Below are 72,089 nucleotides of genomic sequence, written 5' to 3' on the forward strand. Positions count from 1 at the left end.
GGTCAGAACTGCTATTCCCACTCTAGCTTAACCAGCAGTATGGAAACTGTTAATCATATTTAAACATAACGGTATATAATTTATCTCAGTTGTTGCAAACTAAAAACACTAAATTATTATATATTCTTTATAGAAATGTATATCAATTACACATTTTATAAAATGATTTAAACACTTCCTACCCTTTTACCCTTAATTACAAATAAAATAGGAACAATCAACAACAGAAAAAACTATCAGTATGCATTATTTTAAAAAAGAAAAACTTTATAAGAATATCTATGATACAAACGTACTATATATAAAATGTTTAATTATTAGCCAAATTATCAAAACAAATGACATAGTTACCACAACCAGGTATCTACGTCGTCATTTACCAAATATGCAAGATGTATTTGTAACAATATTCATAAAATAAGTAAACATAGCTACATAATTAATCAACTAATTCACATAATATTAAAAACTATATAAAATTATTAAAAAATACATATTTAAAAATATCCTATTCTGCTCCAAATCCAGCAAAAGGCACAAAAGCACCTTAACTGATATTGTCAGTAAAAAAAAACCTGTAAAAACATGATTAAATCTACTTAACATTAATATAATAGCAAAGACAAACACAAGAACTACTACAACTTAGCTAAGTAATTAGGAAAGCAATATTATGTACAACTATATAAAACAAATATGTATAAAAGACCTACAAAAACTATAATCTTACCATCTATAGTCCATCCTATGATACTTTTGCATCACAATATTTTTGACATGCTATTGTCTGACATTTTAAAAAAAATATTTCAGCATTTCTCTAACCAGCTCCATCATACGACCCTCTTCCACGGCATTTCTGTTTTGTATTTTGGGATCCTGGATCAAAGTTAAAGGATTCAGAAAACGAATTAAACATTTCATATTTTACAGATGGGCCAATGTCGTACAGGCCTCAGCCTGGCCCGCTGGTGCAAGGGGTTCGCCCTTCTGCACACGAAGTCCTCAGACTCAAAGGAAAAGTTGGCACGGAAACTGGAATTGCAAAACATAGAATTTATTACACTTTATGAAGTGGTGCTAAAGTTCAGACAGTACCCTTCGGCACTATGAGAAGTAGCACAAAGGGCTACCGGACACATGGTTTATTTATACCCAAACAGGGGCTCAAGAGAAGGCGGTACACACACAAAAGCACATTTTATGCCCATACAAGGTAATATCAGGAAGCAAAATCGATCAGTGGGCGGAGCTAACAATCGTGGGGTCTCGGCTAACACATTCCAATCTAGGGCTAACCATTAGCAGATGGAGACCCTAACGGTCAGCGGTAAAACACAGAGATGCTATTATTAGACTGTTGCCGGGCAGATTCAAAGGCCATGAGCAGAAAGGTAGGACAACGCACATGGTCGACACGAGGCAGTGTGTGGCAGACAAAATGGCTGCCATGAATACAAAATGGATGCCACCCAATGTAAAGATATCGGTCAAAACTCGATGTCTTTTGCTAACGCTCAACTCAATCGACGTCAAAATAAAACAGACGACCCTTTTAGCGTTAGCCAAAGACATAAGCTCTTTTAGGATAATCTATGCATTCATCTCGTATATCTATGCACATTATATTGGTTACTTCTTTGTCCACTAGTTGTGCTCTTTTACGGCATTTCGTCTGAATGGTATACAGGCAGTTATGCACATAGAACACAGCATTGGACCACAGTGTATACATAGGCAACAGGTGAAAATCAATGCAATTGCAACACATAGGATAGTCAATAGTTTCCAACCTCAAGCAGAGATCAGAGCCCAAAACCATCCTGCAAATTTCCAGGTACCATTCTTCTCATGAATATCAGAAGCTATTTTATGTAGTTAAGAATTGCTTCATAAACGGAAGGCGAGTTGTCAGGTACATACACGCAACAACTACTTCCGATAATTTTACATGCTCCTCCTCTATCAGCTAACATAACATCTAGAACCATACGGTTCTGAAGAGTTACAATTCTAGCAACTTGTAGTTCCTCAGTAATGTTACCAAGTAATACAGCAGTTTCATTGGTGACAGCTTCCACTACTCTAGTTAATCGTCGTATTTTCCTGCTGTTTAAGGCAGCACCTACAAACGAAAACAGACCTAAATTAAAATCAACATATTGCTGCAGACTAGTATCTGTTTTGTCAATGTCGTCAATTCGAACTGTTCGCTTATATCGATTCATAGAAATATTTTGAAAAAGTTTAAAATCTCGGTGATAAGAAGCAGGCGCAAGAAAACAGGTGGCAATAGGAAAGATACATAACAGATACCTGACCACCCTACACGCAACCTATGATATCCATTGCTTCCACATACTAGATATGTGTTATGTGAAGCCAAAAATGTACTATCGTTTATTCCATCCATATTTAATACAGTAACACATTCACTGGTCCCCACTGGAATTCGTCCAGTACTTTGTATGCAAAGATTCGCCTTTGTACGTGTTACAGTAATCACAGATTCATTGTTCGTAGTAGAGTCTCTCGTATGGGTGAAAACATAGGGTGTAGAGGCATTGTCCGGTCGATATTCTTCCCACTCACATATAGTTCCATTCGCTTGAGGATAACCATGTTCATCTTGATAATACTCCTTATTCAAGCGAAAAAGAAGTCCACCTACAGTAGGTTTTCTGTTCGAAAAGAGAAGAGTATACCAGGCTCGACAGGAACCATTATGCGAAAAAGGAAGTGGAATAAATGGCGTTCCACCTTTCTTCTGATGAGCTGGAAGCATACCACAAATCCAGCAATTCGTGGTGTTTGTAGCATCATGAGTGTGGTGCAGCATTTGAACAAAGGAATTATTCAAATAAGATTCTCGATGTTTGTGCTCATGATAGGGAAGAGTGAAATGCTGATGCTCTTCCGGAATCGGAGAAGTAGGGACCATAAGAAATTTCCGAGCAGGGCTCGCTATCTCGATCACCCAGGTAATTACTGCAATGATTATTAAAACAATAAAAACACTCAATACACCCAAAATTCTTTTCTTAGTAGTATTCATAGTCTCAAAAGCCTTTTCCAAACTAAAGAACAGAAAAAATAAAAATAGTCAATGAGCTCTTTACCCTGGGTAGACGTTGGTTTCTTCGCCACAGACCAAGACAGGTGTCACTACACTACGCAGGGCTGATCCCCCTCCCTTGTCATATCGGCTCTCCGTTTCCACTACCCAGAGCGGTTGCTCAACCAGTCTCGCAACAAAAAAAACCTTCAAATCTTTCTTTTTGATCTCAAATCATAACGTGCTGCTCCAGAAGTCGTCTGGTCCGGGAAGAACTCCGCAGATCCACCAGGTGATACAGCAGGGCCTTTCTCCGTAGATAGGATATCTCGGTGATCAGTCAAAACAGCAGGTTCCACCAAGGTCGACAATACCTTGCGGCAGTGGGTACTATGGACCCAGTTACGTTTGTTGGTGATCCGGACTGCCGTCTTCGTAGCGAGAAGAACTTGCTCTGGTCCACGCCACCTTGGCTCCAAGCTGTTCGACCTTTCGAAGGATTTCACCATCACAAAATCCCCGGGACGGAGACCATGGCCCTCACCTTGGGATTTGTCCGGGAGCGCTTCCCGAACCTGTTGATGAATAGAAACCAAGCTGTCAGTTAATTGTGCCAAATAGTCATTCATTAAAACACAAGGTATATCATACACAGATCTTGGCTTCGGAACTCCCCAGACATTCATTGGTCGTCCAAACACCACCTCGTACGGGGTAAGACCCGTTCGAGAATGAGGTACTGATCTAATGGACAACAATGCCAATGGCAACGCGTCTGGCCATGTCAACTTCGTGGAGGCTTGAATTTTCGCAATCTTAAGCTTGAGAGTGCCATTATACCTCTCCACCAAACCTGCAGATTGTGGATGGAACACAGCGTGGAATTTTTGCTTGATGCCTAATCCCTTCAGGATATACTTGATAACTTCCCCAACAAAATGAGGTCCATTATCATTCCACAAAAGTCTGCAAACACCAAACCTCGGGAAGAATTCCTTCAGCAGCACCTTAGCCGTATTATCTTTCGTGGGATATGCCTAATCCATTTACTGAAGGCACAAACCACCACTAGGACATACTTCAAATTATTACACCGCTCAAACTGAATGTAGTCCATTTGCAGGACTTCAAAAGGTGCAGTTGGTGTAACAAAACCTCCAGATGGAACTCGCGTCCCTTTTCCAGGATTATATTGTAAGCAAATCAAGCAGGATTGCACTACTCTTTTAGCTGTGTTAGCAATCTCAGGATGCTCCCAAACTTGCGTAAGCATTTTCGTCTTGGCAAGAGCACCCACATGTGCCACACCATGTGCCATCTGAACCATGGGTTGCACGAAAGCTATAGGCAGCTTCCATCGATCCATTTGCTTGTTTCTCCAGCAACCTTCATCATCTAACTCTCCTTCTTTAGACCATTGTTCACGTTCTTTATCAGAAGCTGTCTTCTGTATCTCTCGCACTTCCTGTCTAGCATCGTACCATCTTTCAGCTTGTGACTTCACTACATACATAGAAGTGGTATTTCTCTGCATGGCGGTCTCACGAGCTATACGATCTACAAAGCATTCCCTTGACCAGTCTTGTCTGTGACTTTCTTGTGTGCACTACACTTCACTATAGCAATTTTCTTCGGCAATGTCAATGCAGTCAGGAGATTGTGCACTAACGGGCACATGCATCATTGCTTTTTGCATTCGCAAATGGTGCGAATCGGAAAAATCGGCCGTTTGCGAATGCAAAAATCATTTTTGGGATGCATCAAACTTTTGTGCACAATTCGCATTTTTTTGCATTTCTAAAAAATGCGAATGCATTTAAGGAATCACATTTGTGCGATTCCTTAAATGCAATGCATCATTTTTTTTTAAATTGCGAATTTGGAAATTGGAAGTGTTAATTTGCGAAAAATTTTAAAAAAGCAAAGAAATGTGTTTTTCAAACTTGCATGTTACAGACACACATGTCCTTAGGACATGTGTGTGTGAAACATCCACTTAAAAATACATTTCAGGGGTGCAGGGGGGGGTCCTTTGGACCCCCCCTGCACCCTTGGAATGCATCAACAAATTGCGAATTCTAATTTGCTAATTCGCAATTCCCATTGATTCCTATGGGCCTTTTGGCCCATAGAAATCAATCGGAAATGCGAATTAGCAAATTAGAATTCGCATAATATTTGCGATTCGGTAAAAAAAGCGATTTTTACCAAATCGCAAATATTATGAGAAAATATTCATGCATCCCGTTTTGCGAATTCCAAATTGCGATTCGCTATTTTTCGCAATTTGGAATTCGCAAACGGCCGGGATGATGCATGTGGGGGTAAATATCCATGCATTATCTGCATTCCATGAGACGTAAGAAAGCCTCTTTCCTTCCAGAGTAGGCCAAAGTCGTCCGCTACTCCAAAAGCATAGCGGCTATCTGTGTAAATGTTCAAACACAAACCAACGCTGAGCTCACACGCTCGCGTCAGTGCTATCAGCTCAGCTGCCTGAGCCGATTTCTGCGGTATGCGAGCTGTCTCCACTATCGTCTCAAGTGTGGTGATTGCATAAGCGGCCGAGGTCGTACCATCCGGTAACTTCAAACAAGACCCATCAACCCACAATTCACCATCTACATCTGGAAGGGGCGTATCTTGTAAATCAATGCGACCCTTTGTCTGTTCTTAAGTCAGAAAAATACAATCATGCGTTTCTTGTGACTGAGGCTGAGTCACCGGATATGGCAATAAAGTAGCTGGATTCAAAGTTGCACATCTCTTCAATGTAATGTGGGGGGCTAACAGTGTCAATTCGTATCCTGTAAGATGAGCGCTAGTCAGGTGCTGCGTCTTTGTTTGATTTAAAAGGGCATCAACAGCATGTGGTACTAACACTAACATTTTGTGTGACAAAACTATTCCCTCACTCTGTCGAATAGATACCGCTGTTGCTGCAACTGAACGAAAGCATCCAGGCAATGCTCTAGCAACAGGGTCAAGAACTGCAGAAAAATATGCACACGGGCGTTGCTTATCACCGTGTAACTGAACCAACACTGACAATGCACATCCATCTTTCTCGTGCACGTAAAGTGTGGAAATCTTTGTATAATCTTGTGTGCCTAACACTGGTGCTGAACAGAGAGCTTGACGTAATTGTTGGAAAGCATTTTCACATTCATCTGTCCATGGGTGGGGTAAAGGGGTATCCTTCGTCAAAAGTGCTAACAAGGGTTTAACAATGTGTGAAAATCCCAAAATCCACTGTGTACAAAAGGAAGTAAGACCCAAAAATGCACGTACTCCTTTCTGTGTGGTAGGAACTGGCGTATCTAAAATGGCTTGTATGCGATCTGATGTCAATGCACGTCCCTCCTTAGACAAAAGGTGACCTAAGTAGGTTACCTTTGGTCTACAATATTGCAGCTTCTTTCGAGAGACTTTGTGTTGATGTAAAGCAAGAAAAGAAAGCAAAGACAAAGTACATATTTCACACTGCTCCGGGGTATCGTCTGCCAACAAGATGTCATCGACATATTGTATGAGAGCCACACCTTCGGTCAACACAAAGGAATCAAGTTCCCTTTTCAATGCTTGACTGTAAATACTCGGACTTTCAGTGTAACCTTGGGGAACTCTACAAAATCGATAGGATCGATTATTCAAAGTGAAGCCGAACAAATATCGGCTATCAGAATGAATAGGGATCGAGAAGAAAGCATTCTTTAAATCAATTACAGTAAACGTGGTAGCAGTCGGAGGGACTAAGGTAAGAAGTGTAGTAATGTCTGAAACCACAGGGTATTGTGGTATCACTATCTTGTTCACCTCCCTCAAATCAATAATAAACCTGTAAATTCGTGTATCTGAGTCTTTCTTCAAAATCGGAAGAATCGGGCTGTTGCAAACATTATATGAGACCTCCTCAACAACCCCAGCTCGTATTAAATCATGAACAATTCGTATAAGTACTTCCTCCCCCTCCTGTGAAATGCGATATTGTGGCAAACGAGGTAGCACAGCTCCCTCCTTGACACTGATTTGAATCGGAGGGATAACCATCCGACCCACATCAGTGTCTGAGGTAGCCCATAAAGATGCAGGAAGTGAAGCCAATGCAGCATCCTCTTTAATCAAACTTATTCTATCAGATTCAATGTAATTATCATTTAGAATGACACGCACTCCTTCAGGAAAACATCGTATTGTAGCTCTAAAGTGTTTCAACATATCAAGGCCAAAGATATTATCTGGAGTTTTCGGGGAGAGTAAAAACGGACACAGAGCATCAAATTTATCAACAGAAAATAAAAGTGGCAGGGACAATGGGCTAAGGGAAGGTGTTCCATCGAAACCTATCAAAGTAATAGTTGTGCCAGACTGGGGAGCCCTCGGAACCAATTGTTTAGACAAAGCGCTACGTGTAGCTCCTGTATCGACCAGAAACCGATCAGTAGAGCCCAAAACATGTGCTGTAACATAGGGACCCGTCTGATCTACTGGAACTTCAACTGATTCCTTACCCCATCCTAGGCAATCCTATGCATGAGCAGAGTCATATAGATCAGAATGAACATAATCAGATACTTGAAATTGATTCAGTTTATCAAATGCGTTCTGTCTTTGTTGTGGACGTGGATTTGTATCAGACCTGACTCGATCATTCATAGTACCACGAGGCGCCGAGAAACCTGAACCAGGTCTTCCCCGGCCCCGTTCTCGAGCTGCTTGTTGAGCATGAAGCACTGGGCAATCTCGCGCCCAATGGCCGTATTGTCTGCAATATACACATTGATTCGGAGCTATGTCTGAACGGCCAGAAGAAATATTGGAAGGTGATCGGCCACTTCTATCATAATTTCTGTTGAGGCTCCGATCATATCCTCTAGGAGGCGGGCCATACACTTGAGCCAACATAACTTTCGTTTTTAACTCTTTCGACTTCAGTCCCCTTCGCCTCCGTTTCCTGGCGCTCATAATACTGAGCCATCGTCAACACAGAGGCCGGAGAGGACGTAGTCCAAGAACTCTCACTAGCTTTTAATCGACTCGCTATACCGGGTAACAAATTCAAAACATATTTATCTACAAACAGATGTCTACCGGTATCGTCAGTAAGAGACTGACCACTAAAATCGTGAAAGGCTTCCTCAAAGAGAGTAAAGAAATCAGAAACCGATTCATCTATCTTTTGTTTACAGGACGCTAAAACAGTCCAATCAATCTTTTTAGGGGGAATGACCGTTTTCAGTTTAGTTAAAATGGCTGCAGGAAGATCTAATATCAGTCTATGTGGTTTTTGGGCGGGCTCTCGATCCGCATCTATGCGCTCTATCTCTTTCCATTCGGCTCCAAAAACAGTGCGATCATCTATTTTACGAACGGTCCTCCACATATCTGGGGGTAAAATAAGACCGAAAAACAAATCTATATCACATAAAGCCATAACACAAGAATTCAAGGCACCCTCGACCTCTTCATAAAAGGCAGCTGGATTTTTACGCGGATCAGGTAAAGAATTTTTAAGTGCCATTACATCTGCTGTGTTCCAGGGAGTGTAAACTCAATTATAAATGAAATAGCCCTTCGCATCGGCAGAATGTTTATCATCATTATCACCCGCTCCTTTAGGAGGAACATACAAAGGCGCGGCTTCCCGCATGGGTTTCATGACAACTGGTATCATCTTATCTGTCTCGAAGATAGGACTTTGTGCCACTCCGGACGGATTAGTCTGTGGAACGGCGTTCTCAGCCTGTTTCTGCTCCTTCAGATGCCTCGCCTCGTCTCGTATTTAACCAGCCGTCTAATGAAATCGGGTGCCTGAGAAAAAAACAAGAAGACCATTACGTATTTGTTTATGATCATTTGCAATATCAACAGGTTCTAAAATGTCGGAAACTTTTCGATACATCTCAACTACTTCATCAGCAAATGAGGCAGTGAAATACATTTGTTCTTTCTCTGTCCAATTCTGCATATCAGCGGACAGTTCAACAGCAGAACGTGCGCCACGCGATGCTTTACGGGCAGCTTGTCTGATCTCGGCCGATCGTTCTACAGACAGCATAGATCGGGAGTCCCGCGTTTTCTGTCTTTCTGCATCAGAGTCCTCGTCATCCCCGCACGGAGCCGACGGAGCAATATACGGGGGTGGAGGTCGATCTAATAACAAAAAATCATCTTGTGGATTATTAAGGACAGGATAGAGAGGCTGACGGACAGGATATTGGCCTGATATCTGTAACCTTCGTTCCTTTTCCTCTCGCTCCTGTATTTCTTTCGTTTCTTTCTTTCGTAACTCCAGCGCTTTCTCATACACAGTCTTTCGCTGTTCTTTCTCAATCAACACTTGCTCACGTTTCCCCTGCTGTCGTACTTCTTTCTCCCACATTCGCAAACTCTCAAACATATCACGTCTAGATTTTCGCTCAAACAAACAGCGCTCCACATATTCAACCTTTCGCGCATCAAACGACCCATGCAATGGCCAACGTAACTCAGGATCCTTTTTTGTGTATTTGTGCCACAATGTGCTGTACATTATGGCAGAAAGACCAAACTTCACATACATATCTCGATTAGGAGTCCCCTCGGGGGGAGCCGGCTGTGATTCTTCAAGTCGTAAACTGGTGCCACCAAACAAGCAGCACATCTTACGAAGTGCCGGGCAAACAGGCATGCTTCAAAAATAGTGGAAGATATACACTACCATAGGTAAAGAGCGCTTAAGGTACTTTCTTAGTACGATGCGCTATACATAGAAAGGGCGGAGAAAGCTCCGTGCATCACCTGCCTATATGAATTGCAATCCATATATTGCTAAACATAGGACCCAAAACCAAACCAAAGTAGACAAGTCTATCCAAATACAAAGTGCTCGGGCAAGCGTTCCTAAAACTGCCTTACCAATACGAGAGCTTCCAAATGCCAAAACCTACAACAAAGCGCCGCAAAGCGACTCTCTTACCAATTGTAGGCTGTCCAGATTCCAACTGCCAAGTTTCAAAAATTCGACCAAACGGTCACCGCACGGCAGACCAACAGAAGAGATCTCAGTCGAGGACCGGCGCCACCGGGATGGTCGGATCAGAAAGTAAGGAAGAAACACCTCGGATACCAAGACACGGATCTCATCTGGTAGCAACCCCAACTCAGCCAAGTTCTGATCCTTCGCCGCGACCAATCCTTCAGGCATCCGAGTCGTCGATGAGCCCCACGTGCCGGTGCGCCAATTTGTCGTACAGGCCTCAGCCTGGCCCGCTGGTGCAAGGGGTTCGCCCTTCTGCACACGAAGTCCTCAGACTCAAAGGAAAAGTTGGCACGGAAACTGGAATTGCAAAACATAGAATTTATTACACTTCATGAAGTGGTGCTAAAGTTCAGACAGTACCCTTCGGCACTATGAGAAAGTAGCACAAAGGGCTACCGGACACATGGTTTATTTATACCCACACAGGGGCTCAAGAGAAGGCGGTACAAACACAAAAGCACATTGTATGCCCATACAAGGTAATATCGAGAAGCAAAATTGATCAGTGGGAGGAGCTAACAATCGTGGGGTCTCGGCTAACACATTCCAATCTAGGGCTAACCATTAGCAGATGGAGACCCTAACGGTCAGCGGTAAAACACAGAGATGCTATTATTAGACTGTTGCCGGGCAGATTTAAAGGTCATGAGCAGAAAGGTAGGACAACGCACATGGTCGACACGAGGCAGTGTGTGGCAGACAAAATGGCTGCCATGAATACAAAATGGATGCCACCCAATGTAAAGATATCGGTCAAAACTCGATGTCTTTTGCTAACGCTCAACTCAATCGATGTCAAAATACAGCACCAATGGCATCCATTTCCTGCTTAAGATGTTAACTGGGGGTTAGAACGACCCTGCATGTTGACTCTGGTATGGATCAGACCCTGTGCTGCAGTCAAAGAGCGTTGAGGAATCCAATCTTTCCAGATTCATGCTTCCCTCTCCAATGCTTTCATCTATTCTCATTGTTTTATCAACTCCTCCCTTTCCAATGCACATCACTGTGTCATTCCAACTACTGTATATTGCTTTGTTCAGTATCTTTTATCTAAATAGTGTAACTCTTTTTTTTGTGTTATTTCATAAATATACATGGACTAGACTGTAATATTGTTACTCCTTCCCTTCGCAAGTTGGTTACTTTCTCCACTTCCAACCATATGCAGTAGCCATTGGCAGAATAGTTCTCCTTTTTTGCTAGACCTTAAGCTCTGCCTAATGTGCAGAACTGTCTACAGGGCCTGGTATCTGGCAGACCCTGCATCCAATCTTTGGCAGATTCTCAACTAATGCTACACTAGGCCTGCAGAATTGTGTAGCTAGCTAGATTTTGCACCTAACTCTTCAAAAGCAGTCAAATACAGACCTCACCACCTCATGCCAAAAACAGTTATGGTGGACCACATCGGCTAACCTACCTCAGACTCAATGTTCAAGCATCAACTGATGGCAAACTCTTAAGGCACACTGTCTATGGACTTCTGGGGACTGACCTCAGAGTCTACTCTTCAACCAGGTGTTATAAATATTATATATATTCTTTTCTAGTTATCCCCTTCTTTAATTTTAATGTTGTTCCTTTAGGCATAAGTGCCAGATATATTGCTAAAACTCCCTGTTAGCCAAGGTGGTCTTGATATTATGATTTAGTTTATATATATTGCTTGATTTTCTTATTTGTTTTTTTGTTTTGTCCTACAATAGTGCTGGCAATAAAAAAAATTCAAAAGTGCCAGATATATTGCATATTTATTCATGTTGCCGTTCATTGCAACATTATATTTAAGCCTGCTTGTATATATTCATGTTTTTCATTATGGATCAAATTTGCCTTTTCTTTATTAATCAGGTAGAACAAGTCAATTATAAGCAGTTCCCATGATTAAAAAATCATGAATATTATCAATAATGTAACAGCCACATATGTGCAAAAATTATAAATGAGGGAAAGATTAACAAAAAAAAAGCTGTAACCGTTTCATAAAAGGAAGATCTTCCATGTGCACAGCAAAACATATGTGGATGCCTTAAAAAATGATGCTGGAGCTGAATCTGAAATATTGTATCAAATATCCTGCTTTTTTGGAGAGCTCCGATTCTTTGCACGTAGAGCTTTTCCAGTGTCTTCAAACATTTCATTTTGCCTATCCATGAGTCGAAGGTAGGAACCTCAGAGAATGTCAGTTTTTGCAAAATTAAGGATTTGGCAACCTATTTAGCACTAAAGAGAAATTGTTGCTGTCTTTAAGTGGTGTGCCTGTATGGATCAAACGTGTCAAAAGAATCCAGAGTTAGTCCGGATTGATGCAAACCTGGAGCTTTTTGCTAATGGACAAGAATATTTAGGCAAAAAAAAATTATCTGGGCAAGTAAAGCACATATACAACCAGTCAATTTTCTCATAGCTGCATCTAAAGCATGCAGCTGAGTTAGTGGATATATTTTCTTGATGGTAGAGGTGGTAATATAACATTAATGTGGAGTAGAAAGCCATTCTTTTGTATTTTGTACCCTGGATAGCTTTGTGGGCCATTTGATTATACCAGGCCCAGGAGCCCTGATCCATCTCTGCACCCTGTGGACGTGGCAATCTTAGTCAATGCAGTAGGGGCAACAGCTTCGCATAGTTTTCTGATGAATCAGGTGGTACTAGTTTCCAAATCCAGTGAGACTGTTCACAAAGTAGAATTTGATGATACTTTGAGTAAGTGAATTGGTTTTATGCTGAGTGTTCAGTATGAAATGAACAACTTGAAGCTAGGAGAAGGCTAATTCAGGAGGATGATGAAATTACTGATGATCAGTTGTTCATGGATTTCACTGTCCCGGTCAACATGAAATCGATAAACATTAACAATCCTGCTTTTTTTCCCAGCCCCTAATGACGGTGATCTCTAAATGTGTTCCTAAAAGGATGCACCATCTTTTACACATGCAGGGATAAAACTGGGGAAACTGGAATTTCTCTTTTAATTCCTTGTATCTAAAGTCTAAAAAGTGTGTAAGTTTGTATCTTGTGCATTTAAGCAGTTTTTGTGAGTTAAGAAAAGCTTTGGCCTCTCGCATTGTCTGCTGAGGTAAAGACAATCCGATTATTCATGAATGGTGCTCAGATAAGTCAGTCAAGAAAGGCCACGTTATAACATATTCTAGCGTGTGGGAGTGCCAGCCCACCATCCACTCTATTCAGCCGTAAAGTCATTAAGTTGGTATTAGCCTACTTCCCCTGCTATAGGAAACAGCGTAATACTTGTCCTAGTTCATTACAAAAAGATTGATGGAGTATGGCCATGACACTGGAAAAAAATGAGTAACAAGAGAATAGCCATCTATACATCCTATAATAGTTGAGGACAAGGAATGCCATTGAAATCGTAGATCGTACAACATATTAAGGGTGGTGGTCTAATTTGATTTGAATATATATTCAAAACTATGTGAAACATAAATTCCTAGGTATCTTATACCCCATAAGATAGTAGAATAGGGCAGCCTCTTTTCAACAAGTAGACCTGAGGAAGTGCTATTAAATAGAAGGACATCAGATTTGGATTCTGTAGCCCCATATATCTGTAAATGTCTGGATATTGGCGAAGGCACTGAGAATATATTGCTCCTCTGAAGCCAGATAAAGAATCATTTCATCCACAAAGAGCTGTATTTTGGATGTTCCTTGAAAGAGGTCCTGATCTGTGAATCTTGCTTTAATGTAGCAGCTCAAGGGTCTATTTTATTTTATTTGTGAAGCGCAAACTATTCACCCTTACGTGTCTTAAAGCACTGGGGGCTGTCATGGAAATAAGTGAGCAATTACCCAGAGTCACATGGTGCTGCGCTGAGCTGCCGCCGGAGCCGGGGATCAAACCGTGAACCCTGCAGCTGCGGCCGGTTGTGAGAGTACCTGCCGGGCGATGACGTGGGGAGGGGGAGAGGCAGGGTGGGGGGTAGTAATGTATGGATTACAGACCTTAACAGGTAAGTAAACATATAAATAAATAAAACAAATTTTGTTGCGCGCACTGCATCGCATTTGGTGATGCAGAGCATGCAACGAAATTTGTTTTTGTAAATCTCTGTAATCCATACATTAGTACCCCCCACACTGCCCCTCCCCCTCCCAACATCACAACCCGGCAGGTACTCCACTACTAGCTGCCGCTGGAACCCTCTGCTCCGCAGTCAGCTGCCCTGGCCGCTGCAACACACCTCTCCATTCTATGAAGAGGGCAGTAAGACAAGGGGACATGGGGCACTCTTGTCTTGTACCTCTTCTAACGGAAACATGGCTTACTAGTTTCAAGTTGATTTCAATTTTTGCCTCAGCTTTTTTATATAAGTTTACCAATAGTTGAACCAATTTCAAGGGAATTCCAAAGAGGAACATTATAGCGAATAGCACCTCCCACTGCACATAGATCGAATGCCTTTTTGTCATTGAGAGTAATGGTGGCTGCTTTTTATTGTTGGAGTAATCGTTGATCGACTGCAACAGACATGTATTGCTTTATGAAATCAACCTCGGAGGTAGAAATCAAATTGGATCAGAGTGGACCACAGTTTGAGATAAGAGGCCAACCCAGCTGCTATGATTTTTAAAAAAATCTTGTAATCACTGTTTAATAAGCTAATAGGATTGTAGGAGCCTCCTTTTTCAGAAGGTTTATCCTTTTAAAGGAAGCTAATGATCACAGCTTCCATGAAAGAGGTAAAGTATTGCTACCTGTGCTACAAACACCTTATATATTTCAGCCAGAAGCCATGACTACCACGCTCTTTAGAATTGGTAGATACTTTTTTAATAGAAATGTTCACCTCTGCCAGCATGATGGGGGCAATACCTGTGGCTTGAAGGTCACTATTTGAAGCAGGTAGCCAAATTGAATTCAGAAACTCCTCAGTTTGCTCTGATGTAGTGCTGTTAGTTGAAACATACAGCTCTGTATGAAGGTAAAGAAACACTTTTTCCAATATGGTTAGGTTGAGCAACCATTCAATTGTTCATATTGTCAAAAATTGTTTTAATGGTCTTTTTGCTCTTTTTCTTCTTTACAGACCATGCCAAGAACCACCCAGAGTGTTTTCTTTCCCCATAATATTTCTGAAAGCACGTAGTTTGATTAACTAATTCTGTGGAAATCTGGGGGTCTTTGAGGTCTTGGGTTGCTTGAAAGACCTTGGCTCTAGAAGCCAAAGAGGGAAGCGTGGAGTATTTAAGTGTGGCTTGATCGCGTTTGTGTTGTAGGGCCAATGTTTTTTTCTTGACCTATTAAGATGGGCCTTAAAAGTGATTGGCTTGCCCTGAATAAAACCTTTAAAAGCTCCCCCTAACCAGCAAATATAGAGGCTGTACCAATATTTCTAATAAAATAATTATCAATGCCTGAACTGATAATTATAAACCAGCGTGAATCCATTAACAACGATTTATCGAGTGACCATTGTGCCTGTTCGGCCTGCTGATCATTGAATGATACCTTATAAAAAGGGGACCAAGTAATCAGAAAAGGTGTTTCTTGTAAAGCTGATCTACCTCTGTCCCACTTATGAGATATCAGGATGAAATAAATCTTGAAGCCTAGTTATAGCACTTGGAGAAACAGGTATATTCAATCTCCTGGAGATGATCAACCTGCCAGAGGTGAACTAGAGTGAAGTTGCTTCATAATGTAACTAATAAAAGAGATGTTCCAAGCTTATTTTGCTGTTTTCACTACGAGTATAACATGCTGATAATATTAACCCCTTCGCCGTGGTGGTAATTCCCCCACTGCATGAGGGGGTCATGGCGCTGTGGTGCTCATGACGAGCCCAGCTCGTCATGAGTCACAGTGAGGCTGTGCTCATGATGAGCTGGCCTCGTCACGACCCCACCCACTGATTAATTTTCCCGCACAGCAGGGAATCAATTGGGCGTGGGCCCAGCTCGTCATGAGCACAGCTCCACTGTGACTCATGATGAGCTGGGCTCGTCATGAGCAGGGAAGGGGTTAAAGTCTCCCCTATTATCAACAATCCATTAAATGGGAGTAAAAGTTATAAACTTCATTATGGGAGAAAACATCATCTTTGATTGGGCCATAAAAACTGATATGGTGGATAAGCTGTTTGTGGTTGTGAGGCTAAACAGAACCCACCTGGCCACAGAGTTCTACTATGCCTGAAAATCTTGTGAGACCAATATTGCCATCATCCTAACTGCAGCACTAGCATAGGCATAACATGCATGAGAAATAAACTTGGGTTCTTAGTTGTATGTCTGAGGCTTTCAGGTGGGTCTCTTGGAGAAGAATAACCTAAGATTTAGACATCTCAAGACATACTAGAATGGACCTATACTTGGTCCCATCATTGATACCCTTGACATTAAAATATCCAAATCTGAAGCACCTAGAATGTATAATTGAAGGGCTCATACTGTCATAGACAGCTGCCTCCTTATCCTCTTGAGACCTTGATGTATTAGCACCGTGTTGTACTCACATGTATAACGTGTGATAGTTTGAATGACTTTCTCCCAATCCTTTCATGATCTGCAAGTAGAGAAATCTCTCCTGGACTGGTCACTAGTGGTTATACTTGCGAAACAGAATGCTTCCAGACTTTTCTATCTGTGTTTTCTTGGCCTAAGGTTACAATACCCCAACCCTCTTACCTCTGCCCCAGGACCCCCACACTGTCCCAGTTTCCATCGGAAGCATCTGCCTGCCCACCCTTGAGTGCACCTCCTACCCCTTGCAACATGATTATTAAGTCAGTTTGGACATATTAGTGTTCTTCAGTATGGATCAGTGCTCATTTCCAGGGATTTAAATATATTAAAAAAGCAAGGTTTCAGAAAAGCCAATCACTTATTGTTTGTGGTTTTAAACAATGGGGAAGGTTTCTTAGAAAGTGTTTCAGAGCCTTTCTAATGTTTGTTTATTCTGAAAATGCCAAACAATGTTTAGATAAAATATTTAAAGTAAAGGCAAAGAGTCATGAGATAGACAGGAACTTGATTCTAGGGACTGAAGACACAAGGGTCATACTGAGTTGTAATTACATTCTTTAGATGAATGCTAAATGGGGGCGTTCAAGCCTTTATTCAGCAACGTATCTGCCTCCCACCTCATATGGACAAAAATGGACATTGCTGAACGTTGGTTCTATTGGTCAGCAAAGGTTTGATGGAAACATTGATACTATTGTTAAGAGGAGGTAAACAACTCTGCAACTCAAAGTAGTCTGCTTTTGGTGCTACGTTTGTCTTAGCCGAGAGGAAGATGCCGTTTGAGATGTTGATATAAATAGGCTTTATGATGTGAAAAGAATGTCACAATATTTGTTATTATTCACTGTCCTGAAAAGTATCATTGCATCTACTTTCCTTGTTTTAATTCTTTTCTATTCTTTGCATTTCTAAGTTCATAGCTACCAATTGGGCCTCCGAGGACTGAAAGATCATAACCAATAGCAGTATCACCACACAATTACATGAACAAAAATGTAATTAACTGCTTCCTAAAACTTATCTCTCAGAATTAATACACCAAATATTTAATGAGTCTGAAACCGAAGGCCTATCATTTTTTTTTAAACTAGTCCACTCCGGACTTGTTATCTCTTTTCAGACTATTTTTGGAGTTATTCATTCTAATTTTCCAAGTGCTTTTGGTGGGTTACCCTGGTGCTCGTGCTGGTTTTCAGCAGTGCTCGTTAATGAATGCTATATCTTTTTGGATGCTTGCCATTAGTGTTTCTTGGCATCAGCTGTAGGCCGAACCTCTGCTACATGTATTTCACCTGTTTGCAACCTGTATTCTACTGTCTCCAGTGAATGTTTGAGTGCGACCTGGATGTCTGCCTCTCCACTACTTCATGCGCTGACCTGGATTATCAACTGTAGGTAAGTCCAATACTGTCTCATGATCACAAATGTTCCGGAGACACACGCTTGATGGATGAGTTTAATCCTGAAAAAAGGGGTTATGGAGTATGTGCTTTCATCAATCAATCAATCACCGCATTTGTATAGCGCACTACTCACCCGGAGGGTCTCAAGGCGCTGGGGGGAGGGGGGTCCGCTACTGCCCGAACAGCCAAGTCTTGAGCTGTTTCCTGAAGGCGAGGTGGTCCTGGGTCAGGCGGAGGTGGATCGGAAGGGAGTTCCAAGTCTTGGCGGCCAGGTAGGAGAAGGACCTTCCTCCAGTGGTGGCTCTTCGGATGCGGGGGACGGTGGTGAGGGCGTGGCTGGTCGATCGAAGCTGGCATTTGGGAGCGTAGAAGTTGAGGCGGCTGTTGAGGTATCCTGGTACTTGGTTGTGTAGGGCTTTGTGTGCGTGGGTGAGGAGCCGGAAGGTGATTCTCTTGTTGACCGGGAGCCAGTGCAGGTCTCTCAGGTGTCCGGAGATGTGGCTGCGGCGGGGGATGTCCAGGATGAGTCGTGCTGATGTGTTCTGGATCCGCTGGAGTCTTTTCTGGAGTTTGGCGGTGGTTCCGGCGTAGAGGGAGTTGCCGTAGTCCAGTCGGCTGGTGACGAGGGCCTGGGTGACCGTCTTCCTGGTCTCGGTGGGGATCCATCGGAAGATCTTGCGTAGCATGCGCAGGATGTTGAAGCACGACGAGGAGACGGCGTTGACTTGTCTGGTCATGGAGAGGGAGGAGTCCAGGATGAAGCCCAGGTTGCGTGCGTGGTCAGTTGGTTTGGGTGCGCTGCCCAGGGCGGGGGGCCACCAGGAGTCGTCCCAGGCGGAGGGTGAGGATCCCAGGATGAGGACTTCCGTCTTGTCTGAGTTCAGTTTCAGGCGGCTGTTCGACATCCATTTGGCTACGTCTGTCATCCCTTCGTGCAGGTTGGCTCTGGCGGTGGCGGGGTCGTTAGTGAGGGAGAGGATCAGCTGGGTGTCGTCGGCGTAGGAGATGATGTTCAGGTTGTGCTGGCGTGCGATGGCTGCGAGGGGGCTCATGTAGACGTTGAAGAGTGTTGGGCTGAGCGAGGAGCCTTGAGGGACGCCGCAGATGACTTCGGTGGCTTCCGATCTGAACGGAGGGAGGCGGACTCTCTGTGTCCTTCCGGCGAGGAAGGAGGTGATCCACTCCAGTGCCTTCTCCTGGATTCCGACGTTGCTGAGGCGCTGTACTAGGGTACGGTGGCAGACAGTGTCGAAGGCCGCGGAGAGGTCCAGGAGGATGAGGGCCGCTGTTTCTCCGTTGTCAAGCAGGGCTCGGATGTCATCTGTAGCTGTGATCAAGGCGGTCTCGGTGCTGTGGTTGGCCCGGAAGCCAGACTGCGAGAGGTCGAGGGAGCCGTTCGTCTCGAGGAAGGCGGCCAGTTGCTTGTTGACGGTCTTCTCGATGACTTTAGCCGGGAACGGGAGCAGCGAGATGGGGCGGTAGTTCTTGAGGTCGGTGGGGTCGGCTGATGGTTTCTTGAGTAGAGCGCTGAGTTCGGCATGCTTCCAGCTCTCCGGGAAGGTAGCGGTGTCGAAGGAGGTGTTGATGATGTCCCGCAGGTGGGGTGCGATGACCGCGTCGGCCTTGTTGAAGACGTGGTGGGGGCAGGGGTCGGTCGGAGATCCGGAGTGAATGGAGTTCATCGTGGGGATGGTGTCTTCGGTGCTGAGCGGAGGGTGGTGGTGGGGGGCGGTGGTTCCGTTGTGGCGTGCGTCGGGTGAGTGCTGAAGCTGTTGTGTATGTCCACGATCTTGTTGTGGAAGTAGGAGGCGAGGGAGTTGCAGAGGTCTTGCGAAGGGGTGATGTCGTTGTTTCCGGCGTTGGGGTTGGAGAGCTCTTTCACAATGTTGAAGAGTTCCTTGCTGTTGTGTGCGTTGTTGTCCAGTCGTTCCTTGAATGCGGTTTTCTTGGTGGCGTGGATCATCTGGTGGTGTTTGCGGGTGGCGAGCTTGAGGGCAGCACCTCTTGCAGCGCAGTATCATCAAAAATCACACAGGTTACCCAGACATGCTCCTGATTACATGAGATTACGATGACCATGTCTGTTCTTTCAGCCCCTCAATTGGATGGTGACCCTCTTTGCTTGGAGAGGAGCTGATTGCATTCAGTGGTGCTTGTGAATTCTTCCATTTCGATGGATCTCCATAAGTGCACATGGGAACCCGATTTGATGGCCTCTTATTTCTACACTTCAGGAACACTGTTTTTTTATACTTTTTCTCATTTCATTTTTTGTTACTTGCGAACGTTCAGATATTAACCTTTTCTACAATTTTGCCTTTACAGAATTGGTTTAGCTCTGCTTATGTTTGCGTTCAGTTTGCCCTGGTGCTACACAGCTACCCAAGGGGAGGGGTGACCTGGCCGTTGGGGACATTATCTACTTCACTAAGTTACCATGAGCCCTCCAGCCATTATCCAGCTTTTGCGCATGATAACACCAGGCTTTATTTTAGCAAAATACCTTGTTCGTACATTTCACATGAAAACTGTCTACTGTGTTTTTTTTCAGCATCTTTCACGACTTTAAATTCAACATTCTGGGCAAAGTCGATAAACAATGTTCCTTCTTATTTTGCTCTGATCAGGCCCTAGCACCTGTGCAATACATACAAATGCAGTTGTTGTTGAACACCCATACTGTGATACAATTGGGATACGCAAATCGGTGGCACACATGCTTGGGCAGAAACGTTTCTAGAGAGAACAGCTAAACAGCACCTATAATTTGGATCTACCATCTATATTCAAAGTTATGTGGTCTGCAGACAAAGCTCAAAGATCTTCTATTATATAATAATACTCTGTTTAGCAAGGTTGAGGGAGGTTATGAAGTATAGTCTTTTCTCCATTGTCTTTTTATGAAGGCATCTCTCTTTATTAGATATGGACTAACTGCTATACTGATTATATTCCTAGCATACACGTTCATTCTTGTTGTGGCACATAAACTGCACGTTACGCCACATTACCTAAAATAAATATTTTAAAATATTTCATGTCTGTGTCTGATCTTACAAGTACAAGAGTGACAGTGCAGTCCCTGGGATATGTTGGAGTGTTGTGTTCTGAGTTGTCTAATCACTTGTTTCTCTGTAAGGGATTAGGAGAGCAAATGAGACAATACAGCAAGTTGGTCCGAGGTTTATTGCCACCTAAGTCCCTAGCTACTAAGGACCCATAATTGTAGGCATAGTTGTCACCTTAGGTTGAATCCCTGAAACAGCCTGAGTGAATGATTTACTTCATGGGTAGTGCCTAAGTGAATAGATGAGTACATGAGTAGTGCCCGGGTGATGGTATGAGCACATGGGTAGTCCGTTGGTGATTGCATACGTTCAGGAGTACTGTCTGGGTGATAACATGAGTGCATAGGTTGTGACTGTATACAATGCAAAATGCAAGGATAATGCATGGGTTATCCTATTAATGCTAAAGTTGTGCAACAGAGATTACATGAGAGCATGGGTAGTGTTTGGTTCTAAGAATGACTACCTGACTGATGACATCAGCAACATGACCAAAGTAATCAGATAGTATAAAGGATCAAGAATAAGTTTTATTACAAATTATTAACATACATCAACTTCAAACATTGTTTCACTTTGTCATATATATTATCTTATATATTCTCGCCTTTTTAGATAATTTAGAAACTTGATTCTGTTGAACTATTTTTTAATAGTATTGTGCTAAATAGGATTAAAACTATTTTCAAAGTTCACCACTACCTACTATGAAAGAAGAATAAAAAAACAGTTTTATCCTGTCACATTTTTAAAAGGACAACATAATTTTAGAATTACACAACATTTCCAGTTTCCCTTTTTTGCTGTCCTCAGATTTCACTTCACTTCACCATGTACACTGATTTCAACGTAGTATCAACACCAAAGGGGTCCAAACTGGAATGGCATGGTGAGAAAAGAAACAATGGATTTAGACCCAGATCTCTGTACTGGGGTGAAAACTTGACATTGTTTTGAATTCTGTTCATCAATTGTTCTTTCTGCATTTGTCAATCCGAGTGGGAGAGGAATGCTCAGGCGTGACTCCCGTGCTCTCCATGCCACTGGAATCAGGCTATCCTGGTTGATGAGGGCTGAACGCCAAAAACCGTTCCTAGGATGCTTGTTTCCTGTCCAAGGAGGACCTGGCTTGGCAGTTCGGGCTGGACTGTTCACATTATGCACAGGGTCAAGACTAATTTGAATATGGCTGGGTTCAACCTGGAAGGGCATAGTGAGCAAAAAAACGACGGATTCAGGCCCAGATATCTGTACTGGGGTGAATGTATGACATTGTTCTGCATTCTGTCCATCAACTGTTGTTTTTGCATTTGTCACCCCGAGTGGGACGGGTATGCTCAGGTGTGAGTCCCGTGCTCTACATGCCACTGGAATCAAGCTATCCTGGCTGATGAGGGCTGAAAGCCCGAAACCAGTCCTAGGATGCTTGTTTCCAGTCCATGGAAGACCTGGCTTGGCAGCTCGGGCTGGACTGTTCCCAAGGGGCACAGGGCCAAAGCTAATTTGCATATGGCTGGGTTCAAACTGGAATGGCGTGGTCAGCAAAGAAACAATGGATTTAGGCCCAGATCTCTGTACTGGGGTGAATGTATGACATTGTTCTGCATTCTGTCCATCAACTGTTGTTTTTTTTTGCATTTCTCAGCCCGAGTGGGTCGGGTATGCTCAGACATCAATCCCGTGCTCTCCATGCCACTGGAATCAAGCTATCCTGACTGAAGAGGGGTGAAACCCCAAAACCGGTCCACGGATGCTTGTTTCCAGTACGAGGAGGACCTGGCCTGGCAGTTCGGGCTGGACTGTTCTCATTGGGCACAGGGTCAAGACTGATTTGCATATGACTGAGTCCAAACTGAAATGGCACTGTGAGCAAAAAAACAATGGATTTAGGCTCAGATCTCTGTACTGGGGTAAATGTATGACATTGTTCTGCATTCTGTCCATCAACTACATTGTAGAAAAAAACAAATCAGCATAGAGCATTAATTTAATATGTGTAGCTATGTGTTTTCCTAACTACATTTTCTTCATTACATCCTTCTTCTACAGTACGTCTATTATTTATCACAAGGACATTTCCGAAATGTACACTCTCCTTTACATCTGATACAATATACACAACAATAACATAAACTAAGTGCTTTTCAACCCAATTTTTTCCAAATACAATACCAATTAGTACACATAATACACCAAACATTTATTATAAATAGTAAATGTTTCTAGTGCTGTCTACTTTCTGTTCACATCTTCCAAATAGGCTGAATGATGTACTCAAAACGTTTGGTTCCAAAATATCCAATATGAATTTGCTAATTCGTGTTCACATCTTCCCAATAGGCTGAATGATGTATTCAAAACTATGGCTTCAAAAATATCAAATATAAATTTGGTTTTTCTAATACTCCAACCATAAGCATTAGAAATTTGCGTGCATCTTGTTTTATATTGAGAGTAAATGTCAATGAACCAGTAGATATATCCAAAAGATGCTGAATGCCTGAATCAGTATGGATTTTACTTCTGTTAGTTACCAACTGTTGAAATACTTGACATAGTAAGGACAGAACCCTTTTTCATGTTTTCTCATGATTGCGCAATGAAGATCTTGTAGATGAACACAACATTCAGAATCACATTAGCATAACAGTTGATGCCTAAACTATTTTCAAACTGGTATCCTACAATGTCATCAACAATTTCCATTTTCTGTTGCTTTACACCTTCAACTTTCTCTGCAATTTCAACCTCACTTTAATCTTTGACATATATCTATTTTAGACACAGTACACATTTCTCATATATGGGATATTCACTTAAATATGGTGTATAAAGTCTTCTTAAATAATTATTCTCTCTTAGACAATTTGCATCAGCACTAACCTTTTACTCATTGAAATCAATCAAATACAAACCAGACAATGTTTTTATTTGTGAAAATGCAATATATGCCATTCCCACTTTGAACACTGTACTTCCAATATTGACCTAAGCATTGTCCATACTTAAACCTTGAAATTTATGAATAGTTACTGCATAGGTTAAAGACAGAAGAAACTGTTTTCTGCAAACATGCAAGTCTTTTACAAGTAAAAAAACATACAACACAGCGACGAATCTGTCATACCTCTTTAATCAAATCAAATTTTATTTTCAAAAATTCTCTTCCATCTCTGTTCTGAAATTTTACAAAAATGAACAACTTTTCCCATTGCTCCACTTACTAAACCTTCTTCTACATTCAAATTATGCTGTAAAATACCCTGACAGTTTATACAGACATGTAAAGTTTTTTCTAAGCCTGCAGTTCTAGATACAGACTTTTTTAACGAGTGCAATTTAGTCTGTAGTTTCTCTGGTGTTCAATTTCATAAATTGCTTCTATTTAAACTATTTCTTGTTTTTGTCCATTTCAAAAGCGCTTGATTAAATGTAGAGCACTATTGGTGTGTCGGTATTAGGCAAATAATAAACATCTTTTATCCAATCTTCTTGTACATTAATTTAGCTGCTGTGTTTTCAGTTGTGTTTTCAGTTGTAAACAAGTTCTTTAGTAGCCGACTTTCTAAAGCTTGTTTACCATGTTTCGTCAAGACCCCAATTCTTATATCTTTAAGAACATGTCCATAATCTTCATGAATTGCTTGCCGCAGATTCTTTATAAATTCTTTATATTCAAAATGTAACCAAATGTTCATATTTCCAATACTCTCTAAAGTTGTTCTAGTGTCTTTATGCACAGGTCTTTTAACATCTGGTAATCCTTTTACAGGAGTTAGTTGCAGTAGATCTCCAAATACAATTAAATGTTTTCCTCCAAACAGCACATTGTATTCTGTTTTTAAAATCTGTTGCATTCTCAAGTATACAAAGACAAGCATTACGTTTTTAGCCCATGCTCACCTCATCAATGATTAAAATAATCTTTTTCTTCAGTATTCTTGACACTTCATAACAAGCTTCTCCATGCAGCTTCTGATTTTCCAATGTATTCTCATGTTCAACTGGTAGCATAAGTAATCTATGTGAAGAACTCCATTTAATATTGTGTCCTGCTAATTCAGTTGGAGCTGTTACAACACAAGATAAATCTGAATCTGTAGTTTTCTGTAGATGACTGGTCAAAACTTTAATTAAAAAATGTTTACCGGTTCCAGCTTGAGCACTTATGTACATAAGAATAAGTTTAAATGATATACATTGGCTTTTGTTTTCTTTTCATGCAACAAACCATGTTGTATCTGTTGTGTCACTTATACATATATTTCTTTTGATTCAATACTTGGTTGTTCTTCTAAATTTTTCAACATAATATCATCCTGTTATGCTTGTTGCAATACAATTTCTACCTCATTCATGGCTATTGCTGCTTCATTTTTGATTATTAGTTGTCCCAGTGGATCTTGCTATCTGTACATGTGTTAAAAGAATCTAGGTAGCATTCAGAATCTCCAAGTAATTTTGTTTCATTATGCCATGGCTTAAACAGTTTCTAAATAGAAAAATTATCTTTTATCTGCAGTTTCACACCTGAGTTTTCGATGGTTAATAAGATTTTCTTTGGAATGTTTTACTAAACATCTGTCACATCCAATTACTGCATATTTTTCTTGTGCTATGTTTTCTGTAACATTTCTTTTAAAGCTGTAATGTTGAAGAATTTTATACAGACATAGCTTTCCCAGATGTGAACTCCTTTTGGGATAGTATGTATCCAACATATTAGTTTTTAAGAAATACTGTACTTTATGGTTCATTCAGTGCTAAATATTCGATTTATTCTAATGTTTCAATATTTCATGTGCAGGCAAAACCTAGACTTACCCAAATAATGTCTCTTGACTGTGATTATAAACTAGAAGAGCAGAAGCGATCCGAATATTAATAGGATCCAATCTCTTGGTAGGAAAGCATTTTTAAGCAAAAGTTGTGCTATTTTATGCTAAGACTCTTCTCTTGTGAAATTTCTTCTCACATTTCTTTAATCTCTGTCTTTTCTGATTTAGTTATATATGGTGTAACATACAGCGGAACAGGAATTGAATATCCATGTTTGTATTTCACATTTCATCAATATACTTTGACTTTTCTGTACTTTTTAAGTTGTATGTATTCTTGGGAGATTTCTGAGTTATTGTATGCCTTACTGCTGACAAAACATAATTTACTCTTCCTTTAGAAATTGTTGGACGTGGAAATCCAAAACAACACTTTGTTTGAAATTTCCCTTTAGACCTGGATTTTTTTTGACAGTTTTTTCCACACCAGTGACTTTGAAAATGTAAAACCTGTTGTTTCAAGCTATTTTCTCCTCCTTCTCTTGGAATGTCACAGTTAACATAATGTTCAATGAAAAACAATACAGTTTCATTAGTATCAGTGTCACATTTTGAAGCATTCTTTATACATATTATCATGTATATATGAGGAGCACCTCTGGCTACGTATTCTTTTCGCCCTGAAAAATCTGTAACTTCTCCGAGAGCACAATTTTTTTTTATTGCAGATAATTGACATCATAGTTTGAACCTATGGTTAAATACCTGCACACAGTTACAGGATCCATAGAACAGAGTTTTTGCGGTGTCTTCATTTGAGTATTTTTTATATTTGAATTTTCTTCTCATAGAAATTCAAGTCAATCTTCACATGCATATTCTGCACAGCTAAGTGTTACAAAATATGTTGGTGTACCTAAGTTTAAGTCCACTGTGATGATGAAACCAATATTCATTGGTACCACGTTGACATGCCATCAAATTAATTAACTGTGATTCTAAATTTGTATCTCTTTGTTGAACTTTGTCCATGAATTCTTTTGAAGAAACGTGATTGATGAATTCCTGTTTTTAATATGTGGTTTACTGCATATGAAAGAAAAGACAAATCACTTAGAAACAGAAGATGAAATATATATGGAATGCACTGTTGACATCTAGGATCTTCAGAGTACAATCTTGTCGAGCAGAATTCTGAAGCTGGAATCCATACAGGTTTTTCATCAAATTGTCCCCCTTCTCCAGTGGGTAACAGCTGTGGAAAACAATGAACTTATAAGCTTTTTTCCTATATACTCATTGGAGTGCCCTCTGTGTGTTTTCATTTGAAATAATGCAATGCTGTTTCCTATCACTTCTTTTGAATGTAGAGGATGTATTGTGTAATGTTCACAAATCTCTTCACTCCTGAACTTGTTCACTTTTTTATATATCCACTTGAAATCTCTGATTCATCCTCTAAACTTATCACTTGTTCATCAACATTTACAGTTTTATAATAAATATTGTTCTCTGCAAGATATGATGTAGCTTTTTGGAGTTTATTAACATCTTGCCATATTTTTAGACTCTTTGTTGAGACTTACTAGAATAACTACTGGCTTATTGTCCTCTCTGTCTCAACAGTTTCAATATTTTTCTTAAAATCTAAAGGTAATTACACACCTCTTCCTTTCAGACCTGTTTGTAAATCTGATGGTGACAGCTTACCTGTTTTAGGCTGAATATGAATTATGGCTTGAAATGTGTGTACAGATTGAATGAGAACTGACTCCTATGCATTCAAATCTGTTAGCTCCTCTGGAATAGCTCCTAACTCTAAGTTGGTATGTACTGCTCTAGCTGGCATTTTGTTCTCTTCTAATTTGTTGTAACAATATTTATAAAATGTTGATCAGTACCCAACTCAAATCAACCTTCCAGCAACAAGTAACCACCTTTCATTGTTTCCTTTTTCACTTTTGAAATATAAATTACCATTCCTAGTGAGATGAGTACATTGACAGCAAATACAAACATAGTTTGGATTTTCAGATGACGCTGTCTTAAAGTTTTGTAATTTCTTCTACAGACTCATCAATACTAATCTCTTTCCCGTGTTCTTCAACATCTACATTTATCAAACTCTCATTTTCTTCACACTACTGTTGTGAACCAAAAAAATGAAACCGTGTATTATCAAAAATGGTTTGTACTTCTGATAAACAACTGTAAAAAAAAGCTGTGTTAATTTCACTTAAACGTAATGCAAAGGTTTTTACATAGTATACTTTCCTTACTAACTTTCACGTTCCTAATAAATGTACTGCTACCAGTCTTAAGTGATAAAAAGTACTTTTACACTCTTTTCTTGAAAGACAAGCCAAAGAATGTTCATGAAACTTAGTATGTTTTCTTACATTACGTGTATCTAGTCCTTGTAACATCCTAATCTTCTGTTTAACACTTTTTTACATACTCTTGTAAAATATTTTGCAATTTGTCAATAGATTCCTGTTTAATACTGCAATTACTGCTACAATTCCACTTATATACAGGATCTTGTATACGCTTCCCTTGCACTTTTTCAGCTACAACTTCTTATACATGCCTCAACAACCATTTCTTCTTTTGGAATGGCACAGCCATCTTTCATCTCATAGCATCGACCACTTTTGAAAGTAGCTTTCTTCATTAAAGAAAGGCTCAGTAGTAGAAGTGTGCTTCCATTCACCAGTGAAAGTTTTACAAAAGTTACTTCTATTAACAAGTGTTTTTCATTTTCTTTTGTCTTTCATAACCTTCATTATTTTATCCAATGTTTTCATTCTCTTGAATATTAAAAACATATTTTTAATTTCAAATCAAAAGCAGTATCTACTACACTTTCAATGTTTGCTTCTTTTTATACTCTGCTGATCTTCTTTTATATTTTTTACAATCTTTAATAAAGTTTGATTTACTCAAAAGAGTCTCTTTAACTTGTTTTTCTCTTCTTCTAACATGTCCTGTTTCTACACAAGGTAATGCTTTTGGTACCATTAGAAATGTTGTTCTCCTTCTGCTTTGTTGTAAAACTCTTCTATTTCCTTTCACTGCTATTACTTTTATTCAATTTCTCTGCAACTCTTTTAAGAAAGTGTCTAGTGCTCTTATCAGAACAAACTTTATCCTTTGTAATATTTTCATCTTTTTGTGACTTAGTCTTTTTGCTTTTCTTTAAGTAGATCTGATTTTTTTGTTGTCTTCCCATTCCTGTTTTCCTTCCATCCTGAATTTGTAATAAACAAAATAATTTTCTGAAAAACAAGGAACAGTTTCAATAGTTGGTTACATGAATTAACTATATTAAATTATTTACATATGAATACTGATAGTAACTAGTATGCAATTAATTACAATTACAATTACACTACTATTCTCTTTATTACAAATAAAAAACAAGCATAGAAACACGCAAGAGAACTTCAGAAAGAGGAAAAATCATACTACAAGAGAAAGGAAGGAACAGAAAGAAAAAAAGTTTATCCACACCTAAAAGAAATACAAAAACAGCACAGCTACTAAAATATGTGAGAAATCCAGAAAAAGGCAACATAGCTGCACAGAGAGACAAAAAGGGTGAATAAAGAAACAACAGAGGGACACAAACATGCAAGAGAATGCACAAAGATGCAAGAGTGATGCAGAAACAGGCAAGACAACTCCAAAGCAAGGAACACAGGTACAGAAATAAGCAAGAGGGGTGCAAAAACATACAGCATGGGTCCAGAAATAGGCCAGATGACACCAAAAGAACCAACTGAGGTGCAAATAGAGGCAAGACAAGTGCAGAGAGAAGCAACAGACGTGATTAAAGTGGCAAGACAAGTGCATAAAGAATCAAGAGATCTGCAGAAAGAAAAGTGAGGTGCAGAAAGGAGTAGAGAAACACAAAAGAGAGGTATAAAAAGAGGCAAAAGAGCTGCAACACTGGGAAAGAAGCCTGCAAACAGAAGCAAAAAAGGTGCAGAAAAAAAGAAGAGATATACAAAAATAAGCAGCAGAGCTCCAGAAACACATATGAAGGATGCAAAAAAAAACAAGACAAGTGCAGAAACAAGGAACTGACATGCAGAAACAGTCCAGACAAGTGCATAAACAAGCAAAAGAGCTCCTGACATTCACAACAGCTATATTTACTGTTTTACTATGGTAAGTCTCACTATACTCCTCAAAGCATGCATGCATGTATCTGTGCCTTTTGCTAGTGCTATCATACACCTATTTGTATGTATTTTTTATGTATGATTCCACTAGCAAAAATCATAGACATATGCATGCATGCATTCAGGAATATAAAGAGACTTTCAACAGTGATATGTGAAGGGTTGCTGCTTTCTATTTTATATCTATTTATATATTTTTACATTGGTCGGGCTGATTCTGGATCCCAATTCAACCCTGCACCTCAGTCACAAGACCAGGCACTCCTTTCAACATGACAGACTGCACTGCTCATTTGAAGAATGTACCTAAATATGTATAAAAATAAATGTATATATATACAACATGAATTGGGCTGAATGAACGGACTCCACCAAAGGGGAATCAATTCACTGCAACTCCCAGCATGCTGCTCACTGGGAAGCACATGCGCAATGGATAAAAATAGCTGCAGCCTTTCGTCAATTTCAGCAATTGTCGTCCCATGAGGAAGAAGCATGAGCTTTGAAACACGTGGAGACTTTGTATCATACCAGCTGTAGAAATACCGAAGGTTTGAAACCTTCAGCCTTGTGGAGTGCGTTTTCAAGATCAGAGGCAACTTTGGGACATATATATATTACATACTGGCGGTCGCCACTAGGTAGTTATAGTTAGGACCTACTTTCCATAGAAAATACGCAACATTCAATTTGGAATAACTTTGGCGCCGGATGATGAATCTTCTGAAATTCTTTAAGAAAATGGCCTGCTTCGCTCCGCTCCTTTCCTGAAAGTTTGGGGGTGATTCGTGAAGCTGGGGCTGAGAAAAAAGGGGGTCCCAAAACGTGTTTGCCCCACACAATTTTCCATAGGACCTTTAGCCAGGGCTACAGCTCGAACTGCTGAATGGAATTACACAAAATTTGGCAAAAAGTTAGAGTTTGGTTCGCAGTTTATGCTTTTTGTTAAATGGTGTACATCCGTTCAGTAGTTCCTGAGAAAATCACAAGTAAAATAGATATATCTATAGATGACATACTGTACGCGTACGGTAAGCGTACGGTGAAACGTACCGTTACGAGCACAAGCTGCATGCTCATTGGCTGTCAACTGTCAAACAAGCTTCCTAGGACCGGTTCCGGGATATCAGCCGTCTTCAGCCAGGCTTGCTTTAATCCAGTTGCAAAGTGAGTAAGGGACTCACATCTGAGCATACCCTGCCAACTTATGGCGAACAAAGCGGTACAAAAGGGGGTGGTGATGGACGGAGCATCTGAACCAATCAAACACTCACACCCAGTAAAAAGATCTGGGTTTAATCCATCACCGTTCTTTAGCCCACTCTGCCACCCCAGTTCAGACATGGCCATATGCAAATCAGTCTGACCCTGTGCCTCATGAGAACAGTCCAGCCCGAACTGCCAAGCCATGCCTTCCCTGGACCGGAAACAAGCTTCCGAGGACCGGTTTCTGGCATTTCAGCCGTCTTCAGCCCGGCTTGCTTGAATCCAGTGGCAAAGTGAGCAAGGTACTCACGTCTGAGCATACCCTGCCAACTTATGGCAAACAAAGCAGTACAAAAGGGGGCGGTGATGGACAGAGCATCTGAACCAATGAAACACTCACACCCAGTAAAAAGATCTGGGTTTAATCCATCACGTTCTTTAGCCCACTCTGCCACCCCAGTTCAGATATGGCCATATGCAAATCAATCTGACCCTGTGCCCTCATGGGAACAGTCCAGCCCGAACTGCCAGCCATGCCTTCCCTGGACTGGAAACAAGCTTCCTAGGACCGGTTTCTGGCATTTCAGCCGCCTTCAGCCAGGCTTGCTTGAATCCATTGGGAAAATGAGCAAGGGACTCACGTCTGAGCATACCCTGCCAACCTATGGCGAACAAAGCGGTACAAAAAGGGGGTGGTGATGGACGGATGATCTGAACCAATCAAACACTCACACCTAGTCAAAATATCTGGGTTTAATCCATCACCGTTGTTTAGCCCACTCTGCCACTCCAGTTCAGACATGTCCATATGCAATTCAGTCTGACCCTGCGCCTCATGGGAACAGTCCAGCTCGAACTGCCAAGCCATGCCATCCCTGGACTGGAAACAAAGCTTCCTAGGACTGGTTTCTGGCATTTCATCCGTCTTCAGCAAGGCTTGCTTGAATCCAGTGGAAAAGTGAGCAAGGGACTCACGTCTGAGCATACCCTGCCAACTTATGGCGAACAAAGCGGTACAAAAGGTGGTGGTGATGGACGGTAGAACTGAGTCTCAAGAAAACAGTAAAAGAAACATGAAAAAAACACGCAAAGGGGGCAGGGTAGAAACACCATGACCCTCTAGGCCTTGCAGGGTACGCGTATGGTACGCGTACGCTGTGAAAAAGGTACGCGTACGCTGTGAAAAAGGAAAAAAAACGAAGTCTGCTTTATTCTTAATTAGCTACCGGGGGCAATTTTTTTTACGTAATGGGCCAGGGGACCACCACCCCTGGGGCTTTTTTGTAAAGTATGTGGGGGGCTCAAGCCCCCCTACACGCCCCGGGGACTGCCACCTCCCCGGGGCTCTAATATTTAAAATAGGGGAGTCCGTGACGGACCCCCCAGCTCTGGGGACCACCACCCCCTGGGGCTTTTCAATGTTGGGAGAGGGGGCACGCGGCCCCCCTCCTGGAGCCTTTGATGGCCCTGGGGACCACCACCTCCCAGGGCCAGCTCCTGCAGTGTCACGGTGTGCCCACCCCGGGACACTGCTGTTTGCTATGGTAGGCTGGGAGCCTCGCGGCTCCTGCCCTATCAATCAATCAATCAATCAAGGCATTTATATAGCGCACTACTCACCCAGAGGGTCTCAAGGCGCTTGGTGGGGGGGGGTCGGCTACTGTTCGAACAGCCAGGTCTTGAGCTGCTTCCTGAAGGTGAGGTGGTCCTGGGTGAGGCGAAGGTGGGTGGGGAGTAAGCTCCGATCGCGGATTTTTCGGATTTTCGGCAAATTCGCAATCCGCGAACTCTCGCGAATTTGTCGAAAATCCGTGAATCCGCTCGCGGCGGATTTTTTGCTTGGTTGCGGCGTGCGGCGTGGTGCACGGCGTTCACTTTCCATCATTAAGCGTTTGCCGAGTTGTTTTTCTCGATCATATTTTGCGAGTGCCGAGCCATTTTGGATCTTGCTGCGTGATCCCGCGGGAGTTTGGCGCCCTCGAATACGTAATCGCGGCTTGCCACCTTGCACAGCACACCTCGCGAGAGTTCGCAATTGCGAACACGTAGTTGCGGCGGAAAGGAACAATCTCGCACTCGCGAAATAGAGATTTTGCAATTCTGCACAAGAAATCCACCAGCAAACAGGATAAACCTTCAGAAAATGATGATTTTTATCAGAATCACTCCTCAGGTTGACATTTGCATGGCCTTTTTTTTTCAAGGAGTCAATTTTTGGGGGGGGGGGGGAAGGAAGTGCCCCACAGTCTCCAACTTCCTGTTCCTGTCCAGCAGGCTCCTCCCAGTGCTTTGTCTATCTCCTGGTCACTTTCATTTGGATCTGGAGCTGGAAGGATTACTTTTTGTGGGTGCTGCTGGATATTTGGATTTGAGGCCTTTTTGACTTTCTTTGGATCACTTTTGGATTAGAAATCAACTTTCACAAGTAAGTTTGTTTGGGGCATTACAGTTGCTGCAACTACAATTTTGGAACTTTTTCAGAACATTAAATAAATTATATTGTGGGTAGCCACAGTAGTTCAGTTCAAGAATCTTTATTCGGTGATTAAAAAACACCATAAAAGCACACACATATATACATAGTAAAAAAAATCATTAAACATTTAAGATTCTTTACACAGAAATTTAACAGGACATAAATACAACCATATAGCCATGTGTAGCACTTAAGGGTTAGAATAAAAAAAAACATTTCAGTCTTCTCCTCTAGTAAGCCTTAAACGAAGTGCTACCTTAATAAAATTCATAATGCTACACAATATTAAGGGTTCCGCGGCCTTCTGTAAAAATACTAATGCCTCCCTAGCATGGACCAAATTAGCTTTTTTCAAAAGGTTTACCAGGTATCTGCGTCTGGGCATTGAGTAAAAGGGACAGAGTAAAACAAAGTGAAGGGAGTCCTGCGGAGACCTATTGTCGCAGCCGCAGGGCCCCTTCTGTTCCATTGATGTTGCAAATCCTGCTGGTGATGCCAACATAAAAGGGAGTAGGTTCAATCTGAAACGGCACATCAAGAACCTATCCTGTGCATTATACATGAGGTACAAGTATGGCTCCATACCCTCCACACTCTTCACTAGGTGATGGGCCCTCACTGTCTTTTTGCACCCTTCAGCCTCCTCTCTGCGTAGGTTTTTCCGCTCTAGAAAAATTCTCCCTACTTGCAGTTTGTTCTGGGCTACAATAGTTGCAGGATGAGTAAAGAGGTTCCCAAAGCCTAGCTCCTCTAGGGTGTTCTTCACGTAAAGGAGCCAAGGGATGCGCATACACTTGTCCCTCTCTAGGCAGTCCGATAAGATTTCTCTACTAAGTGTCGCGTCAGGATTGACCCAGATTTTTATCCAAGCAATAATGGGCCTCAGTTTGATCAAATCTTCTATATATGGTCTCCCTAACTCTCTGTGGGCAATTAAACCCGCAGTACTTTGTGGTGCCCTCAAGAGTGACTTCAAAAATTTATTTTCTTCTCGTTGGATATTAGTGGTATTAACAAAGCCCCATACTTCTGCCCCATAGATTACCTTGGAGCATGATACAGAGCTGTACAAGTTTATCACCTGTTCCGGGGACCATCTTCCTAGCCTCCTGCCATAGCTAGCAATTGCCCCGTTAGATGCAATCATTTTACCACAGCATTCCTCCACCAAGGCATCAAACCGCAAGGCACCATCAAATGTTACACCAAGGTAGGGAAACGTTTTAACCTCTTCCAGGATGTGACTCCCTATTGTGTATGTAAATTTAGAGGTAGTTTTTTTCCCCGCCAGGAGCACATAAGATTTACTCAGGTTAACAGAAAGGTCCAAGGCACCCATGAACTCAACAAATCCATTAATCAAGATTTGTAAGCTCCTTGGCGTGCGTGCGATCAGGACCGCGTCATCTGCATAAAGCAGAACAGGAATGTGACGCGACCCAACCCTTGGGCAATCTGCCTTCAGACCTAGCAAAAACTGCTCCAAATTATTAATATAAAGGGAAAGCAAAAAGGGAGCAAGAATGCAGCCTTGTCGGACTCCACTCATACAGGGAAAAGAACTAGTCAGTCCCCCCTCCCTATTAAATCGAACCTTAGCAGAGGTGTCACTATGCAATTCCCTCAATATATTAATTAGACCACTCTCTATCCCCATACTGGACATCATACCCCACAATTTCTCCCTATTGACGTGATCAAATGCCGCTGCCAGGTCCATGAAACCCATATAAACGGATTCATCACTAGCCATGGTATACTTGGCAGTCAGCATATAGAGGTTCAGGCATTGGTCACTAGTGGACCTCCCTGCCCTAAATCCGTACTGGGCGTCCGAGAAGATGTTTCCCTCCTCGGTCCACTCGGACAGTCTATTAAGAATTGCCCTCCCCAAAAGTTTTACTGACACATCAATCAGGGAGATCGGGCGATAGCACTTTGGATCATCCCTGTTGCCCTTTTTAAAAATCGGCACAATTACTGCCGTGGACCAAGACGGAGGCAGGCCACAGGTAATAGCCGTATTAATAACCTTTGTCATTAGGGGAGCCCAGAGTTCAATGTTACTCAAGAACAAATCTGGGGGAATTCCATCAGGCCCCGGAGCTTTATTTTTAGCCAGGCCCTTAATCCCTGCAGTAATCTCCTTAATGGAGAATTCTACCAATGGAGCCTCAGTTGGAATAGCCAGTTTCTCTACAGTGGGACCAGGCTCATGATTATACAGGCTCCTATAGTGGGTGACCCACTGCTCTGGGAGAATATTGGCCCCTATATCCGGGATATCTTTTTCCTGGAAAGTTGGGTTATTAATTATTTTCCAGAAACCTGCTAGATCCTTTCTTTCCCCTGCTTCGCGTAAATCTGCCCACGCTTCCGCCTGCAAGGCGAGTTTCCTCCTCTTGATCTCCTTTTTGTAATTTTCTCTACACGCCTTAACTTTGTGAGGGACCCTTGGTTTAGTTTTAAGGCAACTTTTCAGCTCCCTCAAAGCTTTGGAGCAGACTTTATCGAACCATCGGGGATTTCCGTGGTTCTTGAGTGGCACACTAGTCTTTAGTAAGCCATCGACCAGATTAGCAATCTGTTCGAAAGCTTCCATTACCCTCGATCCGTGGACTTCTGTATCTAAACAATCATTGATGGCCAATTTGCCCGCGTCCACCAGGTCCTTGTAAAACTTTTCCCCATCTATTTTAGCCCATTTTAATCTCCTACCCTGGTCTATTGCCCTCTCAGTGAAGGTGCGTTGTACTCTAATACTTAAACCCACCCTGTACAACAGCTCCAGGACAAGAGGGTTGTGGTCACTGAAGCCACTCCATTCAATCCCTACACTAATTGTCTTATTTATTAGGGATCTAGAGACCAGAATATAATCTATGTAGGAAGAGCATCCTCTACCCTTAAATGTAGGGGGGAGTGTGCCATCCTCCTGCGTCCCTACCATATTAATAGTGTGTTCAAGGTCATATTTAAGCCGTAACGTTCTAAAAGCTGAACCTGATGGCGTATGAGAAAAGTGCGGTCCCTTCTCCATGGGGCATCGGGACCAATCTGTGTTTATTTGGACCAATACCGGGCACAAGTGGCAGTTATAATCTCCCAAAGCCACCAGCCCATATGACTGCCCCTTTTTTTGGCCTGTAATGACCTGACCCAACCTATTATCTAATTCAGTAACAAATGAGATGTTGGAACCCGCTGTCTCATTGTTGTAAACATTTACTACAACAAATCCAAGCCCCTTCCCAGTAAACCTAACTGCCTGAATCCTGTGAGAATTCCAATCAAGACAAGTGTAACTACCCGGAAGGCCCAGATCTACGTAAATAGCTAAACCTCCCATAGCTCTCCCTGATCTTGATTTTTGAGCCGCTACAAAGAAACACTTGTACCCTTGCAAATGAAAATTATTCTCCTGGGCCCAGGTCTCCTGCAGACAAATTACATGGAATTTTCTAATATAGTCAAGCCACTCTTTGTTATTACATTTTCCAGCCAGGCCAGCTATATTCCATGAAATTATTCTTAGTGCCTTGCCCCCTTGAGCCCCTCCTCCCTGGGGCCCTCCTAATAATTCGCGCCCTTGTTTTTCCATTTCCAGCCCCTGTGCCCCTCCTATGCATACAATATCTACAGCCCTAGGTTCATCCAGCACATGCATCCGGGCAGAGCTCGATGGCATTTGCTTTGCCTCAGGGCTGTGCTTCTCCGGCTCATCGTTCAGAGCCCCTATACCCCCTGCTCCCCGTGTACCATTATCTGTTTGTCAATCTACCCCCTCAAGACCATCCAGGCAATGAAACCGATTAGATGTGTGGAAAAGTGGCTCTGGGCGACTAAATAATGGTCTAGGGTTGGGCTCGTGGTGAACACCCCTCCGACCCACCCTTTCCCAGTTGCCATATGATCGGGTCACGGGTACAGGGGCAGGGATGGGGGGAAAGAAAAAGGACACATGAAGGGTTTGGATGGTTGACTCCTGCGATCTGTTCTTTCCCTGGCATATGTAGGAGACAGTTCTAATATCCCTACAGCTCACCAATATGCAGTCCCCTATTATAGATTTACGAGTTCTCCCCACCCATGGGACCCTTCTAACCATTATGATTTCGTTATTTAAGTGCACTGGTAAGGGTCTATTCAAGTTTAGCCACTTAATTACCCTGCTTTTTAAGGCACAAAAGTCCTCAGCTTCATCTGCCTCTAGCGGGGGAACACCCGCCATCACTACAGTGAAGTCATTGGCCTCTGGTGGTAAATTGGGTCTACGTGGCCTGGGGGGAAGCTTCATTAGTGGTGTTAGCATAGCACTATCTATGGGCTGTGATGGTGAAACAGAGTTTACAGAAAGGATAGGCCCAATAGAGTTGGATGTCTTCATTCGGGCGGGGTTGTTCCTCTGGGGATGTAATGGGGCAGCCACAGTCGCAGCCTGTGTCGGGGCTAAGTTCATTCCTTTTTTTGGGGGTTGTTTGGGGGGGCTGTTGGGGTGGCAATGGGCTCCGGAACTCTTCCTTGCAAATTGGCTGGGAGTTTTAAACTATTTAGTGTGGCCTCAAGGATGGTTAATCTAATTTCCACCTTTTTGATGCTTTCACTAATTGGTAGCAATAGGGACCTCAAAAGAAATTCCAAGTTGCCTAACGGGACGACAGAAAGGGGGACGTTGACAGTATTATATACTGTGATTCCCAATAAACCAGGGGCCAGACCGATCTGTGCAGCAGGTTTTGACTGTGGCACCTCCACTGCTGACACAGTCGGTGTGGTGGGTTTAGATAACTTCCCAAATTCAAAAATAAGGGGTTTGGGTCTGTTTCTCCCCTGTGCACCCTTCACCTTTCTCCTACGTTTTGGCAGGGGCCCAAAAGCTGCATGTGCTGCAGCTGGCTTGGGTTTGGCTTTCCTAGGTTGCAGAGCTGGGGAAGGTTGGGAAATTAGGTCAATAGTCACCTTGCTTGAGCATATACTGCTCACTGGGGTAGAGCTCATGGGGGAGGTTACGGGAGTTTTAGTACCATCTCTCAACAGGATTGGGACATCATCTATTGGGGTCAGTTCTACATTAGACGTGATAGGATCGTCACCCAGAGGTCTATTTTTCAAGTTGTCTATAGAGCGTCTCCGTTCAACCCTGAGCCGGTTTAAGGTGCTCTCTTTGTCCCCATCTCCCACAGCCCGGGGAAAATAATTCTCTAAGGTTTTATTTTTAGCACCGCACTGTTTCATGGGGGTGCTATCCCTAATCGGGGATGGCATGGCGTCTAGGGTTCAGTGGCGAGTATGGGGCACTATATCACTTACTGGGATCAAACGCTTAATAACACAACCAAGAGAGTAGGCCCAGCCCAGCCTACTCCGGCCTAGGACGGCCGCAGACGGCCATGCCCTTGTCCCGGGCTTCTCCCGGCGCACACCCGCGTGCTCCCGCGCCGCGGGAGAACTGGTCGCCAAATATAGTAACCACGGACTAGGAGGGGGAGGGGTCGGGGAGAGCGGCCCAGGTGATCGCTATCCGGGCTGGCGGGTGCTCCTGGGAAGCAGAGTCCCAGCACCCGCGCTCGCTCGCAGCCCCGCCTCACACAGTCCTCTCCTGCTAGTCCTTCAGCAGTGGCCCCCAGCAATGATCCGGCACCCCTCACGATGCGGGACCCGCGGAGCGGGTACCGCGAGGAGTAGAGGTAAGAGGCAGCAAAGTCCCAACAAAAGCGTCCGTTCAGCAGAGCGTCCCGCTGGGCAGTCTGGCAACACCAGTTTAAAAAGGCTCAAGGGCGGGGGGGAGGGGTCGGGGAGAGCGGCCCAGGTGATCGCTATCCGGGCTGGCGGGTGCTCCTGGGAAGCAGAGTCCCAGCACCCGCACTCGCTCGCAGCCCCGCCTCACACAGTCCTCTCCTGCTAGTCCTTCAGCAGTGGCCCCCAGCAATGATCCGGCACCCCTCACGATGCGGGACCCGCGGAGCGGGTACCGCGAGGAGTAGAGGTAAGGGGCAGCAAAGTCCCAACAAAAGCGTCCGTTCAGCAGAGCGTCCCGCTGGGCAGTCCGGCAACACCAGTTTAAAAAGGCTCAAGGGCGGGGGGGAGGGGTCGGGAAGAGCGGCCCAGGTGATCGCTATCCAGGCTGGCGGGTGATCCTGAGAAGCAGAGTCCCAGCACCCGCGCTCGCTCGCAGCCCCGCCTCACACAGTCCTCTCCTGCTAGTCCTTCAGCAGTGGCCCCCAGCAATGATCTGGCACCCCTCACGATGCGGGACCCGCGGAGCGGGTACCGCGAGGAGTAGAGGTAAGAGGCAGCAAAGTCCCAAAAAAAGCGTCCGTTCAGCAGAGCCACAGTATCCAGTAGGACCAGGGTTGGTTATGGGTGCATGATACAACTGTTTTGTTGAATTTAAACACCATTGAGGCCATGGATGGGCTGGGATTGTGCTGATTTTTGTTCTTTTTGTCATTTTTTTGGGGCTGCTGGTGGGGCCCTTTTCCCAGGGGTGGTGAGTGTTGCATGGGCCTAGTCTTTCTGTGGGGTGTCTTCTTGAATTTAAACATCATTGAGGCCATGGATGGGCTGGGATTGTGCTTATTTTATTGTTTTTTGTCGTTTTTTTGGGGCTGCTGGTGTGGCCTTTTGCCCAGGGGTGGTGATGCATGGACTGAGTGTGCCTGTGGTGTGGTCTCACTCTCTTTAATGTAAACATCATGGATGGCATTGGATTGTGGTGATTTCTGGCTGTTTTTCTGTTTTTTGGGGGTGTACTGTTGATGTGGACTGGCCATGTGGGTGGTGGTGGTGGCCATCTTGAGTGCTGGCTGGTACAGGCAACATGTGCTTGGGGTGCAAGGGGCCATTTTGAAGAGAGGCAGTGTCTGAGGCCTGCACTTATTTTGCCTACTTTTCATCCATTATGCCCAGGGGTAGTGAGTGTTGCATGGGCCTAGTGTTTCTATGGGGTGTCTTCTTGAATTTAAACACCATTGAGGCCATGGATGGGCTGGGATTGTGCTGATTTTATTGTTTTTTGTCGTTTTTTGGGGGCTGCTGGTGGGGCCCTTTGCCCAGGGTTGGTGAGTGTTGCATGGGCCTAGTCTTTCTGTGGGGTGTCCTCTTGAATTTAAACACCATTGAGGCCATGGATGGGCTGGGATTGTGCTGTTTTTTGTGTTTTTTGTCGTTTTTTTGGGCTGCTGGTGGGGCCCTTTTCCCAGGGGTGGTGGTGCATGGACTGAGTGTGCCTGTAGTGTGGTCTCACTCTCTTTAATGTAAACATCCTGGATGGCATTGGATTGTGGTGATTTTTGGCTGTTTTTCTGTTTTTTTGGGGTGTAAGGGGCCATTTTGAAGAGAGGCAGTGTCTGAGGCCTGCACTTATTTTGCCTACTTTTCATCCATTATGCCCAGGGGTAGTGAGTGTTGCATACTTGCATGGCCCTAGTCTTTCTGTGGGGTGTCTTCAATGTAAACATCATGGATGGCATGGGATTGTGCTGATTTTTCTGTGTTTTGTCGATTTTTTGGGGTGTATAACTGAACTGATGTTCCTCTGTCTTCCATTGCTTTTAGGTGCACAAGACTCAAGAGAACCACCAGTGCCAGGAAGAAGTCCTGCAGCGGTGTGTGTGTGCAGCATAACATCACGCGACGTCACGTCTGGACACAGACAACTCTGCAACTCGTGCAACTGCTGCCTGCTGTTCTGACCTGCTCTGAAGAAGATGGCCCCAAAAAAAGTTACCCGTAGCTCCTCTAGCAAGAAAGGTGCCAGTAAGGAGCAGAAGAAGCAAGTTACCAAGGAGACTGGCGTGCCGCCCGCCCCTTTTTTTGGGAGTAAAAAAAAAAGTATGCCTGCAGCAGCAGCGGGATCTGCTGGGGACCAAGCTGGCAGCAGCACCCCCGCTCCATTGGGATCAGTGCCACCACCACCACCACGCCAACTTAAGTCCAAGCCCTTGAGTGCTGCAGAGGCAGCCAGTATAGTTCTTCAATCACCATCGACCAGTGATGTTGGCTCATCGCATGAAAGCAGCAGCAATGTCCCTCAATCAACACAGGTTGTTGTAGCTCATCTGACGAGTGTTGAACAACCACAGCCGCAACAACAATCACATGTGCAAGTACAAGCCCAAGTACATGTGGAAGGAGAGGCAGCGCAAGGAGATGCGCAAGCAGAGGTGCATGGAGGGTCACAAGTGCCCACAATAGTTGTTCCTCCCGAAGTAGGGGCACATCAGGAAATCGACAATCAAGGCGAGGTATCATTTGAGGAAGACACTCCTCCTGATGATCATTCATTGTCTTCCACACCCCTAGCAAGGAAGAGATCAAGGGTGGTGTCTACATCTTCTTCAAGCACACCTCCTTCTGATGATACGGATCAAATTTGGGAGCCAGCACCACTGCCTGAGAGTGAGGCACACCATGATCTGACAAAGGTAGTTACGCGTAAAAGGAAGCTCGTCCAAAGTCTCAGAGTTATGGAGTGTGATGATGAGGCTCAACAAGAAGTGGTGGATACTGCTGCTGATGAAGACTCTGACAACAACGACCCAGTCATCGTAAAGGTCACTGCAGCTCCAGCGGGCATGCAGCAAACAGACATTTTGACCCTAGCCCGAAAAGCTGCTGAGCGTGATGATGATGATGTTGTCGACGAGGAGGCAGTGGAAACACCACCACAATCATTGGAGTTAAGTAGTACACCAACTCGTACCGCTTCCATATTTCTTTCGGGCAAGAAGGGAACTCCATCCACCTCGACCTTAATTAGTGGCGGTGAAAGTGCACAACGTACAAAAGTTGGGCAATCCAGATCCTCCACTTCATCTGGCATTAGCATCATGACCACCACCACCAGTATCGCCGCCTCCTCCAGGCCCCACAGACACTTCAAGTCCCCAGTTTGGGACTTCTTTACTGTTTGCCAAAAAAGTCCAAAGTTTGCCATTTGTACCCTTTGTAAGCTTGCAGTTAGTCGTGGTAAGTCAGGTACCAACTATGGTACCGGAGGCCAGAGAGGTCATCTTGAGAGAAAGCACACTGTCAAATGGTTTGCGCACCTAGATGCGATCAAGGAAGCCCGAATTGGAAGTCAAGAAAACGTTGATGTTGCATCTGATGATGACGAGGAGGAAGAAGACGTGTCAAACACTTCCCTTACACCCAGTACCCCTGTCAGCAGCACACCCAATGTGAGGCACACTAAGAGTGTTGGAGCGAGTGAGACACCAACGCGCAAAAGTTCACCAGCGAGCAAAATTGGGTCAACGAAGTCATTATCATCCCGTAAATGCTTGGTCCAGGGCAACAATAGAACCATGTTTTCTTCAGACGTGCCATATGAACGCAACCACCCACTGATGCGTCTGTATAACACTAAGCTGGCTAAAATGCTAGCTGTGGACCTTCTCCCTTTTTCTTTTGTAGAAGCGGTAGGTTTTCTAGAATTTGTGGCAACGCTCTGCCCTAAATGGAAGGTTCCTAGCCGGTTCTATTTTGCCAGAGTTGCGGTTCCAGCACTACATGAAGATGTGCTGGAGGCGATTGGGGCAGCTTTGCAGAAGAGTGCTGTTCACACAATACATCTGACAACAGACATGTGGACCAGTGGTGCAGGCGCTGATTACATGTGCATCACTGCACACTGGGTCTCTTTTTCAGGTGTTAAAACAAAGCTAAACGCAGGTGTTGACCCGGACCAAGTTTTTAAAGCTGCTCGGAAACATGCAACACTAGCCATGTTTGGCTTGGAGAAAAGTCACACATCCCAAAACATTTTGGACGAGTTTAACAAAAAGGTCTTGAAAATGCTATCCCCCAAAAAACGCCAGTTTGGTTATGTTTCCACGGATAATGGCGCCAATGTAGTTAAGGCCATGGCGCTGGGTGGCTATTTCAGAGTGCCGTGTTTGGCGCACTGTATCAACCTGGTAGTTCAAAAATTCTTGAGTGATAGAGACAGTGCAGCGTTCGCGGTAATGGCCACCTGCCGCAAAATGTGCAACCATTTCAGCCATTCTTTTAAGGCCCGGAAGCATCTGAGGAGGCTGCTACTTCAAAGTCGAATACCAGTGAAAGCACTCATCCAGGAGGTGGCAACACGTTGGAACTCAACCTTCTACATGCTTGAGCGTCTGTATGAGCAGTATACGGTACTCGATCACTATTTCTTAACAGAGGGTACATCTCAGAAGGAGGACCTGCGGATGGGTGCGGCGCAATGGGACATAGTTAAAAGCCTGACAGACATGCTTCGTCCTTTTGAGTTCTTCACGCGTGCAGTCAGCCAGGAGGACTGTAATTTGGGAAAAGCTATCCCATTGTTGTGCATGCTGGAGCACCAACTGATGGCGGTGTCTTCTGAGTTTGAAAAAGATGTAAAAAAAAGACCCTTTTATTTTGTCTGAGAAATTATTAGAGCGCCTACGTGGTGATGAACGTCTTCAAAAGATCAAGTCAGAACAGCATTACATTTGTGCTACTATTCTGGATCCACGCTACAAAAAGGCGCTGGCAGGCGAAGCATTCTTTCCTTTTGCTGATGAAGATGTTCAAAAGTACAAACATTGGCTAGCCTGGTCAGCCAAGAGGTTTGAAAAAGAACGGCAGGTTATTGAAGGAGAAGGTATTACATCAGCATCAGCATCAGCAGGCCATCCCCAGTCACAAGAATCCACTTCTGCACCTGTGGCTGGGGCACAAGTGACCTCTCAGCCGTTAAAGACACCGGCAACTGGATCATCTGCACCACACACAACAGTAACAGTGGCTGCTGTGGAGGATTGGCTAAGTTTTCTTGGGTATGGTTCTCGAAAAAATGTCACAGGCACAGCAAAAAGTAAGCAAAGTGGAGGAACCATTGATGACCTTGAGTTGATGGTGCAGGACTATCTGAATGACTCAACAGAGGTCTTTCTTAATGATGAGCCATTGCAGTATTGGCATGGCAAAAAACAATTGTGGCCACAGCTCTCCAACCTGGCTATAAACTATTTGTCTTGCCCACTCGCAAGTGTGTCTTCTGAACGTGTTTTCAGTGCTGCTGGTGGCATTGTAACTCCCAAACGGAGCCGCCTCTCGCCCAAAAATGTGGAGCGGCTGACAATGATCAAGATGAATCAGCACCTCATACCACCAGATTACAAAGTACGAGAAAGCACGCCGCTTGAAGACGAGGAGGACGGCAACGTAGATGAGGGGATTTGTTCTCTGTTCGGTGGCACTGACCTCATCCTGCCTGAATTCGCAGAGTATGATGACGAAATCTTCTTCTTATTCCCTGACACCGAGCCCTGAAAATGAGACAATGAATCAATAACTTTCTTTTTCGTCCTTATTCACTTTTATTCCTGTGTGTCTGTCTTTCTTTGTTTTGCACAGTTAATTTAATTCAAACTTTAATCACCTAATCCCAAAAACAAGACCATCAGCAGAACTGTCTTCACTTGTTTGCTTATTGATTTGAAGGTGCCGCAGTCTACATTCCTCAGGTTCACAAGTTCTGAAGAACATGCTCCTCTATCCTCCTCCTCCAGACTACGATTTCCCTCAAAGCAGAGTGCTGGATTACGCCCAATGAAGAAAGACTCAGCACTTGTGGGGGTGTTCTACTTCTTTGCGGGTGAGTTGACGGCTTTGGGCCCATTGCTGTGAAGCTCTAATAATGGATAAAAGTGTTTTGGACCAAATATGAGGTGGAAATTTCTTGCTGTTTTTGCTGACTTGCTTGCCTTTGAGGTGCTCTTTGGCGGGGTTCCGGGTGTTTGTGGGTGAGTTTTGGGGTCTGGGAGCACTGCTGCGACAGTCTAATCTTGATTGCATTTGCTTTTCAGGAAATCCATGGTGGAAAACAGGAGTTATGATGATGACCTAGCTGCACAGCGCGTTTGGACCGAAGGCCGAGAGATATTGTAAGTATGAGATTTAGCTTTTTCGCTGTTTGGGGGTGTTGTTGCGTGCTTTTTTGCAGGTGGGTTGGCGGGTCTTGGCTGGGGCATTCCTGGGAAGGTCTAATACCCGATAGAAGTGTTTTGGACAAAATCCTTAAGGAAAAGCCTTTTTTTTGCTATTTCTTCTGACATCTTGCTCAATGTAGCGTTTTGGGGGGCTTCCTGCTGTTCGTGGGTGGGTTGCGGGGTCTCTGTCGAAGCACTGCTGCGACAGTCTAATCTTGATTGCATTTGCTTTTCAGGAAATCCGTGGTGGAAAACAGGAGTTATGATGATGACCTAGCTGCACAGCGCGTTTGGACCGAAGGCCGAGAGATATTGTAAGTATGAGATTTAGCTTTTTTGCTGTTTGGGGGTGTTGTCGCGTGCTTTTTTGCGGGTGGGTTGGCGGGTCTTCGGGCATTCCTGGGAAGGTCTAATACCGGATAGAAGTGTTTTGGACAAAATCCATAAGGAAAAACCTTTTGGCACTTTTTGTAAGTTAGGGTTCGTTAGGGTTAGCCCTAGCAGCAGGATTGCATGTGTTTCGGGGTGTTCTATTGCAACGCAGTTCTGGGGTTTTAGAGCACTCTTGGAGCGATGCTGGCTATGGATACTTTTGCTTGCTTGCAAGTGGTTTGAATACAATCCACGGTCGGTAAGGGTGTATTTGGGCCTACTGTTACTTTCAAAGTACGTTTTGTCACCATTTTTCTGCTAGGCATCGTTTTTGGAGATCTGATTGGGGGTCTTCTACATTTTTGCGACTGGCTTTAGTAAGGGTCTTGGTGGGAGCATTGCTGGGAAGGTCAAATTTTGTTCTAAAACACAGTTTACAGTACACCTACCTTGAGGGGAAAGATCCGCTATAATATTTTGGCCATACTTATTTATCCTTAAAAAGGTGACTCAGACAGAGCACGCAATTTCAAAAATATTGTACTGTCTATTAGGGAAATCAAAGTGTGACTTTTTGCACCACACAGCGTACATACCTTATATTTATTTATCAGTGGTATTGTAATAGCACTTCCTGTTTTCCGTTCAATAATTACAGGCCGGGTTTCAGTCAACATCCGCCAGGCAGGCAGTGGACAGGGTGTCTTCTGTCAGTGGTCACCAACATTGATGGACGAAGCGTCAGCTGGAATGGAGGAGTGCCGCTAATAAGAGGAATTGTTTGCTGCATGCAACTTACTTACCAAATTCAACAGGACAACTCCAACAACATACAGAATACAGATACAGTATCCATTGTTTTCTTCTATGAGTGTGACTGCATGTGCTTAGCTTTAGTTTGTACCCAAAGATTTCTTTATCTTCAATTATTGTTTGTCCAGGCTGTGCATTTTTTTTCTTCTCTCAACAAAACCTACCCAAAAAGAAACCCCCATTCCCATCCATTTTCCAAACCCTAACCCTCTTCCCCCGGGCTGTGTTGTTTTGCTTGATGTCTGACTAAAATGACATCAATAATTCCACACACTTGCTGGGGAGGATAAGGTCATAGCAACAGGCTGGTGAAGGAATACGAGGATATCTTCTAGACTTACTCAGCTTCAGTACTATTTCTTCTAGTAGTAGGAGCCAATGTCAAATAAATTCAACGCAAGTACTAGTTATACTTGCAAGCAAATACTTTACCATTTGTTAGGCTACATTATGGCACTGTTCTAGTGTACTGTCACCTGCTATATTCTCGATCGTACCGTAACCGTTGTAATGCTACAGTAAGGACAAACCAGGAAACGTTTTCTTTTTTTCCATAGGCATGCAACTGCCACTGTGTCACACCACTAGTACCACCGCAATGAGGAAATTTCACCCGCCCAGGATTGCCAACGTTAATCCCCATTTCACGTGGAGCCAGCCCTGGGCCTAGCCCTAATTTCTAACACAAATTACAGGTAAGATAAGCGTTTGGTGGGAGGTAGTATAATGGAGTATTAGGACTAGACGAGAGATTGACGGTAGTACTACTAAAGTCCTACGACTGTTCAGGAAAACAAACTTACTGTTACACCCCCGTCCCCCACCCACCAGACTGAAAAGCAGTAAAAAACAGGTATGGTCAGATAAAGTTTAAAAATGTATATTTATGTAGCCCTAACAAAATAATCTCCCTCAAGACCCTCCCTAACCCCAACGATTGTCTTTGAAAAGTCCCAAAAAGAACCCAACTCCCAAATCCCACCCCCCAAAAGTCTCTAAAAAAAGGGCAAGGGACACTCCACTACTGGAGGGTGCTGGTGCATTTTGCGGCATGGGCATCATACTCCTTCCGGAGGGTGGCAAGCTCGAAGCGGAGGCCCTCCACCAAGTTCTTATAGTTATGGACCTCCTGCTCCAGGTAGGACATTCGGACTCCTAGGCGGCGTTGGCGTGCCTTGCAGCTCCTGTGGGGGGCAGCTGGTCTTTCTGCTGCTTGGCGGTGGCGGTTGGCTTTGTTAGCCCGGCTCCGTACCGCTGGAGCACTGCGCATGCTGGCGGCCCGTGGGGTCACGGAGGAGGATGCAGCTGTCCCAGTCGAGGATGTTGTGGTTGCACCGGTCGACTGCGTGTCCTCCTCCTCCTCCAGGGCCACCAGCCGCCGATATTCGGCGACAGTGGCATCCAGCCTCCGTTGCCGGGCCATTCGAGCCTGCTCCCTCCGTGATGTCGATTTGGAAGGAGCAACTATATGAAGAAAGAAAGACATAGTCTGTAACCAATGCTCCTTAGCATTAATAACACAAACTGATTGAGCCGAAAGTTGGGTCACAGTACAAGTAGCAAATTGAAAGCACAGTACATAACTATTGAGGACAGTATCTATGTAACCTCCCACTTCTGCATCCTTGCTCTAACATTAGTGGTAGTTTAATGAACAAATTCTACGACCACTATGGACTTCCATTACAGTTGACTATGACAGTACACCAGTCTTATTCTTCTTCTTCTCTCTTGTTTAGGAAAATTGGTACGTTATCTTATGCAAGCCGGCAGAATGGCAGCACAGTGAACTTGCACCCGAGAAAAACAGTTGCACACCATGATGAGTGAGACAGACTGGCGTTACTGTACCGGTCCAGTACATGCAGGTGGTGAAGCTATTACTTTTGTATTACGGGTGGCACTGAGAATACTCTGTTACAAGGGCTACTGCTTAACCCTTTAGGTGCTGCCGTCGGCCAACGGTCGTCACGGGCACTACCTCCCCAGTGCTGCGTGCGACCGCTGGACGTCCAGTTCAGCACTGGATAATGGACAGCGCAGCACTGGGGAGGTTTGTTTACTAGCTCCTAAGGTGTTAATTAATTTACCTTTCACCCTACAGTGCAAATGAGTACTAGAAAAGGAAAATGAAGAAGCTAAATAATTTGATTATCTATCACTTCACATGGGACGTATTTGATGACATATGGGATGACTTTAGGTGCTTTGCTTAATATTGAGTGAACAGTGATACACCCACACATGAATGACGTACTACAACTAAACTAAAGTTATTAAGAGAGGTACGGAGTGTCCACCGTAATAACCGGATATATGCTGTGCTTGCAGTTGCAATACAAAGTACTGCTACTATTCATGGTAGTATTGGACACATTTACGATTTCTTTTCCTTGCCTTCCCTACACTGGAACGGACGTGCGGGTGCGGTGGTACATGCTCTTCAAGGTAACACTTAGTTCATCCAGCGACAGTCTACTCTCTCTAGATACACATGTGCTATCTAAGAGTCAGAGAATACCATGCTCCAGGCATCCATTCATTCAAAGTATACGCACACATACAGTTTCTGTTTCACCCACCCAGGCTGCTGTCCTTCCACCCATCCTTGCTTCATCATTGACCCAGCCATGCACCATACCATATTCTTTCCTTCCCAGCCACCTCGGGGGCCAAGCAAACACATATCGTTCTTCTTTGCCAGCCATCATAAAATTTCGCGTCCCACTTACTTACACCCTTCTTTCGCTTTTCGTTCATCCCATCCATCACGTTCATCTAAGATCTTATTGGGATTCTTCTCACCAAAAACTTCACAGCTAAGTCGGAGTACATTTCGAGGAGGCTACTACCTGGTTGATTTGTAATACACCCGTGCAGAAAGCACACTATGCAGTCTTCAATCTCAATAAGTAAGGAATATATAGCTTACCTGTTCCCGCCACCACCGTGCGAACCCCCACAGGACCGTCCGCCGGCTCTTGCACCGCATCCTCCCCAGAGTCCTCCGAGTCCTCGCCCAACACAGCCACCTCCGCGCTGGCCCCGCCACCAGATGTTCCACCTACAAAGTACATTTAAGAATGTTAGAATACACCACTCACTACTATATAATATTTGGTCTAGGAGTAATAAAGAAATGTTAAAAAAACAGAATACAATGTAATAATTTGTGACTGTCTACTCTAAAGTAAAAATGTCCCTTTTTCCAGGGAAGGCTGTTGTCTTGCTGCACTTTTATGCACAACTGATGAATGCTTGCTTTTTATTTTTAACACGCACCACTTTTTCTCCTAACAGACAGAAGCTTGACTTCTAAGAACACGACCAGGATCAAGTTCAAACCAGGTGAGAGCTCGGCTCGACCACAAGAAATGTGTCCAATTAATCGTCAGCACTAAGCACTTTTCCGTTTTCAGTTAAATAGTTTTATGACAAAGTTGATTTTAATAAATGTGTTTACTTTTAATAAAGCTTTTAAACTTAAATAGACTCTGTGGTTTTTGGTCCTCCAGACTAGAGTGGATGAGCTAAAGGTTTTGGAATTTTTGCAAGCATGAGTGCCTCTGACACTTCTTAACTGTGACTCCGTACTCTTGTCCTGCGTAGGATAATCTAAAGATCATTGGGGATCAATCATCGGTGACTTCGGGAGCTAAATGACTCTGCCACACTATCTAGTCAGTAAGGAGACAGTGCATAGAGCTATTGCTGAATAGAATGGGAGTCCAATGGAATTGCCAAATGTCCAATCTTAGTTAGCTACACAGACAGACTAATAAGAATAATCTAGTAATACCACAGGGAGTCATATTCGAGGCAGGATAAGAATTTATATCCAGTCTACAAGAAGATCAAAGACGATTTAGAAAAAATCGAATGAGGAACGCTAGGAAAAAATAGGTACTCTTTATTAAAATTTAAACTTACTGGGGCCAGCAAAGGAGCCCTCGCCTGCCCGATCCTGGCCTGCATCCTCCTGAACAGCACCCTCCTCCTCCTCCTCCTGTGTCCGACTCCTCTTGCCCTTGGGGGGAGCTGATGTACAACATGAAAGAAAGAAAGACCAGAAAACATGGATGAGATTTGTCAACCAAATCAAACATTTCAAAAGAACAATAACAAAATATTTTGGAGAAATAGCAAATAGATAGACAACTATTCCACGGGATCTATCTCATGTGGTATACTACGTTATTCGTATTGCCTGATTTGCGGACCGTTGACTTAGAAAGTTCCTATGTAACTCAATAAACAGACTACTAAAGAGGTTTGCCTAGGCCTGGCAGGCAGCAGTCCGCAGCACGCGAAGTGACAGACAAAGTCCATCCTGCTTGCAGATCAGTGAATACTCAAACTATCAATCCACCGACCACCACCACTATTTCTTCTTATAGCCATGTGTCTAAAGGAAGGACTGGACTTCAGTCTGTTGGGGCTGATTTAGAAGTCCATTGCGGCTCATTTTCCTCCATTGTTGCGTGACTTTTGTGACGCAGCGGCAGAACAAAAGACTCGCCATGATGTTGGTGCGGCGTATATATTAAAAAAAAACACATATGGGCGATGCATCACGTTGTAAAGCCCTGCTCCATCAGGGGGCGTTCCGGCGCAAGGGAGGGCGTACCTGCGCATGAACGAATCCTAAAAGTGGCTGAGGGAAATCTACAAGATGTCAATCAGTCACTTTTAGGACAATGATGCATGACTCAAACCCTGCGCGCTTGAAGCCGACGTACGGCTTGATGCAGCATTGGGGAGATAGGGTACCCCAAAGCATTGCTGGAGCTGCGCCATCGTTGGCACGCAACTCCAGCAATGCGCCGCCTTTACGGCACAGATGCGTAAGGCTTCTGTGACGTTTTGGGCCAATGGGTGGTGGTGGCATGGCACACAATTACTGCCGCATCCCTGCTACTTTGCAGGGATGCGCCGGTAATTGAAAATATGACCCTTAGTGTCTAGCATTACGCAGTTCTTATCTTTACACTACACTCATACATAATTTCTCAGGCCAATGAAATGAACACAAAATACAAAACAAATAAGCATAGTAGCAAGCAAGGCTACTGAGAAGGAGAGCAGTGCACCTGAAATGCATAGAAGATTTTGAAATATAATTTACCTACAATGTAATCGGCAGCATTATTGCTCTTGGTAAAGAACAAAGATTTGCAAATAACAGAGCCGGATAAAACAGAGTAGTGATGAATAGCTACTACTACTCACCAAGCCCGGGGACCTCTACGCCGAGCGCGTCCAGCAAGTCCCGTTCCCGGTCCATGACATCTGTCCAGCGGTGGGTGGCCTGGTTATATGTGCGCCGGACTCCAGAGAGCTTAAACATGGCCCGGCACACCTTCTCCCACCGCTTCCGGCGCTCCCGGATGCCATAGCCGGTTGCGATCTTGCCGCCTCCCAGGATCGTCTTGGGGAGGCGGCGCTGGACGTGGAAGATGAGTGCGGCCACCTCCTCCGCGCTAAAGATCTCCCGTGGCACCACTTGCTCCCCCCTCAAACGCCCGCACGGGAGCCGGGCATGGGGTGCGGGACCCTTCCCCTTCTCAGGGTGCTTCCCGGCTCCCTTTACCATGGTCTGGGCAGAAATAAAGTTAAATGATAAAGAAGAAATAGAATAGTGAAGAAGAAAAGAAAAGAGTTTAAAAAAGTAGTTTAAAAGTAACTAAAAGCAGCAGAAAACACAAAAATATAGAGCTAGAAAAATAGAGGGATAGATAATAAGTAAAATAGATCAAATAAACTTCAAACAAGCAAAGGATGGCAGAGATTCAGAGAGGATACAGAAAGCATGCCCAGAACCATAGCAATGAATGAGAAACAAGATGGCCGCGCCCGTTCACGACCGCGTGGGTAAGTTCGCGCGAGATTTTCCTCACGAGCACGCGCGAAATTGTACTAGCGAGCAGCACAGTTTGCGAGATTACACATAGCGGCCGGAAACGGAATTACGTCACGCAAACAAGATGGCCGCGCCCGTGTACGACCGCTAGGGTAACTTGGCAAACGTATAGCTACAAGCGCCTCGCGAACACGCACAAAATCAAGCGAACATACACGTCACAAAAAAAAATGTAGTGTATTCGCAAGCATTCGCGGCTTCCAAAATCGATCTCGCACGGATTCGCGCGCCAAAAAACGCGCGAAATTGCAGAAAAAACGATTTTTGCTAAACTGAAAGCAATGAGCAGGTGCAAAAGTTCAAACTTAACATTAGTAACATTCACTCTAGTGCTTCCTGAGGGGCCCCTCCAGAGTTTGCAACTATTCTATGACCCTGCTATGACCCAAACAGCAGGCTCATAGAATAGCTACAAGTAGACCATATAGGTCCTGTGAAAAAAAATTGCACTGCAACAGAAAGCAAATTACAGATAAGGAAGGAAGCAGGTGCCAGCCGGACTGGAACTTTCAAAATAACTGACACATTAATCAACCCCAAATTAATTCATGGCAGTTGAAGTAGGGGAGGTGTGCTTGCTTTTTTCAACCCCCATAAACTACAGTGATAAACAAACCTAATGGGTGGCAGTGAGGATGTACCAGAGGGTGGCATGGGTGTCCCAGAGGGTGGCAGTGGTGAAACAGAGGGTGCTGTGAACCTGTGATGATAAACCAGACGTAGAAACAACATAGTCGCGGCAGTTGCGAGCCGAAAAGTAAGTTCGCAATTGCGAAATTGTCCCAAAATCCGCGCGAACGCTCGCCAACACAAAAAACGGGAAAATCCGCAAGAGTTCACGTATTGTCGCGGATTGCGAATCCGTTAATCCGCAAATTCGCGTACGCGAGATCCGCTAGATCCGCCCATGCTTAGTGGGGAGGGAGTTCCATGTCTTGGCTGCCAGGTAGGAGAAGGACCTTCCTCCTGTGGTGGCTCTTCGGATGCGGGGGACGTGGTTGGTCGATCGAAGCTGGGGGGTCGGAGTGTAGAAGTTGAGTCGGTTGTTGAGGTATCCTGGCCCTTGGTTGTGCAGGGCTTTGTGTGCGTGGGTGAGGAGTCGGAACGTGATTCTCTTGTTGATCGGGAGCCAGTGCAGGTCTCTCAGGTGTTCGGAGATGTGGCTGTGTCAGGGGATGTCCAGGATGAGTCTTGCTGAGGCGTTCTGGATCCGCTGGAGTCTCTTCTGGAGTTTGACAGTGGTTCCGGCGTAGAGGGAGTTGCAGTAGTCCAGTCGGCTGGTGATGAGGGCCTGGGTGACCGTCTTCCTAGTCTCGGTGGGGATCCACCGGTAGATCTTGCGTAGCATGCGCAGGGTGTTGAAGCATGACGAGGAGACGGCGTTGACCTGTCTGGTCATGGAGAGGGAGGAGTCCAGGATGGAGCCCAGGTTTCGTGCGTGGTCCGTTGGTTTGAGTGTGCTGCCCAGGGCGGGGGGCCACCAGGAGTCGTCCCAGGCGGAGGGCGAAGATCCCAGGATAAGGACTTCCGTCTTGTCTTGAGTTCAGTTTCAGGCGGCTGTTCATCATCCACTCGGCTACGTCTTTTATCCCTTCGTGTAGGTTGGCTCTGGCGGTGTCGGGATCGTTGGTGAGGGAGAGGATCAGCTGGGTGTCATCGGCGTAAGAGATGATGTTGAGGTTGTGCTGGCGTGCGATGGCCGCAAGGGGGCTCATGTAGACATTGAAGAGGGTGGGGCTGAGCGATGAACCCTGGGGGACTCCGCAGATGACTTTGGTGGCCTCTGATTTGAACAGGGGAGGCGGACTCTCTGTGTCCTTCCTGCGAGGAAGGAGGTGACCCATTCTAGTGCCTTCTCTTCGATTCCGACGTTGCTGAGGCGCTGTATTAGGGTGCGGTGGCAGACGGTGTTGAATGCCGCTGAGAGGTCAAGGAGGATGAGGGCCGCTGTTACCCCGTTGTCGAGCAGGCCTCGGATGTCGTCAGTGGCGGCAATGAGGACGGTCTCGGTGCTGTGGTTGGCCCGGAAGCCAGACTGCGAGGGGTCGAGGGATCCATTTGTCTCGAGGAAGGCGGCCAGCTGCTTGTTGACGGTCTTCTCGATGACTTTGGCCGGAAACGGGAGAAGCGAGATGGGGCGGTAGTTTTTGAGTTCGGTGGGGTCCGCTGATGGTTTCTTCAGTAGAGCGCTGAGTTTGGCGTGCTTCCAGCTCTCCGGGAAGGTTGCGGTGGCAAAGGAGATGTGGATGATGTCCCGTAGGTGGGGTGCGATGATGGAGTCGGCCTTGTTGAAGACGTGGTGAGGGCAGGGGTCGGCTGGAGATCCGGAGTGGATGGAGTTCATCGTGCAAAGGGTTTCTTCGGTGTTGATCGGGGTCCAGGCGCGGAGGGTGGTGGTGGAGAGAGCAGGTGCGGTCCTGGGGAGCGTTGACTGTGTGCTAAAGCTGTTGTGTATATCTGCGATCTTGTTGTGGAAGTGGGAGGCGAGTGAGTTGCAGAGGTCTTGCAATGGGGTAATGTCGTTGTTTCCGGCGCTGGGGTTGGAGAGCTCTTTGACGATTTTGAAGAGTTCTTTGCTGTTGTGTGCGTTGTTGTCTAGTCGTTCCTTGAATGCGGTTTTCTTGGTGGTGTGGATCAGTTGGTGGTGTTTTCGGGTGGCGAGCTTGAGGGTGGTCATGTTGTCTGGTGTTGGGTCTCTGCGCCAGGCTCTCTCGAGGGCTCGGCAGTTCTTCTTGGAGCTCTTGAGTTCGTCGGTGAACCATGGTGCTTTCTTACTGCCGGGTCTGCTGGGCGGGGTCCTCAGTGGGGCGAGGTCGTCTGCGCAGTTGCTGATCCACTTCGTGAGGTTGTTGGCGGCCTGGCTGGGGTTCGCTGAGCTGGCGGGGGGGTCCTGGCTCAGGGATGCAAAAAGCTGGTCGGCTGTGATCTTGTTCCAGCTTCTGCGTGCAACCTGTTGCTGGTGGTGGTGGATCGTGTTCTTTTTGAAGCTGAAGTGGACGCAGCTGTGGTCCGTCCAGTGGAGTCCGGTGGCGTGGCTGAAGGCGATGTCCTTGCTGGAGGAGAAGACGGGGTCGAGCGTGTGTCCGGCGTAGTGGGTGGGGGTGGTCACCAGCTGCTTGAGACCGAGGTTGGCGAGGTTGTCCAGTAAGGTGGTGGTGTTGTGGTCGTTGTTGTTCTCCAGGTGGAAGTTGAGGTCCCCGAGGAGGATGTAGTCAACGGAGGGGAGGGCGTGCGGGCTGATGAAGTCGGCGATGTCTTCGCCTAATTGTGTACGTGGTCCCGGGGGTCTGTAGATGAGGGTGCCTCTGAGGGTGGTCTTGGGGTCGGTGTGGATCTGGAAGTGCAGGTGTTCGGCGGCTCTGAAGGTGTCGTCGATGATGGTCGTGACACGGATGGTGTTCCTGTGGATGATGGCGATGCCTCCTCCGGTCTGATTGACGCGGTCCCTCTGGGTGATCTTGTATCCGTCCGGGATGGCGATGGCGATGTCGGGTGCTGAGGAGGCGTTCATCCATGTTTCTGTGAGGAAGGCGATGTCTGGTGATGTTGTGTCGAGCAGGTTCCAGAGTTCCACGGCGTGTCTGTGGACGGATCGGGTGTTGAGGAGGATGCACTTGAGGTGGTTGCTGCTGGATTTCGGGTTGGCGGGTGCGGGTGCTGTGCAGGTCCGGATGCAGGAGTACTTGCAGGAGTGGCAGTTGAAGGGTCCGTGTGAGCGTCTCGGGGTGGCTCGGTAGCAGCCAGGGATCCGGCCGGTGTTGAGTGCGTTGAGGGCGGCGTCGTCGTAGGTCAGACGGGTCGTCTTCCGTCGGTGGGGGCCAGGGGTCCTGGCACTGGGCGCGGTCCAGGCGCGAACGGGCGCAGACGGGCTTACCTTTGGCACGCCTTCGGCGCACAATCGGCGCGCCCGTTGCGCGTCAACGCTGCGCCTGGGAGTGGGCATCATAAGAGAGGAGCCGGGAGGGCGAGTCAGCTGGGGGGCGTGTCCGCCGGGAGTCAGTGGCGGCGGGAAAAGTGGTGGCCCAGCGGCGGCTGGGGCGTCCGAGGAGGCAGCGGGTGGCAGTAGGCAGGAGAAGCGGAGAGTGGGGGCGACCTCGCCTGCAGGTAGGCGCAGTGGCCCTACCATAGCATTGCTTTCCTATTTGAAAGAGAGAGCAGCAAACCTACTCTCTCTTTCAAGTAGGAAAGCAGATTGCTTTTCATCAGAGAGAGCAGCATGTAAGCTGCTCTCTCTGACGAAAAGCAATGCCAGCTCCCAAAGGACGCGGGGAGACGGCTGGGACCGTGGGGGCATTGGGGCTCCCCCCACTGTCCCCAACGTTATGACCCACGGACACGGTTTATGACTTTTCTTAAGAAACATTTGGATTTCAATGTGCACATATAACTTGCGTTCACATTCTAGGGTGCACATGATAACTGCTTGCCTCTTGGTTCACTAGTGACATAGCACTCAGGAAAGAGTGTGTCAAAGTTCATGAAGAATGATCACTTTTAATGAGCACCTTTGAATTCAGTAATTTAATCTGGTGTACTAAGGTGAACATTTCTGTATGTTAACCCCTTCCATGCTCATGACGGAATGGTTCTGTCATGACCACGCCCGTTTCTATTACCGCCCAGCACCGGAGGGGGAAACGCGGTCGCGCTGAAGAGGTTAAAGAAGTAAAACCTCAGAGTCGTTGTTGCTGAGACCCGGGTTGCGTTTCAACATCGTCCCCTGTGGTGCCTTCGGGACATGAAGCCAGCAGCGGCATTGTTGACAAGTCGGGTTGCTTTTTCTTCTGTTTCTGCACAAAACACACCATTCCCAGGGCAGATAAACTTGAAGTCTTTGCTGTTCCTGAGACTATTTAAATGGGGGAAAGCTCTACCTCAAGCCCTTGGAGAAACTCAAACAAAGAAGTTGTGGAAAGTCCAGTCCAGTTCTTTCTCTGCTCATTGTTTTTAAACTCTACTGCACTTGCACTCACCCCTTTGCACTCCCCGAGCCCCGGTCCGAGGCGGCATGTGCCGTTTGTTCGAAGGGCCCCTGGAGAGGATAGCGCTACTTCCAGTGTGGTCAGTGCTCTAGCATTTGCATGCCCACCAGTACTTAGGGACCCCCTGATGCGCACGCACAGTGGGTGCACCAAAGGCAAGCTCGCCTGCGCCCATCCGTGCCTGGCCCGGGCCGAGGGCCAGAAACCCTGCCCCACAAAGCCTGGTACGCATCAGCTACTCCAGAGAGGACCTAACCAGCTGGAGCCTTAGGCCAGTTCCCTCATGCTGTCCCAGGCTTGACCCTCTATTGGAACTAAAAGAGTTTGAAAACTGCAAATTGCAGTTCGGCTTTAATACAATTAAACAGCTGTCGCCTTCAACTAAACCAAAACAGTCAGAGACCACCAGAGAGATAAAAGCCACGCTCGCTAATCAAGCACAACATAGAAATGGCAGAGATGATAGAAAGTCACAGACTCGATTTAGTATTTGTAACCGAAACCTGGGCCAATGACACATTCGACTCAGACCTGTTACAAGCACTTCCCACAGAATTCCAGATTATTAGACCAGATAGAACTAATAAACGAGGCGGTGGGTTAGCCATCATTGTTAAGGATGGAGTATCAATAATAACATCCTCGTTAGGCACTTCACAAGATTGTGAACTGCTATCCTTCCAGATACAACTTAATCCAAATGACTCCTGGAATGGCTTACTAAATTACCAACCACCTAAAGCCCAGTCCTCCTTGATGGATAAACTTACCCCATTTCTGGAAGCTAGTATTAACTACACGAATTACACCATTCTAGGTCAATCACCACCTAGAGAATGTCTTACAGCTAGATTCATCATAGTCCCGTTTTGCGAGTCCTTAATAGCGATTATTAAGGAATCGCTATTAAGGACTTGCAAAACGGGATTCATGTAGGAATAGCAAAAAATATTGCGATTCCTACATCTTCCTTATTTGCGATTAGCAAATTGCTAATTGCAAATAAGGAATAACTTCCCATTCATTTCTATGGGCCTACAGGCCCATAGGATTGAATGGTGAGTTATTCCTTATTTGCGATTAGCAATTTGCTAATCGCAAATAAGGATGCGATCTCAAGAGTGCCAGGGGTGTCCAAAGGACACCCTGTAGCACCCCTGAAATGGAAATGTAGCCTGATGTTGCGCACACACATGTCCAAAGGACATGTGTGTGTGTAACATACCAGTGCATTTTTCTAAGTTTTCGCTATTTACCACAAAGTCAGACTTCGTGGTAAATAGCGGCCGGAAATTGCGAATTTGCATATTTTAAAAGTTTCATGAATTGCATTTAAGGAATCTCAAATAGAGATTATATTAATACTCTTAAACCCCTATTCACCTTCAATCCCAATATCAAAATACAGGAGGTCTTACCAGTGGTGTGGTCAGACCATAGAGCCATTATATTTACGATCGAGGCTTCATCTCAAACCATGGCAGCGACCGATTCACTTGTGAGACATACCTATCAAGATTGGGCAAAAATTGATTTTGACCTCTTTCAAACTTCGCTACTGAAAAACAAGCCAAACTTGCTGGTCAAAACTAATACGGCAGTGCATAACCTAACCACCTGGATCACTAAGGCTGCTAACATAGCAGTACCTTTAAAAACCACCTCCTCGAGAAGGAAAAAAACCTTCCGAACCATGTTTCTCAGATAAACTGAGAAAGGAAAAACAGCTATGTAGAAGAACAGAAAAACAGTGGAGGCTAAACTACAATAAGGATCTGAAAAAGAAGTATGCACAGTCATTAGCTACCTAGAAAAAACTAATTATGGAGGAAAAAAGCAACTACTACACTACTAAAATCTCGGCAGCAAAGAACTCTAGCAAAGAGCTTTTTGCCACCGTTAAAAAATGTGTTAAACTTCCGACCAAAGCAAAAACAGACAACAACCCAGATTTTTGTAATGTGTTGGGCCAGTCCTTTGCCGACAAGGTGGAGACATTCTATAAAACTTTCTAAAACTCTCCTAATGAACTCCCTTCGTTGAGGAGCGACCCTTTTCCGAGTCCACCCAGTTTCTCTTTCTCCCTTCCGATAAGGGAACAGATCACTCAAACTATAAAGGAAACAAAATCTGGAGCTCCTTCTGACCCTTTCCCCCTGAAAACATTTCATCTTTTTCTAGAGATTCTTATCGAACAACTAAGTGAGCTGTTCTCTGGGAATATACTCCACGGAAAGTTTCCTGAGGCATGGAAGATAGCATCTGTGCTACCCCTGCTAAAAAAACTCATCTAGTCCCAGACAACCCCAACAACTATCGGTCAACCTCCAGAATTCCTTTTCAAAGATTCTGGAGAAACTGCTTAACACTCAGCTTACTGCCTTTATCTCCTCGAATAATCTGCTTGACCACTCACAATTCAGGTTTAGAGAACAGAAACCGCCTTAATCACTGCAATTGAGGAGCTCAGGAAATCACTGGACGAAGGCGGGAAGGCTGCCTTGATATTTATAGATCTCTCGGCAGCCTTCGACACCATCAATCATAAAATCTTAATCGACCAGACTCGCCGACCTGGGCGTACAAGAATTTGCCTCGACTCTATTAACATCATATCTCACAGAGAGAGATATGATGTTAATAGAGATCCTTTCGAGTTGAATTAGGCGAATCCAGCTCGCAAACTTTTAATCTGCAATGCGGAGTACCGCAGTGTTTGTCTTTGAGCCCTACGGTGTTTAATGTCTACGTGGCCCCTCCGACCACCTTAATTAGACAGTTCGGGTTCTCTGTAATATCTTACGCAGACTACAAGCAAGTGGTCGTATCAATAACCAACAATGAGGAGGAGATTGCCGACCGTTTTAACAACTGCATGTCCCATGTTAATTCCTGGATGCAATCTAATTGTCTCAAACTTAACGGCAGCAAGACTGAAGTAGTGCTGTTGGGAAACAATCCTCCAGTCTCGTCTTCGAAATGGTGGCCTCCAAATCTGTGTGAGTGCCCAAAACCTGTCTCAAAGGCAAAACATCTAGTGATTACCTTTAATTGTAGGTTTACCTTTGATAGCCAAATCAAATGTCTTACCGCCAGTTTCTGGGCCATCCTTCAAATGATTAGAAAGATCTGTCGCCTCTGAGGCTCTAAAAACAGGTGACTGCCTCTGCTACCTCTAGGTTAGATGATGGTAATAAATTTCTGTATGTGGGGATCCAAACTCAATACTTGAAAAAGCTCTAACATATGCAGAATGCAGCAAAACAATTGATTTAGGATATTCCCAAACATGAATCAGTCTCCCAGCAACTAAGAGCATTGCACTGGCTACCGGTTAGGAAAACAATAATATTTAAGTCATAGTGCATTACATTCAAAGCGCTCCAAGGAAAGGGCCCTTCTTATCTGACGTCACGCATAAAATACTATGTGCCATCCAGGAACCTCGGATCTGCACAACAAAAACTGCTGCAAGTCCCTAGGTTCAAGCAGGCAAGATGGGGAGGGAGAAAGGAGCTTCTTGCTGTGATCTGCTAAATTGTGTAATTTTCTTCCTCAATCAATTAAAAACAGCCCAAATCTTAAAGCATTTAGGAAAGCAGTAAAAACATTGTTATTCCAATCCGACCTCTAGTTCTATTTGCATACCCCATCCTTTCTTCTTCTGGGTCCTCAGAGCCAAGAAGCCTTCGGGCATTCGTAGCGCTTTACAAATCCAAAAATCAAATCAAATCAAGACGGAAGCAGCTACTGCAGGCCAATACAGCAAATCACACATCAAATTGATACTTTCTCCTGACAGCTTCTCCAGCTCTTCTGCTTGACAGGTTCCTTGATCTAAAAGAGTTCTGAAGTCCTGGGGCCAGAGCCCCAATATTATACCACATTTACTCTTTGTTCTCTTTGTGGTAAGGGTCTCTGAGCCCAGTCCTAACCAGTTCTGGCCTCGCAGGCCCAGCTTCACAACAGGAGGTGGAGGCAGCATTGTGCGGAAGAGACACTGCATATTCAGGTGCTAGTGAATACTCCTCCCAGTAATCTAAAAGGCGACTAGGCATATTCAGTCCCACTGTGCATCACCCAGGAAAGGCTGGACATACCTCAATCCCCCTTGTGGCTGTCTACAGTGAATGCACATCCCCTGTCTCTGTCACTCCAAAACGAGATAGTCAATACACAACCCAGCAGAGGCGCACAGAATGGTTTGGGCAAGAAAATACACACTTTCTAAAAGTGGTATTTTCAAACACGTAAAATAAAAATGATCTTAACTAAAAGATGTGATTTTAAGGCGTTCTAGACTCTATTTACCCATATTGTCCCAATAAAAAATTAGGCATGTAAGATGTTACCAAGCAACTCTCATGTTATTCTATCAAGACATGTCACACACACCAGGACATGGCCTACCTTTCACATACACTGCAGCCTGCCCATGGGGGTAACTTAGGCCTAGCTGAGGGGTGCATTATATGTAAGAATAGGGAACGTTAGGGTATGATATGTATGTGTACTTGCCAGGTGGACATGGAGGTAAAAATCTCTAACACACACTACAGTGGCAAGACTTGACAACCCTTTGTGAGGTTGCTTCTGTGGGGGGCACAATCAGTTCTGCGGGTCCACTAGCAGCATTTAATTTACACGCCCTGGGCACACACAGTGCATTGTACCAGGGAATTAGTAGTAAATAAAATAAGCCAATTGATAAAGACATTTTGATTAGAGAGCATATGCTTTTTAACACTGATTAGCAGGGGTATAACACCCAGACTCCTAAAACTAACAAAAAACAGGTCAGAAATGGGAGGTCAAAAAGCAAACAATCTGGGGGTGAACTCACTGAAAAAGCCAATTCCAACACTTTTCCAACTCTAACAGGCCCTACAACATCCATACGAAGACACTCTGATGTAAGTACAAAGTGGCATACAGAACTTTGCAAACAGGACCTAAATAAGTGCCATCCCCAGAAACATATTGTGGAAAGAAAACTTGTTGTCAAAATTCCCTAGAGGCTTTACAATGATAGATTATTAATTATACAAATGCCAGAAAGATAACAAGAATATTCTGTTACACCGGTAACAAGGGAATGAGCAGAGAGACACATAAGTACTTCCGACCCTGATCATTTCACCTACAAATCACTGCTCTCAGGAGTGTTAATCAAATTATTTCACTGCAACTAAATCAAGAAAACTGCAATGCCCAGAATGCATTAGGCTGAAAGAACCATTGCCTGTAACGACATGGAGTCAGAGAGGTACCCTTGGGAAGTTAGTCCAAATGCATACCAGTAGATGATATGTCTACACACCCTTCAATGATTGTTAAATGCGTAACCAGTCATATGGTATTTTGTCAGTCCTTAACTGAGTTTCTGCATTTGACCATTGTCTAATGCAATGATTAACAGGATCCTGGAAGAAACAATCAAATTCTGATCTTAAGTGTGGCACATAATTCATAAATGCAAAGATGAAGGTGGGAGGAGTGGGCAGGCAGTTCTTGAAGTATGGCATTACATATCTGATCACAATGAATAGATGATCACAGGTATCTAAACTTACAACAGCGAATGTCTGCATTAATCACAGCTGTATTGTAGGCTATTGTAACCTACTAGAAGTAACTACAAATACTGTTTTGAAATGCTTTGAACTTGATATTTGCATTATAAAGTACTTTTAAACTGCACAATTATCTGTTGACAGCTTTGCACTGAATAACATATGTTTATTTTTACCTATCTCAATGGTACCCATAGATTTGATCGCAGGAGGTTGAAAGTCTATGTGGACCCCTAGGATTGAGACATGTGAGCTTGAGGCCAAACACCTTACAGTAAAGCCATTAGTTGAGCCGGCCACCTGATCTTGGTCCGATAAAGCAATTTGCCCAAGATCAGACAGTGACAGGTAGCCATAATTCCACTACAACTATGCATGGGTGTCAAGCTTGTCTCGCAAGTATCTAAATTCAGATACTGAGAGGGAGAAACACACACAGTCACATTTGTAAAACAGAAACACACACATAGAAGCATACAAATACAGATGGAGACAAAGACACACAGGCATATGTGTAAACAAACACACACACAAAGCTTCAAATACATAAAGAGAACAAGCATTGGAAATGCAATAGGTCTCGCATTAGAAAAGTTGGAGCTATTGGTCTTCTAAATGACAAATATTTTATTTATGTGTTGGTTTTTAAAATAGCTAAATTGATAGCTTTGTCATTTACAATGCCAATAGTTATAACTTTCGCGAATGTGACACCTTTAGCACCTGGTAGGGTGGAAGAGCAGAGGTGACGTGAAGAAATGTGCTGACACCCAAGCCTGCACTGCATCATTGACCTATGGAACTACTTACAGAATTTCTTCAAAGTGCGAGTTTCAGGATCTTCACACTTTTTTATTTTTACTTTGACATTAAGGAATAAAAACGTACAAGGATAAATGAAACAGAAATTAAGGACTAAGTTGCCTGTTGGGACCAGACCTTAGCTTCTGATAAAAATGAAAGAAACAAGTTAAATAAGGAGACACAGCCTGGCGGCCGTGAAACTGAAAGCACGGCCGGCCGGCCGTGAAAGCCTTTAATGCAGCAGGGGGTGGAGCGGGAAGAGCTGCTGGCGGCACAAGTTAAATGAGGAGACACGGCCTGGCGGCCTTGAAACTGAAAGCACAGCCGGCCGGCCATGAAAGCCTTTGAGGCAGCAGGGGGTGCAGCGGGAAGAGCTGCTGGCGGCACAAGTTAAATAAGGAGACACGGCCTGGCGGCCGTGAAACTGAAAGCACGGCTGGCCGGCCGTGAAAGCCTTTGATGCAGCAGGGGGTGGAGCGACACCAAGCTGGGCAGCGCCTGATTATCTTAAGTATGGAGTCTAAATGTGCTCTCCTAAATATGATGCATGTTTATAAAATACATCTCTATAATCAGGAATACTGCAGCAGCAGCTCCTGTAATTGCAAGAACTAACGGTGTTTCAAAATAGTGTCGGCCAGCTGTAGATGATGACTAGGGAATGCTTTATGGATGACCACTGCTAGAGGGGCATCTCAGTATACAACTATCCCCTCACTATCATACACAAGGCCTGCTAGGAAATCTACACGTGCGCAATTCTCATACTATATTAGACCTTCCGACATTAGTATGTTCTACTCAGAATAACCAAAGTACTGAGGGAGGAAATACGGCAACACGGTCTACAGACGGTAACAGGTTTGCATCTCTGTAAAATAGAGCGGCATGCGTACCTGTCGCAGTCAAACAATATGTAAAGCTGTTCACAAAGTTACTCTCTTCGGCCTAAATGTAAGTGATCAGTTACAAGCTGTATGCCGAACTTGTAAGAATGGCATGGACCGAGGTAATAAACCTCCCATCGTTGATACTATAATGTGTAGAAAAATACAGCGGTGGTGTAGCAAGCTAATATGCTACCCTACTATAGAGTGGAACTGAAGTTTTTAAATCTTTAATCCAAAATGGGGACCATGACGCCCCTGTCTTCTCGGCATACACTAATAATGAACATGCATGTAAAGAGCACGCTCGCAACATTTTTATACAACAAAAACCAGAAATAAGTTCTCAGATAGTCATGAAAAGATGGTAGACGGTTTTCTGCACTATAACGTCTCAAAACGCAGAGTAGGTGCTAACGAAAAACTAATCACTCACCTGTCAGTCAGTACCCCGGGCTGCACTGAGCCGTTGCCAGTGGTAACGATCAATAAGGATCAGATGGTATTTATTGCCGTCATTGGTCGTACAGAGTCATGGGACAGCCTTGTTGTGGCGCTCAATTTGGACGTGTGTTCACAAATAGGGTACCCGATTGGTGGAAAAGATATAAATACGGAAGTGGTAAATGTCTACGTGTTCCATATCTATTGATGAATATACATCTAACCACGTTGGTGTGTCTAGCCAAGCAGCCGATGGCTACGGCAATAGCTTGCTAGCCGAGGCTCCAGCGAACAGGTTCGGGGCTGCGGGCGGTCATAATTGATTTTGTCAGTGTACTTGAATGTATTAAAAGGGTGCCCCCTTAATTATATTTTGATGGTTTTCAAGGAAAAGATTAAGATTTAGACAAGGAGTCTCTCTTGTTCATGTTACACCTGAGTGTAAACTAGCAGTAAAAAAACTCGATTCCAAAGGAAGGTAATACTGATAATAAAGCTCATATTAACTCGTGCTGGTAAAGTGATCTATGCATCTTATTCTGCTGGCAGACTCAAATCTCAACACACCAGTTTATAAAGAGAAAAAACGATAATGTGCATCTCTTTCTTGCAGCTGTTTTCTGTGCACGCAAAAAACACTAAGGCATAATACACTGGTCTATTCCCCTAGAGGCTGACTAGCTGGCGGCACTAGTTAAATAGGGAGACACGGCCGGCCGGCCATGAAAGCCTTTGATGCAGTAGGGGGTGGAGCGGCACCAAGCTGGGCAACAGATGGCTGGCCGATTTGATGCTGTGCACGCGCATTTTAGCTCAATGCGCTTGCGCATTGAGCTAAAAGCGCACGGGCACAGCATCAAATCGCCAGTGTAGTTAAAGTCTGTTTAAGCCCCTAAAGTCTTGCTCCGCTCAATGCGCATGCGCATTGAGAGGCAAGACCTAAAAACAAACAGATGTAACTTATGAAACACACAAACATTCAGATACATGGGAAAAACACACACACACAGGTACACATGTAAACACATGCAGATTCTGATACAGAGAGAGAAATGCAGTCGCTCATTTAAATAAGCACACACACAACACAGAGAAATGTATACAGATAGACACATAGGCCCACAAACACTTATTATGCAAACACACACACACATGCACACACTGAAACACTCTAAAACAGAGAGAGAAATGCACGCAGATACTCATGTAGACACACAAATACTCATTCTCACACAGATACAGACATACATTCAAATACAAGAGAGAAATGCAGACTTGCAAACACACAGACCTCACACCCTCAACCCCCCTTTTCACTCCTCCAAATTAATGATATATCGATTTAAAGAGTGGTAAAGACAGCACCCACCTTCTAGAGAGAGCCTGGCAGCTTACTACATTAAGACCTGATACAAATAACGTTTAGGATTGGCTTGAAAAAAGCACAGTCTAACAGCCTCCCTCCTCAACAAGTGGCAGCTTTTATTATGCAACATGCAGTCAGTGCATTCTCATATAAAATGTGGTGGTTATGCCACAAGCCCATCCCTCTCATTTCGAGCATGTTCGAAAGAGAGCAGTGATGTGACATGGCGAAAGCTGTAACCCTCAGTGAAACTGGCCTTATATCAGTGAGCAGAGGCATTCAGCGCACACCCTAGATTTATACAGCACAACAAAAGAAAATAAATAAAAACACACTGTGAGAAAAGTACGTTATAAATAAAGAAATAGTAGCCTTAAAATTCCCAGCTGACCTACCTGATACAAATATGTAGGAAGCAGTGGTACAGCATCATTTTAAGAGAAGAAACAATCTAGCCAATAATTTAGGGGTTCTAAAATTAATCTTATGCAACTGTTGCTGGACTCCAAGGTGGGGAGAAAACAGAAGACACACAATTGATGGACGGAATGCAGAACACATCAAACATCCACCCAGAGTCAACAGATCTGTGTTAAATCCATTGTTCTTTTGCTCACCATGCCATCCCAGTTTAGACCCAGCCATGTGAAAATCAGTCTCGACCCTGTTCCTGATGGGAACAGTCCAGCAAGACCAGACCAGCAAAAAGCAACTGTACAGAGCCATGCACTTGGCAGAAAGTAAAAAAAAAACAAGAGCAAAATGCGTTAAATGTTTATGAATAAATAGGTTCACGAAAATGTTGTTTACAGTATTTTGTCTATTGGAAACTGATAAGAGAAGCAGGTGAAGAACAATCATTGATAAATGCAGATGCATATGCTATAGCCAATAGAATTGGGCATTGGGCTATACTTTGGGCATATTTGGGTAATATTTGTGCTATATTTTGACTCTTTTTTACTCTGATGGCCATGTTGGGACATTTACTTGTTATAAAGCTCCCCAATTTCCTTATTTACTCCAGTATCCCCTCTAGAATTTTTTCAGTTTTTTTTATTTGATTCCATCTAGATGGCATTCAGATGTGTCACACATTTGGCATTAATTCAGAATGTTAGCACTCTAGTTCCTCATTAGTCCACTGTAGTAAAGCTGCTAATCTCCAGGGAGGTAACTGGCAGTCTGCTGCTGGTATTGAAATTGCATGCTTCAGTCTGCATGTCAACAAGGAAGATATTTGAGAACTTACATAAAATGTGGCCTAGTATTTCTTTCTCTAGCACTAACCATAATTTCTATGAGCAACTGAACTCCCTTATTTTGCTTCTTTCTAACATAAATGTTTTAAGTGTTACCACTTCTGACTCAATCAGCATGGCTTTAGGTGGGCCATAGTACAGGAACCCATTAAGAAAATGGGAAGTGGCTGAGGACGAAGCACTCCAGCCTAGTGGTTGAAACATTTTAAAAGTGTCTTCTAATACAAAATTAAAGAACGTTCCAGCAATGCAAAAAGTCAAATGTTCCAGATGTGGCAGCTATACACACTATTCTAACAGCCCAAATTGTTATGCCAGAGGGCAGGTGTGTCGTAAGTATGGTATCAAGGTGCATTATTCTTGTGTATGTAGATCTGGAAAAAAGGTATAGACTGTGGAAAGTGTCTCCGAGAATGCAAGTGTGGCTCACTGGTTAGAAGCGGCAGACCCTGATGCAGAGGTCTGACCCGGGACCAGAGTACAATTCCCGACGCAGCAGGGTCTTGGGCTCAATGTCCACGGACTCGATAATTCTCGCCTCGATGCCTACTCTAATCATGGGTCCCACTCTGCAACTCTGGGCAATGGCTTGCTTAAGCTCCACAATGGCCCCGAAAAGCGCTGGGATGCCTGGCTTCACATTGGGGGTGCCCAGTAGGGAGCATATCACAGGGAAAGGCAGGAAGGGTTCCACAGCGGTATACAGCGCCAGGATGCCTGAAAGGTGATAGTGCGCTTTACAAGTATACATACATTTACATTTACATTTACTGTGATTCTGTGTGTAAGTGAGGACAGTAGAGAGGTGGATGCTAGCACAATAGTAATGCCAGATTGTACATTTGATATTGGTGGAAGGATTTTTGTGATGCTTGTGGACTTGCCCTTCAGTATGATTGGAAATAGACTATGGGATAAAAATGTCACTAATGAAGGAATAAAATTGGAGACTCCTGATATTAATCCTGTTAGCTAGGGGGCTTCATGCATCAATGTGATAGGTTATGCAGTCAAGAAAGTTGAGTTTAAGGATAGACAAACCAATCGAAAAATGTATGTAGCAGAGAGAGGTGACAATCTTTTGTGGTGGAGACATCAATTTGATTTGGGGATCATTTTAAATCCCATTGCTTGCAACCAAAGGGATCAAGTAATGCTTGTTGTCAACTCAGGCGATGCAGAACATTTTTTTCAAAGAGTTTTCTGCAGTGTTTTGTGACAATTTAGGTGTGCTCAGAAATTTTGAGCTATATTACCTTGAAGAGAGGAGTGAAACCACGTGTTCATAAAGTATGAAGAGTATCTAACATGATTGTTGAACCATTAAATGAGGAACTAAGGAGAATTTTAGATATGTAAGTAATAGAGGAAATTGAGGCATCAGAGTGGTTGGTGCCAGTGGTTTTGGCACCTAAGGATGGGGGAATGTGTGTGGATCTGGGCAGACCAGTAATCACTCCCAAACATTTCAGAATCTATTGGCATGTTGAAGGGGGCTAAGATTTTTATTGTCTTGGATCTCATGTCGGAGTATTGCCACCTGAAATTACATCAAGATTCAAGATATTTGACCTCCTTTGTGACTCCCTTGGGTGCATATGATTTTATAGAATGCTGTTTGGTTTGGTCTCAGCGGTATCCTGTTTCCAGAGAATAATGAAGCTAGTGCTTGGTGACCTAGTAAATGTCCTCTTTTTCCAAGATGACATATTATTTTATGTCAAGGATGAATGTGAGCATGGAAATGTATTGGGCAATGTTTTGAAAAGACTGGGAGAGACAGGACTCACCGTAAAGAAGCAGAAATGTCATATTGGACATGTGTCACGTACCTTGGACATGTGATTTCTGGTGAGGGTTTACAGTCAAAATTACAGTTGGCTGAGTGTATTGTAAAAAGCTCCCACTGCCAGTGATAAAGAGCTAGGCAGGTCTTTTGTGGTACTTGCTGAATTTCAAGTAAAAATCGTGGTGATCGTGAGTTAAAAAAGGAGTGCATTTTAATTGGACAAATGAGTGTAATGAAGCATTTACAGCAATAACGTCAGAGATTGGCAGAATGCCAACATTGGGGCATTTTTATAACAAATTTAAGACACTTCTTACCATGGAGGACAGTATCAAAGGTTTAGGAGCTGTATTGTCTCAGAAGGTATAGGGTGACAAAAAAGTGGTTGCTTTTACTTCAAGAGCACTCAAAGGAGCAGAGAAATACTATTCTTTCATAGAAAGAGAAACTTTGAGCATATTTTGGGCCGTGAGACCTACTAAGTTCTATTTATGAGGTATTCCCTTCGTGGTGAAAACTGATTGTGGGACTTTGAATCAAATCTTTTCATGTAAATATAGTGAGTGCCTTACTCCCAGACTTAAGTGCTGGTCAGATGGTCTTGAGGTGTTCAGCTTTCAGGGGCAGTACATTCAAGGATCTGTGAATAAACCAGCTGTCTGTGTGTCACGCTTATCCTTGGAGGATAAAAAATTTGACAAAGGAGCTGAAGTTCGGTAAAGTTGGGTTAAATAACCCACTCTATCGGAAGAATTGTGGTCCAAGAATATGGAGGAGGATATCTTGTGTTCCACACTTAGGTCTTTGGTGGTGAAAGGTTGGTGCAAATCATTAGATTAGGATTTAAAGCCATTTTGGCCAATACGTGATTAACTTACATTGTGCCCTCGGAACCTCATGAGAGGAGACTATTATTTCCCCATGCAGACTAAGAAACTGATTGGTTAACCTTGGACACAAGCGACATCTTGAGAGGAGTCTCACTAAGAGTCAATTGAGGTAAAATTATTGGTGATCAGGCATGGACAGGCTGGTGGAAGAGGTGGTCAAGGAAAGTCATCCCTGTGCTGCCAATGACAATACACGTGTAACAGGTTCAGCCCCTCTTTCACCAGTTGCAATACCAGATCAATCTTGATTTAAACTGGGCCTGGACTTTATGGGTCTTTTTGAGTTATTGTAATTGGCTGAGGAATTTGTACTTCTCTTAGTTGATTACACATCTAAGCAGTTGGAGACCAGGTGTGTGAGCACAGTCAACACTGGGACGGTGTTGGAGTTTCTTAAAGCTGCCTTTGTGAGTGAAGTATCTAAGTATCTTGATACTGAAAGTGGGGTACAGTTTGCTTCGCAGGAGATGCAGACATTTTTAGAGGAAATTAAATCTGTGCATTAACTAGCAGATTGTAATGCACCACTTGCCAATGGTTTGGCAGAGAGGATGAATAGAGTAGTGAAGGCTTGTGCCCAAAGAACGTTGGAAACCAGGGTCTCTTTTAGGAGCATTTTTAGGGAGACATGGTGGGCACACTACACCACTCCTAATTCCATAGCACAGAGGTCCCCTTTTGAGACATTTCTCTCAAACATGATTCGTGAAATCCTAACAGAAGCCTTTTTCACAGGCCAAAATCATCTTAGAACACACCACTAGTTGTAAAATTAGTATAGTACCATCAACAAATGCTTTACATCATAACCCTTTCTTTGTTCTCCTTTTTGTAAACGTCAAAACCTGCCATTCATTATAACACATTTCAACAGGGTACTATCATGTATATTTGTTCCAAGATGGCTGCCAACATTTCCTGGTTGAAGTATTGGCAGCCAATCAGATTCCACCATGAGGTCTTTGGTTAGGCTCCACACAAATATACACATTTGATTTTCTTTTAATATCTCAAAAACTACTGAATGTTTTGATCGCCAAATAACAAAAAGTGTGATCTCCTGAACAAAATCTGTCTGTCTGGAAAATGTATTAAATTCCATCCATCATTTCGTGCTCCAGGCATGTCTAAAGAGTCTATTGGAATTAACCAGTGAAAAGCACTTTTTTTTTACCCTCCTACATTAAAACTGCATACAAGATGCAGTTATAATGTCTACAGTGACCTCATGTGTCTGTAGTTTTCCCAATGTTATTCTTCCTTGTGCATCTTCACCTGATATCTTTGCCATTGTGGACCTGCAATGAAAATACACATGGAAGATTTGTACTTTGCAGAAGTAAAAGCTTCTTC

The sequence above is a fragment of the Lissotriton helveticus genome, chromosome 4_2 (genome assembly GCF_964261635.1).
Source record: "Lissotriton helveticus chromosome 4_2, aLisHel1.1, whole genome shotgun sequence".
Lineage (NCBI taxonomy): Eukaryota > Metazoa > Chordata > Amphibia > Caudata > Salamandridae > Lissotriton > Lissotriton helveticus.